A 72,089-nucleotide genomic window follows, 5' to 3' on the forward strand; every position below is an offset into this window, starting at 1 on the left:
CAAAAATAAAATAAAATAAAATGAAAAACCAACGAAAATCGAAAATTTAGCTAAGCTATGAGCTACCTAATTAGAAGTCTTAGAAATTTGTACAAAAGTTACTTGATCTACTTATGCAGATATATTTCAAATATCTTTACGNAGTACCGTATTTATTCGGACCTAATGAAAACACCGAAATCATTTCTGATGGACTCGTTGAGAATGATTCTAAAAGTGGTTTTAGGATTGTCATTTGGAGCATTTCTCTGAACAATTTTGGGCATGCTGTGGTGATATGGGCTTTTTTGGCCCAATTCTCAACCTATCAAGCCATTAGCCCATCATTTCTGCTCAAAGCCCATTAAGCCACTATTTATTCTTATGTATATCTTCTCTTGAACTTGTTGAGTTATTGTGTTCCCAAGTTCGATAACAACAACAACATACTCAGCGAAATATCATAGGTGGGATATGGAGAGGATAGAATGTATACATATCATACCCTTACCTCGTAGAGGTAGAGAGATTGTTTTCAAAAGATCCTCAGTGATTCATTTTTGTCCATAGATATACAAAACAGATAAATGGACCATTTTTGTTGGCCCAAAAGTTTGGCCTGTTCTAGGTGCTGGGAAAAACTTGGGCTCTTAACTACAAGACTGACCCTTTGGGCCAATTTTGTTTATGGACTTGAATGTAATTGGATTCATTTTCCAAAAAAATAAATAAATGAAAAACCAACGAAAATCGAAAATTTAGCTAAGCTATGAGCTACCTAATTAGAAGTCTTAGAAATTTGTACAAAAGTTACTTGATCTACTTATGCAGATATATTTCAAATATCTTTACGAGCTACATGAATATACCAAGTAATCTTCATATTTTTATATAACTTGTCTACAATATATTCTATCATAGAAAATATCAATTAAGATTTTTTTAAAAATATCTTACCCTTATTTATGTCTTAAAATGTAATATCTTTTTATTAAATATCTGTTCAGTATGGATGAAGTTGGATACCTGATCTTCTTGGACAGAACTTATATTTACTCTATTTACGTGTCATCACCCCATAATTAATTTGTGTGTAGTCTTCAAATACAATTACTATGAACATTAAAAAAATAAAATTATCTTGAGCTTGTAAAATGACAAACATTTTGAGACAACTATTTTTAGAAATCACAACATATAGTTCGAGACAAAGGAAATAATAGATATAGGAAACTTCCTATCTTAACCCTTTTTTTTCTTTCAAGATTAACACAAATTATTGGAAGGAGGAACCTTCATGTGAAACTTTAAGACACTTTCCATTAAGTTTCATATTCTATATAATTATATTTCCCATCACTAATTCCCACTTATAGTCCATAATCTTAGTTTCTAAGTTGTCAAAATGCAACTAAGTTCCAGTGAGATATTTTGCCTTGTATTATTTGATTGACAACTTTTTCCACTTCATGCAGTCAACCCTAATTTAATTTAAATTTTAGTGATAATTTCAAGTAATTAATTATGTAAAAAATAATAGCAGTTTCGTACAGTAAACACACTGTCATTAACTCATAATCCGAAAACTTAGCATACTAACACAAGCTAATTAATTAGTTTACTTCTTAAGTAAAGTTCCATCGATTTGATGCCACTTGGTACATAACATTTGTATAATTATACTCTCTTCGTCTCAAATTATCTGTTGTGATTTTTAAAAATAATTGTCTTAAATTATCAGTCATTTATTATTATTTGCCCGTTTTACCCTTAATAGTAATTACTCTTGACGACTACAAACACTTCAATTATGAGGTGATGACACGTAAATAAGGCAAATATTTAATAATGATAGATTATAATAGTTAAAATCTCTTATTTAATGTTTTCATAAAGAGTGTGTAAAAGAGAAACACGATATATAATTTTAGACCGAGGTAGTAAAACTTATGATTTAAAAATTCATAAAATACACTTATTTTAATAATTTGAAAAAAGAGAATAATTAATGAAGGAGTTAATTAAGCAAACATGAGGTTTGAAAATGATGACTACATTACATACCATGTGTAGAAGTAGCATGGTCATGGACTAATTAAATAAAATTAGTTTTTTTAATTAATTAATCTATGCATATATTAATACTTTTATTAAAAAGAATTAGTTTTAAAAATAATTAAAGTATGAAAGGAGAATAAAATATGAATATGATTATGATGTCGAGAATGGGAAGAGCAACCAGCCGTATCAACCACGAGACCTTCACGTGTGGCCACATCTTCTTGTTCACTACCAACCCCCCCCCCCCCCCTGCAATATGGTGACGTTAATGAAGTCAGTGAAAATTACAAACGTCAATGAATTGAATGAAAATTACAAACGTTAAAGAAGTGAGTGAAAACTACGATTTGTAAATGCAATTTTTGGGAAAAGGGGATTCGATCAATTGAGTCAATGAAAAAGCTGAAATTGCTAGAATTCATCGATCATCAATATGATCATGAATATTCATTTTTGAACTTTGTACACACTACGTACGTTATGAGAGTTGATTATTATGTCCGAAGTCGTTATATCTTAACCGCTTAAAAAAGATGATGTCGAAGATAGCTAGTGACTAAAGTGAAACGTAATAACTAAATTGAGATTGTACTTAATAGAATTAAATCAACACTATCCTTCCCTTCCCCTCTACCCCCACCCCACCCTCTTTCCAACCAATCTTCCCCCATGTTTTCTCAAAAATAAAATTTAAAAATCATCAAGTAATAATTTATAAATGAAAAGAATTAGAAGAATATAGTTCCACAAGCATGGGGTGTCCAATATTTAAAATATTGAAATTACATTATATATGCATGTCACTTCCATGCATGTATTTGTACAGACGTATATACTCAAATGACAAGAATTCCGTTTGTAACGATGATGATAATAATAATAATAATAATAATAATAATAAATAATAACAACAAAAACAATTAATTAGTCTCAATTGAAAATACAGACTTTGATGTTATACAATTATTAAGGTAAATGCATGTAATTAAAAAAATACAGGTATATTTTAAATGGCTAATTTATCTAAACAATAATTATTGAGAATATGTGTGAGAGGTTTTCCAAAATTTGAACAGAAAGTATCTAATAAAAACATTTATCATATATTCAGATGCTTAATTCAAACAAATCGTAGTTCGAATAACTAAATTATATTTAGTAATAGATTTAAAGAATTATCAATGTATTAAAAATTGTAAATTTTTATAAAGGGAATCCAAAGTTGTCATATGGTTTTTCACCTAGTATCTGCTACTCGCATTAGAACTCAATTAGTCTGACTCATTTTTAAAAGCGATACTTCCAACAAGATTTCTCTTATTCTCAAAATCCAAACCTGAAACCTTTAATAAAATTAAAGGGGTCCAAACCGTCCCACCACGGCTCATATCGGTATCGTTGTCCTTCATTCCCTTAACAAAAGGAAAGAGTTGTAAGAAACAATTTTTTTTTAACCTTATGCACAAAAATCGAAATCAACAGCTTCTGATAGTGTCGAAAAGACAGTGAAATTTAAATAACGTTAATTTTTAATTAATTAATATAATCCCTTGGTAATTGAAAGATACTGTATTCATATAGTATTAATTAAGTGAAATTGGGTGGAACACTAGATAAAGAATACTGGGTTATAATTTTTATAATTACTGATTAATCATAATTTAATCTATCACTTAATTGGGTTTTGAGCTTTTACCCCATTATAATTTTTCTTCTTTTTTGTCTGGAATCTATTTAACACAAAACTCTGTCAATTTGAAAAGGAGTTATAATTTCTTGGAATTTTAAACATTAGGTTATAATATTTATTAAATTAATTGGAAATATTGAATTCACGTGTGATAAGTTTGACTAATATTATTTTTTGATCCATTTATTTCGGTAAGTTGCGTAAAATTCTTGCAACAACAAAAAGCCAATAATATCAAAGAGGAATTTCTACACAAAAAAATGTGTAAAAAATGAGCACGTCTCCCAATATATAAAATGATTCCGTTATGGAAATTCTCATCGATATTTTCTAACGAGTTTAACTTTTTTATATACTGTATTTGATGGTGTACGTAATATTGTACATAACTTTCATAAAATGTGAGATTTATAAATTTAAAAGCAAGATAATAAATATGCTATAACATGTAAAGACAACTTAATAGTATAAAAATAATAATTATATTGATAGAGATTTTTTATTTCAAAGTGATGTATTCTAGAATGAATTTAGTTTAATTGAATTTCAAAATGGATATCAAATATGAGGTAAAATGAAAAAATATCTCCTTAAATGTCCTCTTTATCATATATTAATAATGTGATTTAATTATTTTTTGTCGGCGTATATAGTTATGTGTTTTTTCTTTGTCTAATATTTCATTCCACATCATATGTTAAAAATTATTGAAAATGCTTTGAGGACTGCTTTATAATTTAATTAACCATCAAAGATTATGATGAAGTAGTAAGTAATATTCTTTTATTTTTAATTAAAGATCACAAATTTTAATTCTGAATATGAAGTTGCATTTGATAAATATTGTTTCTCCTCCAAATTAAGTAAGACTTTTTAACGGAAATCTAAAGTAATCGAATTTCGAAATGGATATCCAACCCCAACCTCATAGAAAAACAAAAAAAGCATCATAAAATTGACCTTCTTAAAAAAAGTTGTAGTTATGACTAGAGTCTGCCTCAGCATCTTTAATTTTATCCAATTCTCTTTTTAACAAGATAACAATTCTTTTCTTGAATAAGCTCATCATCTTTGAAATTCTTTTGTCCTTTTTATACTTTAATTTTATAATGTCCCTTTTAATAGAAATTTTATATACACACGAGGAAAAGATCTTTTTTTTTTTCTTCTTTTTTTTTTTTCAATCAACAAGAGGGAAAAAAAATAAGTGGAATAAAATCACTAAAAAAAAAGAGGAATATATCTTCCTCCTTCAAAGGAAGAAGATTTTCGAATTAATTGTCCACTAATTAAATTATTCTTCAAATTCTCTTTTGGTTGAATAATTCTCTTATCTTTGAAATTCGTATGTTGTCTTGTTTTTATATTTAGTTTCCCTTTAATAGAATTCTACACATGTTCAAAAAGAATTATTATTATTTTCATTTGAACTTTTTATCTTAATATATATAAGAAAAATTGATCTAAATTTTTTTTGAACTATGAAAAATAGAATAATTATGCCCTTTATTTGCTTTTAGCAACAAAAAGCTTTTGCGATTACTCGTTAATGAAGTGAATCAGATTTATCCCGAACTATTGAAAATAGTATAATTATGCCTTCTTCTTTTTTAGCATAAAAATATTCTTATATAAATCCTCTCCATTAACCGACTTCACATCAAATATAAATCAACATAAAATAAATGGTGAAAATATTTCACTTAACTAATAATAAATATATTTTTAATGTCAAAAAGCAAACTAAGAATATAGTTATTCTATATTCACAATTTAAAGATATTTTGACCACTTTCAACACCACATAACAAAAATTGGGGAAAGAAAAAAAAAAGACCAAAATCACTGAAAAAAAGAGGAAAATATCATCCTTAAGAAGCTTTTCAAGTATATACATATATATTTAATAATTAATTATCCACTAATAAAATTATTAATTCTTGATAATTTTTTTAATTCATTAACATCATCTAAACCATACTCCATTACTATTTAATTTCTCTTTATTGTAATCCACATCATTATGCAAATTAAATAAAGTACGTGTTAGTGTTCATATTAAGTCAAAAATAAGGATAAGATTACACTAATTAAAAGGTCATTAAACGTTAAGAAGGTGGTTAAGATGTGCATATTTTAGTAGGATCCAACTGAATTATATATACCTTAGGTGGAACCAACTAAAAATTTATTTATTTATTTATTTTCAATTATTTTTTCTTTGGACAAAAATATTAATTACACATAAGCATGAAAACGACCTTATGATAAAAAATAAATTATGAATGAACCAACACATAAATACATGTTGAAATGGCCGACCCGTTATGTTTGTAAATTGTAGGTATTGCCTACACTATTTGTTTATAGACTATGACATTTTGTATACCAATTATAACCAATGTTTTGACTTAAATTATGCCAAAAAAAAAAGAGGGGGGAGGGGGGGGGGGGGGGTGTGTGTGGAGGGTTCAAACTGTGTGGTGGATTTAAAATTCTTCTTAAATTGATTATATGAAATACTGAAGGAGTCATTTGGTTTATAGGATAAAAGGTTTTAATTTAGAAATTAACTTATTTCATGATTCAAATCAATATAGTATTCGAAATATATATACTGATCAAATTAATTCAAATTCATCTAATAGACTCACTAAGAGGAATAAATCACTCTAGTCCTCAAATTGATTCTTTAATGATTCAAAATAAAATGCTTTGATATAAGAGCAAAGAAAATTTTCAACTATTAATTCGTCAAGATTGTGGTAATATTTTCTTTACTATTATAGTGTTTAAGTAGTTTACGTGCATTTCGACTAATTTAACATATGTTATTTTCTACTACTCACCTACTCTTCCAGTTTTATTTTATTTAATCCTTATGATCTGAAATACTTATTAAGAACATGTTCAAATGTTCAAATTATACTTTGCAAATCTAAATTTGACTATTATTACAAAAGTAATATTGAAAGAAAATAAAAAATCTATTTTTTTTTAAATATAAAGGTCAAATAAAATGAAATAGAGAGAGTAATATTGTTTTTGGCCTCCATTTAAATTTTTGATAACATTAGGGAGGTGGATTATACATGGTACATACTTTATAGTTTATACTATGTAGTTGTATATTATATTATGGTTGTATAATGCTACTTTATTTTACTTGGTTGTGGTATGGGGGTGGGTGGGGTGGGGGTGAGGGGTACCAAGTGGAAAGTAGGACCCACATAAGAGGCATTGCACATCCTTTGATGGCCCCCATAGTGTCCTCTTTACTAGACCAATACAATTTTGGACCACTCTCCAAACTCACCTATAAGAACCCCCTCTTACTACTCAAACTTCAACACATTCAATTCAATCTCTCAACGCATCATCAAGAACTCAAAGCTCTAAATCAAGAAAATCAAAGATTCCATTTTTCTTCCTTCATTTTCTTGATTTTGTAACCACACACAACAATTTGAATCAACTATGAAGATGGGAAGCTCAAATATGGGAAGTTCAAAGAGGAGAATTTCAAGTAGAGGAGTTGGAGGAGTTCTTAGAGAACAAAGAGCCAAACTTTACATTATTAGAAGATGTGTAGTCATGCTTCTTTGTTGGCATGATTGAAAAAATTTAGGGTTTTTTGTTTTATATTCTTTTCTATTGTTCTTTTCCCTCATATTGGGAGTGTACATATAGCAATGGAGGAAATTAAATTAGTTAAAACGGGGGTTAATTAACAAATTTTGTACTAGTTTTAGATTATTATTATTAAGGCTAGTTCTTCTTGTATACATATCGGATAGTTTCAATCAAAGAAGAAGATTTTGATTCAATTTGTGTCTAATTTCTATTTCTTTCCCTATTTACATGGATTTGAGGTTATTCCAATATAAAATTTGGGGTTAACTTTATTTCGTATTTGGTTGTTGGTGTTATCTATCCATGGGTGTGTTCTTAATTATAATTTCAAGATTATAATTATGGGATAACTTTATTTTGACGAGCTTTTTGGGATTCAAATGGCTAGTCAAATACTTTGGTCCAAGATTATAATTTTGGGATAATTTTATTTTTATGAGCTTTTTCATTTATATCAAGTTTTTCGAATTCAATTCCTCTTAATGTTTTCTACAATATGGAAATTGAAGTGCAATTTAGATGTTGGTCAAATACTTTGGTCATGGAGATTTAATTAATTTGTTTGAAATTAGTTGATCCAAAATTAGATTATTAAGTGCATCTAAATTAGATTAATGTTACTTCATGATTTCAACTTCAATAATTTGAATTAAAGTTCTACCATATATTTGAATGTTTATGAATCTATAAGTTCTTTTGTACATGACTTTCCCTCTTAATTTTTTTTTTTGCTTTATTATTATTTTATGTTTTGGTGAGGGGGGGATGAAGTACCTTAGTGCTTCTTAATTAAAGTTCATATCATTAATTATGATTAATTTTTTAAAGCATGATCTAAAGTGCAAAACTTTTCATGATTACAACTTACAAGGTTAAATTTAGCACCTAATGCTAGGATTATAAAATTGGCACATAAATTAATCATTTGGTGAAGCAATAGACGGTTAGGATCAAATGTACATAAAGTTAGTCAAACTAATTTATCCCAAACTTTTTGGTACTATTGGAAAAGCACGCTTAATAAGCGTTTAAAGCATAAAAATTATATTATAATAACATTTTTGTCACTTCCTTTATTCTCCGCATCAATTTATGTGATTGAACTTTAAGATTTAAATGCCTAAATATTCATCTTATGATCAAGATATATGCATTATCTTTTTAAACTTTTGAAATTACGGGTATATTCACTATCAACCATCTATACCTTTCAGAATTATTAAGTGACTCTTCCTATTCTGGAAGGAGCTTAACATTCGGATCCATAAGAGTGTCAATGGGTGTATATATCCCATGTTCCGCTTCGTTTTTGGAGCGATGCAGTCCTTGTGTCTTGTTATTTAATTAATAGAATATTTTTCTCATCTTCTAATCAAAATCAGGTTTCACAATTCATACGATTTTCTCAGTCACATCTCCACTCTATGTCTCTCGTGTCTTTGAGAGCACATTAATCAATCTAGGCCCAACTATCTAGATGTTATTTGCTTTCGCCGAGTTATTGACACCTTTCACTTTTATTCCCTTAAGTTTTAACGTTTTAATAACAAAGAATCTTCAATAGTTAAAGTCGTACGTCTCAACCTCTAACTTCTCTTTTATTTTAATATATAAAATTTGTCTAAATAAATTTCACAATATATTTATTTTAACTCGTTCAAATTCTCTCTATTCATTGTCAACGGTCGATGAAAAATAACTTATATTATTAAAAAAAAACAGTGCATGTATAGTAAAAAGATCTTCTAAAGTACATATGTTATCTTTTTAATTATTTTTTCCTTATTTTTACTCTTTTTTTCCCTAGCACTTTTACAGTTGTCTTGTTATTATGATAATCTAAATTAATATAAACATTACTTTAACATAAAACTAGATGATAATGCGTAAGTAAATCTTGACTGATTTTGTTGTCGAGAATCAAACAAACATCAATTATAGAAAATATTGACGGCTTTAACAAATTAGTAAAGATTTTTTTGTTAAAAAAAATCGAATTTCTAAGCATGATTAATTGAATTATGAGCATAGTCCCAAAAGCCAAAGGGCAAGATATTATTCTTAAAATTTGCTCCCTCCGTCTCATATTAGTTATTTAAATTACTATTTATCAATTAATAAAATTAAAATAAACTTAATTAAAAAAATTATTTTACTTTGATAATTATTTTTTTCTCCTGAAAATGTAATAAGTTTATAAAGTTCTAAAAAAATAATTTAAAGGTAAATTAGTAAAATTGTTCTTTTATTTAAATTTCTTAAAAAAATGGACGATTAATATCGGATAGAGGGAGTAACAATTTACTCTCACCCTCCATTCACTTTTACTTTTCGAGAGTTAAATTGTATGAAACCTTGATGAATATTTTATGATGTATATTTTTCCATCATATTTACTTTGAACATTAAATTTAAAATTTAAACTAATCTAATTCAATTTAACTCTGAAATTTAGTCAAAAACAAAATATCACCCATAAAAATGAACGGAGAGAAAAATTAATATATTATAAAATGTACCAAAAAAGCAATTCTTTATTTTGTTTTCTTGCATGTCGTTTTCTTTTTGGTGATCAAGACTACAATAAGTTCACTAGATACATGAAACTAGTCTCAATTAGTCCAATTATTTGTTCACTTTTTGCTACTATTGGAAAAAGCACATTAAAAAAGTGTCTTACACTTGTCATTTGGTCAATAAACACACTTGCTTAAATTAATCATAACATATTTATGGGGTTACTACCACGATTTGCAACACAAAATTAGACGGTTATAATGACATGATATAATATTTATTTTTTATTTTTAGGGTGATTAATAGAAATTTTCATTAAATTACAACAAGATCAAGCATCAATGATTTGTACCCGATCAAAATAAGAAAACAATTTGATATTATTTCATAAGTAAGGTTCGGGGAGGAGATGTATGCAAATGTTACCTCTACTTTTGTAGAATAGAAAAATAGTTTTTGATTTAAGAAAAAATATTTTATAGAACAATTTTAATAAAATGTTAGAGTAGAAAGGTATATGAGATGAAAATAACAAAGAAAGAAAAGTACTCATCATAAGTATAGTACAATAACCAAAATAAAGAAACAAGAGTGATAATAAAATTGAACTAATTCATCGACTATACTCTAACAAACAAAGGTTTTTGGTGATTTATAATTTAAGCTTTTTCCACAATTAATAGTGGTTGTTAAAAAACAGTAAACTTCTTTTAACTTACAATTAGATGATAATGATTTGATATAATATTTGTTTGGATATTCTTGTTCACACACCAAACATGGAAGGGTTTTCATTCCTTTAAATTATTGGAGTTGGGTAGTTGTCTTCCAATTATCAAAATAAATAAATAAATAAATTCATTTTTCACCCAAAATCCACAATTATATTCTCTTCACTTGTAATTTTACTGAATGTGTTATTATATTTATGATGGAGCTTGACTAAATTGAAATATATATAGAAAAATCTCATTTTTGGAGTAAAACGGTCTCTAGTAATGATAGTTTTGCATCAAAAACTTGGATATGAAATCTCTGATTAAAAATGACGGAATTAAAAAATGTGTGTTTTTAAAGTGGTATAGGCTTATCATGTTATCTAATGGTCTTGTTAGGTTTGATGGTCAAAACTAGTTTTGTGGGCCAATTGGGTTTTGGAGTCCAGCCCATATCCACGTGTGAGACGTTTACTGTTAGAAAATGACTTCCAAGTTAATTCCACCTAACAATATTACTACTCATTTATTAACATTCATAAAAAAAAATAATAAAATTTTGTGACAGGACCACTTATTTTTTCTTTGCTTTCCAACTTGGTATTCAATATCCACATTAAAATATGATTATATTTAATCTCGTAAGTAGGAGAAGGCGAGCAAGATTTGTTGATATATTCCAAATATATGGGAATCACACCAGTTACATGTATCTGGAAGTGTATGCGTGTGAGATATGAGAGTTGCAAACAAGATTTATCTATGTATTCCAGATACATGCAGATCCGTTTGAATATAATATATAGATCAAATTACATCAAATTTTAACTCATATATCTCGAGATCCATATATCTGAATGCACTAAAATCCGTAATATTATAAACTGACGTATATTTAAGTAAAATAGATAAGGAATCCTTTTTCATATAAAATATTTCCAAGCACCACATTCCATTGAATCTTGTCATAATTAATTTTACCACAAGGGAAGAAAATACCAAAAAAAAAATGACAAAATCAAAGTTTTATACTTCTATTACATTTCAGGATGGATGTACAATCCAATTTTATTATGTTTGCATACTTTTCTTATGAATAGAGCCAAATTCACAATTCAAAGTGCAGACTTTAAGAAAAAAAACCCATACATGTACATCGATTACAAAATAAATAAATTAAGTTGAACTCTCTATCCAATAAAAACAGAAATAAAGTTTGTATACATTTTAGCCCATTATTTCACTTCTAAAATATCACTAGATATATTATTGTTGATTAAAAAAAAACAAAATACTTCCTATTTTTCGTACATGCTACATATATACCCATAATATTTTTTCCGTACTAAAAATTAAAATTGAGACTGCTAATTAAAGAAGAAACCGTCTCATTAACTGCACGGTATCTTTATAGCACCTCATCTTTATGGTAAAATTGTAAATATATACACTTATTTTTTTTATTTTCCCATATTTAATTTGTAATTGATATTAGAGCTAGACTAAATCTGAATTTCGTATCGAAATGGAGGTAAAATGAACCCTATCAAAAGTGAAAAGTCGAACTCGAGACGTCTGATTAAGAATGAAGAAGTATTCACTAGTCCACCACGTCTATACTTGAAAACTCAAACTCGAGACGTCTAATCAAGAATGAAGAAGTACTTACTAGTCCATCACGACTCGATAGAGAGGGAAGTGTCCAAAAAAAGTGGGCCAAATAGTGTCAAGCAGTACAGGAGCTGGATCAGGTAATCTCATATTCTGTTGTCGGCCATATAATCCAATGTGACACCTCAGCCCAAAGACTTTGGCCCGACATTATGTGATCAGTCAAAACGGCAGCCTTATCCATCCCCACGTGCATCCTTTCTATCTTATTCAAAACCCCTATGTCTTCATGGTCCCCATATCCCCCCCCCCCCCCCCCCCCCCCACCCCCCACCCCCCCGCCTCTCCTTCTCCCCCCCCCACCCCCCCCCCCATACCCCCCCCCCCCCCCCCCCCCCCCCCCCCCATTGGGATTCTTTTTCTAATCATCAAATGGTCCCCTAACCCACCCCCACCCACCCCCACACACATCATATATACGTATATATCATTGGTGTATATGATGTTATATATGTATAGTAGCTAGATAGATAAGCGTGGCAGAAGGAGGTTCATCTGAATCTAATTTCTTATTGGTTGAAAAACGATATTATATATATAAGATTAATATTTGTCTTTTGTCATTGTATGAAAGTATACATTTTTATATATGATTGTCATAATTACGACTTTTCTCATAGAAAAAACAATTTTCATATTGAAAATGATTTAAATTTCTCCTTCCTTTTAGAGAATCCTAATTGCTACAAATCTTTATGAGATGATATCTCTTTCATTGTTCATATGATCAAGGGTGAGTTATCGAGTGAAAAAAAACTATAAGTTCATTAATTCGAACCTAATAGTCTTGGCCGTTTAAAAATCTTGTAATATATGTTAAATGTTTTCATTAAATAAGTGTAAATAACATATTACGAACCAAGTAAATCAGACAGAATGTGATGGAATTTCAAATCCAAATTCATATAGTTCAAAATCTAGATCCGTCTCTGCTTACAAATCGATGTATCTACACATTGTATTTATACGTATAAACAACCCTTCCCTCATACAACACCCCCCTCCCCCCTAAAGTTTTTGTATGGTATTTTGTCCAAATTTATGCAGTCCATATGTAGGAATAGGACCACAAAAGGGACAGAAGCACAAGTTGAAGGGTTCATACTGCACATTGTAAAGGAAATGTACTTTGGCCAAGTTTCAAAACTTTATGACTCTTGCATTCTTTGTGGGCTTAATTATATCACTCTTTTTTTTCTTCTTTTTTTTCTATAGATAGATTCAAAGTACTTAGTTCAATAGATAATAATTGGTGGGTCAAAATGAACATATAAATAAATAGGGCTAGCTAGTATTGTTTGTGACCTATCAATACAATATGATATAACTCTACTATTTTTCACATGTTGTTGCACCTATATTGTCTCTTTCATAAATACAATATCGATCACATTCCTATTTCAATTAAAGGTTACATGAATAGTACAATATATATAGTCATTGAGTTATACTATATTCAGTGTGATTTTACACTTAATAGACCTACTCCTGGAGTAGAAGGGTTACCTGCCTTCCATAACTTTCGAAAAAATATGTGTATATATGTATATCGTAAATATGAGTAATCGAAAAATTCATCAAAATTTAGCTCATCAATGAATTCGTCAAAACTTCCTATTTTTCTTTCAATATACACTTCTTTGGTTGTATATTCAGACTATTCAATTATTTTAATCAAATTTTATCTCTAATTTACTTTCAAATTATTATTATTCCATTGTTTTGTGTATCGTCGATGGTATCAATATTATTAACCAAGAAAACATAGACACATGACATTGTCAATATCTAAAGCATACTTATATATTGTCAATGTTTGTTTTAATTAACATAAACAAATTTTAAATTTTTTATATATATAGACGATACACAAAATCTTTTATACTCCAATCACTTATAATTGACAATTTAAAGATAATGTCGTAAAATATTCAAATTCTAAGTTGTCTCATTGTTTTCTTATTTTATTTTATCCATTAAAAAAAAAAAGAACAGCAAATATTGTAGATCCTTGGCGGTGATTAGTAGTTAAGGTTAGGTATGAATTATAAAAGACAGTTACTATCATATATTATATGGTTCATAAAATATATATTATTTAATGTATTAAGATTTTGGTGCTTTAATTAAATCAGATTTGAATGAGACAACAATATCTAGTTTGTTGGTTCTTGCCTGCCTATGAAAAAATATGAAGTAAAAGAATATTTTTTTTTATCTTATTTTAGAATCTCTCCAGAGTAATTGAATCAGTAAAATAGTTTTTAATTACTCAATTGCATGTTACTGAAAATGGGTAGTTGGGGATTTTTTTTTATTTTTGAAAAATAAAATTTATTTTCCATGTTGTGATCAGGGTTTGAGTATTGAAATTTGTTGTTGATGTTTGCGTCATGGTATGCTCCCTATTGTACATCTCTTTTCTGGATTCTGAGTGAATGTAGAATATTTCGTGCATCAACTTTCCTTTACAGAGTTTTAATAAAGAAAAAGTAATAAATATTATTTTTGATTTCCCGTGTATAACAACCTTTGCTATTTTATTAAAAAATGGGAGTGTTGAAGTAACGATAAATTATCTCTGTATAATTTATAAATCACATATTTAAGTTATAAAATCAACTACTGATATTTGTATCATGATATACTCTCTATAGTATATATACGTTAGGATCTAAAGAGTATGGTCCTTCTCCAAACCTACGTGAATGTTGAATGTGTTGGTTGTTGGTATTCATGTATAAAAGTGTTTGCTATTTTATAAAAGAATAGGAGTGTTGAAGCAGTAGTGAAACCATTTTTGTATAATTTATAAATCACGCATTTAAGCTGGGAAATCAACTATTGATATTTGTATCATGATATACTTCCTATAGTATACGCTCTTAGAATGTAAAGAGTATGGTCCTTCTCCAAATCCGCGTGAATGTTGAATGTGCTGTTTTTGGTATTCCATGTATAAAAGTGTTTGCTATTTTATGAAAAAAACGAGTGTTGAAGCGATAGTGAAACTGCCTTGTATAATTTATAAATCATAGTTAAACTGTGAAATCAACTACTGATATTTTTGTATCATAATTTATTTCAATATACGCGTGAATGTGAAATTTGTTGTTTCTAGTGTTCCACGTAACAAAAGTGTTTGCAACATATTATAGTATATTTTAAAGCTTAGTGTCGAATTTTTTTGGCATTTGTGTTATGACTCCAAAAAATAAAATTCAAAGTGTCAGAGAGCCCTTTGTGTCTGATTCTTGAAATACATTATGGCATATGGTAAGAGGGCACTAGCTAGATTTATAGGATGAAACAATTTAAAGCAAATAATGGCCCCATTTTCCATATCATATACAAATAAAGACATTGGAATTCATATAGCTAACTGTTTTTTTTTATTATTTTTTTATTATTTTTTTTATTTTTTATAATAGAGGTAGGATATTATTACCTTATCTCTATACAAGGATGAAGGTGTAAAAAGACTATTATAAGGACAAAAATAATATATTCAGCATAATTTCATAAGTATGTTGTATGTCTAAAAAAAAAATAGAATATACGTAAAATTTAATTTTATCTAGAAATATTGTTTCGATAGATCATCGTTCAAAGACGGTGAAATCAAAGTAGAATAAAAAAAATAACAACAGCAAAATAGCGAAATAAACAAAACAAAAGAAACAACAAAAAAACTATTAAAACCCCTATAGATAATTCGTTCGTGAACTATGTGATTAATAATCTGAAAAATAAAAAAAGTTATTTGCTACAATATTCAATAACGAAATTAGGAAATTATGTAAGGGATCCAATATATGGTATTGCTTGAATTCTTTAAAAATATCATTCGGTGCGTGTTAAATTTTTTAAATATTTTTAAAGAATTCGATACGAATGTCACAATATTTTTGAAAAGCTCGAGTAACATAGAAAGAAAGTATTAAAATGCCATAGTTGAATAAAATCATACCCAAAATCTTCGTCTTTTTTTCTCTAACATGTTGACAGGCTATTAGACATAGGTGGCTACTGATATGAAGTATTCAAATTTCAATCATGCCTACAATAAAATTAAATGAACAACTAAAATGGCCCCTCTTATTATTTAAAGCTGATATATAGTTTCAAAATAATTATTACTAGCTTTTAAGATGCATGCATATTAAAAAATCATCCTACCTGTATTTATCTCCTAGTTTCCAACAGAACATGTTCATAGGATCAACCTATATTAATCCCAACTAATTCTACTAGCAAATTATAAATCTGTTCAAGGAATATAATCTCCATGTACCAACGAAGATTGTTGTGGAGCGATAAGTACTCCTTCATTTTTAACCAGAAGTCTCAGATTTGAGTTCCCTGGGTATAGAGTTGCCTTTGTTAGAAAGTGTTTTACCCCCAATGTGGGACTATCTGGCATGAATTTGAATTTAATCGAGCTTCAATGTGGATAGCGAACAGTCAGACACTAGATGGAAAACCAAAATTAAAAATAAAATAAAATCTTCATGTAGTAAAAAATAAAATAAAATCAACTATGAATATTGATGTGTTAAGTGATCTTCTAACAATATCAGAAACAGATACTATGGTCAAATATTACTCTATAGTATTTAAGTACATGTGCTTAAAATTCTATGGAGCACATGCAATTCCAAGAGTATATTTAATTTTCCTCAGTAATACATATATTTATTTTTTATTTGATATAAAATATTGAGATCAATGAGATAGATGGACTGTTAAAAGAGATGCGGATGCTAAGATAGATGTATGGTTATATTAAATTAGAAATAATCACATTCACCAGAAGGTACAAATATCAGGATAAAATACGAGAAAATCACTTGATATGATTTGGACAAATTCTACATCGACCTACAGATGTGTCGCTTTGTAGGTGTGAGACTTCGATAAACGAAGTTATTACAAAGGGACGAAGTAGACTTAAAATCACATGGAAGGAAATTCTCTCAAAAAACGTACAAATACCTTGTATCAATGAAGACTTGGCTAAAAATAGGACAGAATGAAAGAAAAAGATCCAAATAAGCGATAACTACTAGTTGAAGATACGTTCTAAACTCGTTAGAACAAGCAATATCCCAATAGGTTTCATATCAAATCGAGCAATACAAAGAATATATACGAATGGATGTATGGTTATACAAGATTGGACAAGATTAGAAATATCACATCGTAACGAAAACACAAATTAATCGAGTTCATATACTAGATGAAGAAGCACAAAGTAGAAAAGATGAGTTCTAACATGCACAAACCAAGTAAGCAGGCAAAAAGTTGTGAACTTTCATAGGAAATAGTAGTAATAATGAAACCTTATGTACAAGGTTAACCAAGCAAGAAATCCAGATCGTTCAACGAACGTTCTAGCACAAAAAGACTTAACGCCTTTTGAGGCATTACCGCGCATTGGTAACAAAACAGGAAGTTGCATCAAGTAATAGTTTCTGTTAACTTGCAGTAGACATAGTTTTACCACAAGCTTGACAAAATTTGATACCTAAGGATTAGCAATCTTGACAGCATTCGATGAGCTATGATCTCAACCATTTTGCTCCGCAGAATCAAAACCATACTTGTTTCCACCCCATGCAATGTAACTGTCCTGTGATCCAAACTCCTACACGGAAATTTGACGTTGAATCACAATTATGCAGAGTATAAGAACAATGACATTAACAAAGAAGAGATAAACCTTATACAAATTTAGCACTCCCTCTGTTTCAATTTGTTTGACATTAACAAAAATGCTTCTTTCCTTTTTGACAACTCTTTTCATTCTAACTTTTCACATGATATGTTTAAGACCATAAGATTAAAGGGCATTTTGGTACATCGTACTTACTTTCTTAAACTCCGTGTCAAGTCAAAATCAGACAACTAAATTGAAACAGAGGGAGTATGTAAATGTTATGGAAGTTACAAGATTTAACTTACAAGTTGACTAAGCCGGAAATCAGGGGGAGTGCCAATCTCTATGTTGGCTGGATCAGCAACAAATTGTTGGCACTCCTCCAAATCCTTCTTCAGATCCTCGGGTCCTAAACGTGCATAATCAGCAAGACTAGGTTTACATCTCTGCACTTGGTCATTTTCATTTCCATCCCTATTTGGAGACTGGCTCGCAAGAAGATCATCACATAAGGATAGCCCTTCTACAAGTTGTTGAGAATCCAGCAAATATTGTGACTCGCTGTCCCACCATTTCGGGTCATCACCAGTCTCAGTCTCAACTTTTGTCCCAGTTTCATCGATTTGATTCTCAATGTTTTGGTCTTGATTCTCAGGCTGCTCAGGAAGAGCTCCCATGTCATCTTCTACATAATCCTCCACCTCATGATACTGATACAAAGCAAGAAGAGACGTAGTAACTAGTAAGAAAGCCAGGACTGTATAAATACTTTTTATCGTTGATAAGCATAATACTAGGTGCAACAAACTTGAATATCTCGTTCTCTTGTTTGCTTAAGTAATGTCCCATACCGACAAGGCAACAAGAAGAAGAAGTCAACAACAACATATCAAGTAAAGAGAGGGTGTTTCCGATAGTAATGTCTTGTACCGACCAAAAGCAAAAGATGTTTCACAATAATGAACTAAAGCACTACTACATATCATACATAGAGAAACTTACAAAATTGGTCTATTCTTGTGTAAAATTAACATTGATCAGCAACAACGGTATTTGTAATACCTGGTTAATGGGACTAGAAGCAACAATTTGCTCTCTTGCATCCATACTTGAAGATAGTCTCTCACCACGAGGGGGTTCAGGAGTCACAGACTTTGGGGTATGTGGATCTACTTTAGCAACCATACATTCGAAGTCCTCGGGGAATTCTTGTTCAATTTTTTCACCCTGCTTGACTTGTTGTTGCTGATAAAATACTTTAGACACAACATATTCCCCTTCCCTTTCATCTTCACCAGTTCCCAGGTGATACTGGTGCATCACCCAATTTGTCTTCTCAGCTTTCCCACCCTTAGATGGGCTTATATAAAGAACCATAATCTTCTTACACCCTCTTTGGATTCCATCTAAGATAACAGGTTTTGTGCGACCAGTCTTGTGCCAGCGGACATCGCCAGAATTATCACCATGTATTTTCCTACGCTTACGCGTTCCTGTATTATAAGCCTTGATTGCTCGGTGAAAGAAGTGTGAGACACTTCCATCCTGCTTAACACCTACAAAACTTATAATCAGCAAAGACGAAAATCCATAACAAATCAAAAACAGAAAGTGCAAGAACAGAACGGGAATAGGATCATCTTTTTTATACCTGGTAAATTTTGAGGATGTGTATAGCAGATTCCATCATCCTCATCAACAGTTGGAATGAACTCATCAATAAAAGGATGGGAATTCCGATCACCACCTTCGACTTTTCCAAGTAAGTGCCAAATAATCTCTTGATCAGTTGGATCAAATTTTACACCTCTTGGCAATCCTGGCCAGTCATGGCTGACCTGGAAAGAGCAACTTAAATGTTTCAGTTGAAGGTATCATAGCTACCGATTCCCTTTGTTCATTTCCCTTCATTCGAATTATTTTACCGTTTTCCTTTACATAGAGGGGAAAGGGGTTCTTGAAAACTTTTCAAGGCAGCTAATTACAATCAATCACAGATTATAATAGCTATCAGTGCCAAACTCCTTATCTGATTGAAGGGGGGAAAAAGACCAGCACTAGGAAACCAATTCAGTTCTTGCAAATTTTCATTGTCTCATTTTTACACGTCTATTAGGAAAACATACTTTTAATTTGTCAAGAAAATAATCTCCAATATACTATATATACGAGAAGAATGATACAATTTGCAAATGATAAGCACTATCATTAACAGTCCATAGAAAGACATTCAACAGAATGATTAACAGGGAGAAGTGAAGTTCATGTGACAAGACTCTTACGTCATTATTGTCAATGATAAACTGGCAATTAGGGCAAGCTTTTGTAGGGTTGCTCTTCCAATTCACTGTTGCAGGATCACCTGATGCACTCTTAATTTTTGTTGCAATCCTCCTACTGTCAACTAACCATGATGGCCTGCAAGGTATAACCAGGATCACCTTTTGTCCTTGTTTTCTCAACAACAACATACCCAGTATAGTCACACAAAGTGGGGTCTAGGGAAGGTAAAGTGTACGCAGACCCTACCCCTACATCAGAGGTAGAGTGGTTGTTTGTGATTGACCCTCAGCTTAAGAAAAAACAGTCCAAAGCAATCCCAAAAAAGAGGTAACGGAAGTACAAAAAACAATGGATAGAAAAAAAAACAGCAGATAGTAACAGAATGAAAACTACAATAGAACAATTCAATAATCACGGTACAAGAAATAACAAATAGTAACAGAAATCAAAGGACAAGAAACTATAGGAGCAATACTACGACTACTAATATAACAGACAACAAATTTAGACCTCGTTTTCTCATCCCATTAAGAAAGTCAACAAGGTAAGGTGTGTGGGATGTGTCATCCATCATGTGAATTTTCTCATCTTTAAGTCATACAAGGAGGCTTCTGTCTTCGTAGCTACCAAATGAAGATTAACGTGTCTTAGATTTATACGTATGCTTTTCTTTTAACTGTAATTCCCTATATGTAAACATTGAACTAGAAATCTAAAGCTGTGATAGATTATTAACTTATTCTGATACGCAGAGATATATCATTTTTTCGAACAATCTAATGGTGATCAGAAGTATATAGCTTCAATTGTGTTAAATCATCATTGTATGCAACAAGCTATTCAAAATCCATTAGTGATTTCAGAACACCTGCAACACTTCTCTGCAAAGAGGTGAATATAATTGCAAAAGGGAAAAGGAGCAACAGTACAATTTGCACATAAAATACATGCAAAAGGGAGAAGGAGCAACTAATTGAGGTTAAGGTTTAAACATGTTGAGTCTTCTAGTATGTTAAGAGATAGTTATGTTAGTACAAGATGTAGAGAATCACTAGTGTTCGAAAACCCCAAACTACTGAATATTGAAATGACCAGGACTAAGTGCCGCGAAATGGAGAACATTTGTATAAGTGCAATCCCTATGGCTTGGGATTGAGCCCTTGAAGCAAGCTGTTGTTTTAGTATTTGATTAACCTAGTTAAGGTGAATTAATGTTCCTGATTTAGCATGCATTAAACTAGAAAGTTCATCTTGTTTGACACAATAAGCATAAGACAAGGTCATTTGTTTTGTTTCTCTTGCTTTGAGCATATTAAATATCCTTATTATTGTGGGCCTTCCGTGCTTGGCCCTCTTTGGGTATTCCACTAAGAACCGATACCACAGCATAAAGATCCCAACCTCATTCAACCAAGAAAACCCCTTCAAACTGATCACGAGCCATTAGAACCTCTACCGCTCTTAGAGCATCACTAATTGGTCGGTTTTGAATTTTTAAGCAAAAAATTCCAAGCCATAGCATCTGCTCAGCATAAGTCAATACACAAATACAACTTTTTCCATTCATCAAATTCACAACTTTAAGTCATTCCTTGTTTAAAGAAAAACAAGCAACAACCCATATCTGACTTGATCAAGTAAACCACTTTAAACCCATTCACCGAAAGGAAACATCAAAACCTACTACCACTCTAAGAGCATCAGTCATTGGCCGATTTCAAGTTTTTGAGCAATCAGAACTCCAAAACCTATCATTGAATCAAGCAGAAACATCTGCTCACAGAAACTCAACAGACAAATACAACTTCAGATGTTCATCAAAATCACCACTTCAAGTCATCCTTTGACTTCAAAAACCCAATAATAAAGTAAACAGCCATACCTCACTCTACCAAAGAAACCCCTTCAATCCCATTCACACAGGAAAAAAGAAGAAACCTTTCAACCTACTAGAAAGAATCAAAGATAGGTGGATTTTGACCAAAAGTAACTCTAACCCACCATTGTATTAAACCTAGCATAGCAGCAACAACAACATACACCCAGTGTGATCTCACAAGTGGAAGTGGGGTCTGGGTTACCCCTACCCTGTGAAGGAACCGAGGCTAAACCTAGCATAGAAAACCCAGAAAAACACAATACACATATTCCAACTTTCACAACTTGAGTCATCCCTTGACTTCAAAATTTAACATACATTAGTAAAAATCCAATCTTGTTCATATCAATTTACTGATTATCAGATTAAGTAAATAAAAATTGAACCTTTAGCAGATATAAGTTGCATCACTCATTGATCAATTTCGAGCTTTTCAGCAAAAAGAACTCCAAAACAATCACTGAATCAAGCCAAAACATCTGCTCACAGAAACTCAACAGACAAAAACAACTTCACCTAACACACCAACAACAACAACATACCCAGTGTAATCCCACAAGTGGAGTTCGGAGAGGATGGTGTGTACACAGTCTTACCCCTACCTTAAACCTAGCATATCACCCCCAAAAAAACCCAACACACAAATTCCCAACTTCAACCCACAACCCAAAATCACAACTTGAGTCATCCCCTGACTTCAAGATTCAACATACATTAGTAAAAATCCAATCTTGGTTCATATCAATTAACTGATTATCAGATTAAGTAAATAAAAATTGAAACTTTAGCAGACATCAATCCAAGATAAACACAAAAAGATACAAAAAAGGTAGTCAAAAGTGAAAGAAAGAATCTGCATACCTAGCCATTGAAGAATGATGTGATCAAAACCCTTTGCTAATTTTATTTTTTTCCTTTTGGGGTATCATAGAATGTCCCAAAAAGTACAGTCCTAGTGGTTTCTTTGTAGTTTCCCACTTTTTTATTCATTTATTTTTCAGAATATTTTTCAATTTAAAAATGTGCTTTTCATTTGAATACTGACGACTAAACACTGACAATAAAAGACCGCAAGAGCCAAGTCCACTTCTCTGTGCCATCCTAGTTAGTTCGGAGATGAATTATGTAAATATTAAATTTCATATAAGAAATTCGTATAATTAGAATATATAAAAGATATAAAGACTCATGTATTATATTTATGTACAATATAATATATAAAATAATTTTGTTTAGATAAAAGATTTAAGGAAAAAAATACACAATGAATGGTTTGAAATTTTAGAGGCACAACTTTCTTTTATTTAGTAATTTACGACATTATATTTGTTTTTTTTTTCTTATAACCATTTTAACCTATTATTGATTACATATTTTTCTTTGACTAGTATCCACTTTTAAATTTATTTTATAAATATTTCTTATTAAATTTTTTAAAAGTACTACAATCCATGTGCCTCGTAGTAAAGCAAAGTGAAACTTATTAAGGTACAATTATTCATTTTTAAAATAAAACTCTTGCTTATAGGTCACTTTAATCAAATTATTTTTATCGATGATTAACTTATTTATTTGAAGTAAAGTTGAATTTAAGATATTGAGTGTGATTTTTTGATTCAAAACGTATTTTTTAACTTTTGATTGATTTTCAATCTGAAGTCGGTAGTGCTTGTTCATTGTTTTTTTTGTGTTGAAATTGCTACCTATTGAGTAATTAATAGAATAACCTAATGTTTGATCATAAATTTATTTTTGAAGAATAAAAAGTGTGCTAACTTCAATTAATTAAAATAAAATATACGTATTTAATAGGTGAAAGAAAATACCTTTTCTACCCCTCTCTCCTCTCCTAATTACACATTTCATCTTTTTGTTCTTCTTTCATTCCACGTTCTTCGCTCCACCGTGAAAAACCCGTCTCCGGCGCCAAATCATGTCCGGCAAATCCCGCAACTTTCGCCGTCGTGGAGGCGACGACGGCGACGATGATGAAACCTCCGCCAAGACCACCAACGGCACCGCCGTTAAACCTACAATCACCGCTTCCGCTTCCGCCACCAAACCCAAAAAGAAAAGTCTACTTAGTTTCGCCGACGACGAAGATTCCGACGATACTCCCTTCGTTCGGCCGTCCTCCAAACCCTCATCCGCTTCTTCACGAATCACGAAACCCTCTTCGTCATCTTCTGCGCACAAGCTTACTTCTGGAAAAGACCGAATTACCCCTAAACCTCCTTCATTCACCTCCAATGTACAACCTCAAGCTGGTACTTACACCAAGGAAGCACTCCTTGAGCTCCAGAAGAACACCAGAACCTTAGTTGGTTCTCGCTCTGCCCAACCCAAACCAGAGCCCGGGCCCCGGCCCGTTGAACCAGTTATAGTCTTGAAAGGGCTTGTGAAACCACCATTTAGTGTGAGTGCTCAAACTCAGCAAAATGGGCAAGAGAGTGAAGATGACGAAATGGATGTTGATCAATTTGGTGGTACTGTTAATAGGTTGGGTTCAATGGCATTGGAAAAGGATTCGAGGAAGAAGGATGATGTTGGGTCAGTAATACCTGATAAGATGACTATTGATGCAATAAGGGCTAAGAGGGAGAGGCTACGTCAAGCTCGGCCTGCGGCTCAGGACTTTATAGCATTGGATGAAGGGGGTAATCATGGTGAAGCTGAGGGGTTGAGTGATGAGGAGCCGGAGTTTCAGCAGAGAATTGGGTTCTATGGGGAGAAGATTGGTAGTGGGAGAAGGGGTGTGTTTGAGGATTTTGAGGATAAGGCACTGCAGAAAGATGGTGGATTTCGTAGCGATGATGATGAGGAAGATGAGGAGGACAAAATGTGGGAGGAAGAGCAGGTTAGAAAGGGGTTAGGAAAAAGGTTGGATGATGGGTCTAATAGAGGGGTGATGAGTAGTGTTGTAAGCAGTGCAGCTGCAGTTCAGAATGTTCAGAAGGCGAATTTCGGAAGTTCAGCTGTAGGAGCTAGTATATATTCCTCAGTACAAAGTGTTGATGTTTCTGATGGTCCTACTATTGGAGGAGGAGTGGTTGGAGGCTTGCCCAGTTTGGATGCATTATCAATTTCTAAGAAGGCCGAGGTTGCTAAGAAAGCCTTGTATGAGAGTATGGGAAGACTCAAAGTAAGTGTTAGCTCTAGTCTAAATGCATTTTATAGGCACTTTTATTTTCACTGATCAACATATCCAGCCTGCTAGCAATTTTTTTTTATCTGAATAATCACTAAGCCAATCAATTGACTACGCCTCGATCTCAGACTAATTGGAGTTGGCTGCTTACTAGTCCTTTTAAAAAAAAATGTTCTTTTTTCAATATTCAGAGGATTTATCATAGTTGAGTATTTTATGCTGCCTGCAACCATTTTCCTTTATCCTAGCTTGGAATTGACTATGCTTGAGAAGTTCATTAGTGAAGAATAAACTACAAGCTCTTATGTGTTTTTATGAATTCCAATTCTGATGTTTAACAATGGTTCAAGACATTTGATAAAATGGAATTGAGGATCTTTTATGTCATGATCTCTTGAGGGCAGAAAGAAGGTTTCTGCAAAAACATTTTTCTTTTTCCTAACATTCTGTTGGCTAAACATGAAAGCATTGGTCATAGTTAATACAATGCTAGATTGGTACTCTCCTGAGGCTAGCTTTAGTTGTGTGATGTTGTTCATATCCTGTGCGGTCATTTGTCGTCTTTCCTCTGTCCTGGCTAAATAGAGTCTGTTTTGGATCATGAGCCATTCAGTTTCCATTTATTTCAGTTGGTTTTTCATGATTGTAAGACTTTGAAACAGTTTATGGTAATTGTACAGAAAACCATTGATAGTCTGGATTATGTTCACGGAGATATGGTGCCCTGTAATTAGCGCACTGGCTTTAGGAATGTAAACTGGAAGTGATGGATGTAGTTTTGAAAAGGAGGGATGCACATATGGGCAATTTTTTGTCATGTTGGAAATTGCATTTATGATATCTTCTTTACCCTATTTTTAAAATCTATGGTGCATTATTTGACCATCTTTTAGTGTTTTCATGAGAACTTTAAAACTTTTAATATTGCTCACAGAAATACAGTGTAAACTGTGCACTTAAGCATGTGTATGTGCACAGTTCCTCCATATATTTTGTAGTAACTAACTCTCTTGAGCCGTGGTTCTTTCAGAAACAGCCTCTCTATCTCCACGAGGTAGTGATAAGGTTTGTGCCCACTATACCTTCCCCAGACCCCACTTAGTGGGATTTCACTGGGTTGTAGTTGTTGTTGTTGTTGTTTAATAGCATGTGTTGCATTCTAAAGTTATTATAATGGATGCATAGACTAACAGTATTATTTTTTTATTTTCTTTGTCAGGAATCTCATGGCCGAACTGTGACATCATTGCATAAGACTGAAGAAAATTTATCTGCCTCATTGTCGAAAGTCACTACGCTGGAAAATTCTTTGTCTGCTGCTGGTGAGAAGTACATGTTTATGCAAAAGCTTCGCGACTTTGTTTCTGTTATATGTGCGCTTTTGCAGGTATGATTTTCTGATTTATGAGCGGCATATTATGTATTTCCATATATATTCTGGCGCTGCTGTTGCAGTACTTGTGATACGAGTTTAACGGTCATTCATTATCTTAGTTTTAGGAGGAATTAAATTGAGAAAAGATGACCTAGAAGGGTGACAAGCACAGTTGCACTTGTAGTTGTGAAATAATTTCAGTTACTGGGTAGGGTGACAAGCACAGTTGCTCTTCTAGAAATCGGTCTATTAGGTGGATCCTGCAAAGTCTGATCCATTTTTAGGATCCATTTAGTTATTTAGTGTTAAGACATAGCTTGACACATGCTTAAGCCCTTAAACTAGGTGTAGTGCAGTTTGGGTGCTTTGGCTTACTTAAGCAACTCTTCTATGAAGTGTGCCAAGGCATAAAGCACGTGTCTTGGGTCAATGTTGTCATGACCCGTTTTCTAAACAAGCCATGACTGGCACCCGATGCCTTGTACAATAGGAAACGAGTCATAATTTATCGTAAGTATTGTACAATAGTGAAACAGAAGAACATTCACCGAAACTCATAGCTTAGTTCATTAGTACTTCCTTTTCACTTTCGTTTAGGTTGTTCCAGTCGACTGAACTTTCTTATGCCAGCTGTGGCGATTAGTAACTTGCTGATTACTGTTTCTCTCTTTAGTGGCCACTAATACAGTATTGTACCAAGTTTAGGTGAAAAGTAGTGGACTTTTGAACTGTCTGAAGTTAGACTTTTTGGTAGGATTATAGGGTCAAAGAACCTAGGGGAACCGTTAGACATTTTGAAATAAAAAAAACTAGGGTCTGTTTGTTTGACATTTTGAAAATCTGAGTTTGTAAAGCTCTAATTTTTAAGTTTTTGCAGAAAGTTTTTGTTTGAGTTGTCCAGGAGAACTTGATCCTGTGTGCTAACTATTATGGGTATTTAAATCCTTACAGGATAAAGGTCCTTACATTGAGGAACTTGAAGACCAGATGCAGAAACTTCATGAAGAACGAGCAGCCGCTATCTTAGAGAGGAGAGCTGCTGATAATGATGATGAAATGAAGGAACTTGAAGCTGCTGTAAGTGCTGCAAGACAAGTTCTAAGTAGAGGTGGGAGCAATGCAGCAACAATAGAAGCTGCCACAGCTGCTGCTCAGACTTCAACAGCAGCAATGAGGAAAGGAGGAGACTTACCTGTAGAGCTAGATGAATTTGGTAGAGATAAGAATCTGCAAAAACGGATGGATACAACAAGAAGGGCAGAGGCTCGGAAACGAAGAAGAGTGAAAAATGATGTTAAAAGAATGTCAGCTATAAAATGTGATAGCTCTTATCAGAAAATAGAAGGAGAATCTAGCACCGACGAAAGTGACTCTGAGAGTACAGCATATCAATCAAACCGTGATCAATTGCTTCAGGTTTCCGAGCAGATTTTTGGTGATGCACACGAGGAATACTCTCAACTGTCTGTGGTTGTTGAAAAGTTTGACAGATGGAAGAAAGATTATGCCTCAAGCTATCGTGATGCGTATATGTCACTTAGTATACCTGTTATTTTTTCACCCTATGTGAGACTAGAGCTTCTGAAGTGGGATCCACTGCATGAAAACACAGATTTTATGGATATGAACTGGTATGTGCACACAACTAGTTCTAATCAATTTTTTTCAAGTATTACCTCAACCCCTTCCTTTCCAAGATTGGTCCTTCCTTTTGAGGATAGGAGCTTTGTGGCTTTATACTGTAGTCACTTAGGGCCAAGAAATGTGTACTTGCCAATACTGATAATAGAATTCTTGATGATTTTTGCAATATAAATTTGTTTGAATTGACAAAGTATTTGCCAGGAATGTTTACCTGGCCAACCAATCATACAGGAAACTAGACATAAATGCTCCGTTTAATCTTCCATGTGTTCATATTACTTATTCCTTGTGATTCAATTCTCTTGCCAACTAAATTTTGTGTTATTCCAGGCACAATTCTCTATTCAGTTATGGAATTCCCCCAGAAGGTGAAACTGAAATAAGTGCTGATGATACTGATGTCAATCTTATTCCTCAGTTGGTAGAGAAGCTTGCAATACCCATTCTTCAGAACCAGTTAGCTAATTGCTGGGATATGCTTAGCACCAGTGAAACAGTGTGTGCTGTCTCTGCCATGCGATTGGTGTTGAGATATGGCCCTTTTTCTGGCTCAGCCCTCAGCAATCTGATTGCTGTGCTTCGTGATCGTCTAGCTGATGCTGTGGCTAATTTGAAGGTGTGTTCTTATCTCTGGAGACCCAAATTATGTGCATAATTTTTAAGACAGAATGTGATGTTATTTTTAAGTTTAGGTTTCTAATCATCCAAGTGAAACAGCTACTGGGAATAAGTTTTCCTAGCAAAGTGTGAAGAGATTAGAAATAGTGAAGTGGGGAGAAATGGAGTAGGATTGGAGCTTCATCTTTATTTCGTTGGTAGTGAAGTCAGGCTTATGATCTGAAAAAGGATAAGAGGCTCCAATGAATTCAATACTTCTTTAATGTCCTTTTAGTTAGTACTATATGTAAATGCTCCTACCCGTCTTTGTATGCTTGTTTAGTTTAAACTGGATTGCTCATTTTTATCTTCTGAACTGCTTTTGCAGGTCCCAACTTGGGACACCCTTGTTATGAGGGCTGTACCTGATGCAGCACGAGTTGCTGCTTATAGGTTTGGCATGTCTATTCGTTTGATCAGGAACATATGCTTGTTCCATGAGATTTTTGCCATGCCCGTCCTGGAAGAGCTGGTTCTTGATCAACTCTTAAGTGGAAAGATTCTTCCTCATCTTCGAAGCATTCAGTCAAACATTCATGATGCTGTAACAAGAACTGAAAGAGTTGTCACTTCACTACACGGTGTCTGGGCTGGCCCCAAAGCCACAGGAGATTGCAGGTACAGTTAATTTGAGTACGATATTTTAGTTGGCATTCCATGTTCTCTCTAGTTACTTTGAGAAAATTCCATCTTTAGATCCCTACTTGCCTTCATATTTTTGGCTTCATCTTAACTTGCTAACTTGTCATATATTTGTTGGAGCGGTGGGATATGAGTAGTAGAAAGGTTTAAAGGAAATAGAAAAAATTGTGATACCTTTTACCTTGTCCCTCCCCACAAGGAAACAGCAAATAGAGTTAAGTACTCTAGCTTTCTTGGTTTGGAAGTTCACATTTTTACCGATAGATAAGTAGGGTTTTTGGAATCCGACTTTTGGAAGTTCATATTCCTTGAAGCAAACTTGTTGCACCACCATCAGATAAAACTTATATACTTGTTGCACCACCATCACGATCAGCTTGCTTTATAAATATCTGATTTACGTGGTTCCTTTTTCATGGAGAAAATGTTTAGGCCCTTATAAAATATTCATTCTATTTCATCCCGTTTTCCCTTTCTCATCAAAGTTTTCAATTCTGCTTGCTAATGATGTGTTCTTTAACCTGTGTAGTCCAAAGCTACGACCATTGGTGGATTACTTGCTCTCACTTGCCAGGGTGCTCGAAAAGAAGCACTCATCAAGCAGTGGAGAGATAGATACATCTAAATTTGCTCGTCGATTGAAGAAGATGCTTGTAGAACTGAATCAATATGACTATGCCAGGGATATATCAAGAACCTTCAACATCAAGGAGGCCTTGTGATCTTCTTTCGATTTTCTTGGTCCAGCAGTCTTCTACATTTTTTAGTTTCATGTCAGTAGTTTTTCTTTTAGTGTAGTTACAAATTTAACAAATTTTGATGATACAAATGAAGCTTAAACGAAGAACCAGAGGATTTCATATAGTCGACCCCAATTTGTTTGGGCACGAAGTGTAGTTGTTTGTTGTATTGTAGTCACAAATTACCTTACATCTACACAAGGAATTGTGCTTTCTTTTTTCTAGAGCTTTCGGGTTTGAGTCATTTGATGGAGTGGAGTGGTAAGTGATCCTTCATTTTACCTGAGGTCTCGGTTCGAGCCCGGAGTCGCTTTTTGAGGGAACTCTTTACCCTCATCAAAAGTGGGACTACTTCAAATAATACACACAAAATTCCACAGCTAATGTGACACAAGTCACATGAATATCCTAGTACTTGACTATAACTCTAAAGATAATGACATATACTGTATAATAGAGTTCAAAAAATATGCATCTTTCTTTATTAAGGTAAAATAGTTGACTTATTGCTTCCACTTTCTCTTTTATTATTCTTATTTGTGGGGGTCTTTTTACTTTGACCTATCAGTCAATCAATTTTTTTCTTGATATAAATTATATGGAAAAAGCTCAAATATGTCATTAAATTTGAGAAAAAATTTATTTGTCATTCGTTAAAAGTTTGGCTTATCTATGCCAATTTTGTTTGAGAAAAGGCTCATCTGTTCCATTGTTTGTTAACTGGAATGACATAGATGAGTCAAACTTTTAACAGATAACATAGATAAGTCTTTTCCCCAAATTTGATGACATTTTTGAGGTTTTTTCCCTAAGTTATAAAAATCTACCTACATGTCAACATTGTATTAAAAATAAATAACCCCAAAATAAAATAAAATTAGAAGGGTAGTTGAGAAAACAAAATTAGACCATTTTTTTCACATGTTATTAGTACATAGTACTTATATAATAATACCATAACCATTACATCCAAACCAATTGAAAAACCTTTAAAAGCTCTTTCTTTTTCTCTAGCTTCTTACAATAATATATATCTTTTGAGAAAATTAAGAAAAAATGTCTTCACCATTATTAGTTTCTAATGGATCTGCCGGAAAAGGTGGCCGGATTCTGATCGTCGGAGCGACGGGATTCATCGGACAATTTATAACACAAGCAAGTCTTGATGCTAATAGAAGAACATATATTCTTATTAGATCATTTTCAGATAATTTTCATCCTAAGATCAAAATTATCAAAGAATTCGAAGATAAAGGGGCCATAATATTGCACGTAAATATGTTACACTCATATTCTTTGTTATTTAATTTTCACTTTTTTGAGTGGATCGAAAAATAGGATCAATAAGAAAATGCAGACTTGACTTCGAGAGTCATGATGATATTATCACAATGTCCTTATCAGAATATTTTTGTTTTTCACTTCGATCAATTAGCAATAATTTTTCTATAACTCACTCGAAAATCTTATTTTATAATGTTTTTTTAATAGGGTGTTATAAATGACCAAAAATTCATGGAGCACATGCTAAGAAAGCATGAGATTGATATTGTAATATCAGTTGTTGGTGGTGAAGGTATACTTGATCAACTTGTCCTTGTTCAAGCCATGAAAGCTGTTGGAACTATTAAGGTAATTTTTTTCCTAGTAAAATTAGGCAGGTTCGGGATCTAGAGTCAACAAATTTAGAATGACTTATGATCTTATATAATGACTTATGATGTTATATAGGTATATGCATATATTCATTTTTTTGTTACATACTATACTTCGAGTCGAAAGTGGTGGATTCAACTGAACCAGCAGAACCAACCTTAATTCATCTATGTGCAAAGGCGACATATACACTGATAGTGTAAAAGAATCGGAGAAGAAAGATGAGAACGTTTCGTAGATTTTATAAATGTAAATGTCAAGCTCATAAATCAGTTGTTTAAAAAAAGATAAATGCAAGACCAAAGGCGGATTCAAGTACAAGCTCATAAATCAGTTGTTTAAAAAAAGATAAATGCAAGACCAAAGGCGGATTCAAGTACTAGGGTTTTGTNACCAACCTTAATTCATCTATGTGCAAAGACGACATATACACTGATAGTGTAAAAGAATTGGAGAAGAAAGATGAGAACATTTCGTAGATTTTATAAATGTAAATGTCAACCTCATAAATCAGTTGTTTAAAAAAAGATAAATGCAAGACCAAAGGCGGATTCAAGTACTAGGGTTTTGTGACTAAGAGTTATCAAAAGTGAGACTGTTGACATGATGAGTAACAAAAAATCACGTGAAAGTCTATCGGTGAATGATTTCTCCATTCAGCCAATCTATGCAGAGTAATCGGTCCCTAAGGAACTTCTAAAAGAGTTACCATCCAATGAATACACAAAAGTGACGAAATTACTTTGACTACAGAACCTTGTCGGTAGTTATGATCTTATTAAAGTAACAATGACAATGACATATATATATATGTATCGATGATATTTTTTTTTATTATCAGTAAATTTTAATATGTTATAACAGATAACATCGTGTTAATATTTTTTTTTAAGAGATTTTTGCCATCAGAGTTTGGACATGAAGTGGACAGGTCAAATCCAGTGGAGCCAGGGCTAAATATGTATAAACAAAAGAGAAAAGTTAGAAGATTTATAGAGGAAATGAAAATACCTTATACTTATATTTGTTGCAATTCAATTGCTTCTTGGCCATATTATGACAATAAACATCCTTCTGATGTTCTTCCTCCTCTTGATCATTTCCAAATTTATGGTGATGGCAATGTCAAAGGTAAACACATTTTTCGATAATTCGTCGTTAAATAGTATTAGTGATAGATTTTGTTGTTTAGCGATAGAAAATGTCTGCAATAACTCATGTTTCTTTTTTGAAAAATGTTTGTATGTTGATAGAGGTGTGTGTTTATCAGTGACAGAGCCAGAAATTTAATGAAGGAAATTCAAAAATAAAAAAGTAAAACACACGAAGAAGTTAAATGGATTTAATATGTAACTACAGAAAATGGTCAAATGTCATTATAGTATGTGAAATTGAACAAAAGTATCGCAAAATTAATAAGTTGGTAAAAATCTATCCATTTCTTAATAAACATAATGTCTCATTTCTTTTTAAACACTTTCTTTTTCTGATAAAAATATTATTTAAAAAAAAACTCTTTTTCTTGTTTCTTTTCTTTTAAAATTCTTTTATAACTAATAGATTAGCGACAATTTTTTGTTGTTTACCGATAGAAATTATCCGTAGGTTATTCATATTTCTTTTGTAGTATTTCTGTGTTGATATATGTTTTTATTAGTGACGAAGCTAATATATAAAAAAGTAAAACACACGAAGAAAAATTCAATATATAATGCATACACATAAAGAAAAAGAATTAACCTGCAATGTTATTTTTCGACAAAGGTGTATTAATTGACTTTCTTTGGACAAGTATAGTTTCTATTGTTTTATATTCACTAATTTCTATCTTTCAGAATTTCATTATTATTTTTAAATATAAATGCAGCTTATTTTGTGGCTGGTGCTGATATTGGAAAATTCACTATAAAAGCAGCAGAAGATAATAGGACATTTAATAAATGTGTACATTTTCGACCAAAATGTAATTTCCTTAATATGAAGGAAATTGCTACTCTTTGGGAAAATAAAATTGGGAAAATATTACCAAGAGTTACAATCACTGAGGATGTCCTATTAGCTATTGCTGCAGGTATAAATATATTATTTCCGTTTCATTTTATATGACAATATTATCACTACATAGTCATCATCGTTAACGTGCACATGATCTTACCATTTAATTCTTGGTACTTTGTTTTAAATATGAAAAGTGATTCAATTTCATTGGATTCATGTAGAAAATAAAGGGCCAATGATTGAACCGTAAATTTTACAAATATTCATTTTTTTTACTTGTAATTGAAAAATAGCCACTTTTTTTTGGCTATTTTTCCACAAAAAAGTGTACAGCGTATACCTCTTCGTATAGGTCACTACTTATGCGACTTGGAGAATGATATGATTCATTTTACGAAAATCAAAAATATTTTTTAACTATATGAAGAGAAAAAAAATAGAGTGGAAAGAATATTTGCAAATTGCATCACAATTAGTGTATTTTTTTAAATCACAATTTTCAATAGATTATATTAATTTTTAATGTGTTGTCTTTAATTTGCAGAGAAAATAATCCCTAGAAGTGTAGTTGCATCTTTGACACATGAAATTTTCATAAAGGGCTGTCAAATTGGATTTTCAATTGATGGCAAAAAAGATCTTGAAGTTTGTGATTTATACCCAAATGAGTCCTTTTGCACTATGGATGAGTGTTTCAATGATTTCCTTTTAAAGATGGATGAAATGCTATTTCAATTCAACTATCGGCTAATCGAGAAAACCTCATAAAATTCGTCTTTATTGTATTGCTAAGTCGTGAAATTTCGTCCTTTCTAAATTGAAGGACAACTTTTTTTTTTCCTTCCTCTATTTTTCATGAGTGAACTTTTATATGCATTTTCCCTAATTTTTAATGGAATATTTGTCATTTTCCTTTGTATTGATGCAAAAAAAAAAACCAATAATAATAAAGCTCGATATCTACTGATTTTGTCACTCCTATGATTCAAAGGACTCACCGGCTATAGGACAAGAAGCATAGACATCAAGTAAGAGCGTGTAGGCCACTCATGCCAGATGAACATAACTTCAATGGGAATATAAAAGATCTCTATGAATTCAAAAGAATTGAACGAGGAGTTGTATGAGATAACGATACTATAAAATGGTATGAAGGAAAACATTTTCCTTCATACCAAATATTCTGTGCATATTTTCCAACTTCAGATTACAATTGCTAAAAATGTCAAATGCCATAACACATTTGATAGATCAGAGAATATATAGACAGAACTGATATAACAATTGCTTTAATCTATTGCCAGAATTACAATAATCTTGTGGATAATATAGACAGTTCACAAGACAGACACAACTCGATTCAGACGAATACACATGAAATCAGATAAAACAATGTACTTGTGGTGACATGACTCAATAAAACCTCATTCACCATCTAACATGTTCGTCTGATCAAAGAAAAAGCTCGGGGGAAACTAAGCTTCTTTGTCGATAGTAACTACACATCATTTACAAGTAAACGTTCTTCTATAAACATACGGCAGATGGGACACCTCTTGCACTTGTCACAACAGGTACTGAAAACGAATGATCAGTTGCAATAATCAGATTAGATATGCAAGAAAGGAAATGAAACGTTTTTTTCTTCCGAATCTAGCATGCAAGGAAAGACATGCCTTCAAAATATGGAAACTGTTTTAAACAGCATATTTATCGGATATTGTAAATCATAGAAAGAATGTAAATACGACTGCAGAAAACGAGTGGCATGAAGTCTAGATTATACCTGCAGAGGATGTGATGCCTACAAGGAAGGAGGAGAATATTTATATGTTCCTCGAAGCAAATTCTACATAGAATTTTTTCCTGACAAAAGAATCCACATGTAAGTGGCTCAGTAGAGTTAGCAAGGACGAGAAACAATATTTACAAATACTAAGGTAACACAGGTTTATTCCTTGTTTCAAACACATCACGTATTTGTTAAACGCGCGCTAGATTTCTTATGAAGTATTTCATGATGATAAAAGATATATTTAGACAATATTCTCGTGATAATATAATGCATCAATTAGATATTAACAGTATTTTGATGTAATCTTACATTTTGAAGTCTTTCGAACTTTTCCTGTTTTGATTGTGTGATATCTGATTGCTCACAAAGTGCTGCTTGTAGTCTCCATATCTGAGATAGTAACAGTCAAGCTAACCATCCCAGTGAGAGCACTAAAGGAAACGAAGAAAGAGGCAATAAGAAAAAAGACACGACCTCTTCAGCAAGCTTCGCTCTAGGCATTTGCTTTACGGTATCAGGTGAGAAAGTATTGTACCTAAAATAACAATCAGAGGATGCCGTGAAGATAAATCAGTGGAAGTTTAAGTAAACACTGCATGTACAACTTCGAGTAAACAAAAGTCGTATAAGCAATAAGTAATTTGTAGAATCTTTCTATTGACTAATAGTCCTGCACTCCTGCTTTTACAGTATTTATACTTACCCATGAACTTCAATCCATTTTCCATAGAAATATCTAATTGCTTTTGAAAGGTTAAGATTATTTTTTGTTCATCAGTAATTTTCATTCATCAAGCTCTTGTTTGATATGCGACTGTTTAGCCAAGATAAACATTCCTTGTTCCAAGAATCTGGGTTAGGAGGGTGTAGAGGTCGAGGATTCGGGTAGAAGGCCAGTAGTAAATAGTTTTGTGTCTGGTCTCTCCAGCTAGTAGTATTGGTATTATACTATTTCTGTATTTCTCCCTCTTAGTTCTCTACTACTACTTGTTCTCTCATATGCTTCTAGTTTCTTATTATCCTGCTATTGTTACTGCTTATGTCTTCATAAATGTTGTGTTTTTGCTTTCTTTGAGCCGAGGGTCTATTGGAAACAGCCACTCTACCTGACAAGGTAGGGGTGAGGTTTGCTTACACGCTACCCTCCCCAACTATGTTGTGTACGTTGTTGTAGCAGCAGTAAATTTGCACTAAAGCTTCTACAAAGACGCCNNNCCCCCCCCCCCCCCCAAACAAACACACACAACCCACACACAAAAAAAGGCCATCTAAAACACGTGAACCAGATGACCCTCAAGGTACTGGACAGAAATGCAAAAACTGCAAGTATTGACAGACACTGACCCAGATGTCCCTGGATAATATAGACGAGCTTGTTCCTCTCGGCTTTCTTCATCAATTGACCACCAACCTAACAACCTGTATCAATAAGATCAACACAAAGAGACAAGCACGTGGAATGAGTAAAAACATAAACAATGCTGGGAAGGATCAGAAATCGTACAGTTTCACCTTGCTATCATTACCTTGACCCGTGATGCATGCAACTGAAAGAATCACGAATAACAGAAGACATCCTAAAATAGCTTCTAACACCACCTTCACCATCAACCAGAAGAATAATTGTCTCCACAAGTCTATAAACAGAGAATAAAAGACCAGCTCCTTGAAGTAGGAAAAGAGGAATAAACAGAACAGGAATTGGGATAAATCTAGCACTTGGTGGGGTCCCCTGTAATCAAAATGTGTTAGTTGCACACCTAATTAACTAATTGGAAAATTGAAAGAAAAACTTCTTAGTTCTTAGAGTGTCGTACCGCTAAGCGCATAAAAAGCAATATCTGGAAACAAACAAGAGGAATTTTCATCACATGACCACCAATATCCTGCAAACTGCATATTCCACTATGCTGATCATCTTCATCCACAGATGCAAGAAATCCACTGTTCCAGTTAAGAGATCGCATGCTTGTTATAGAAGAGCTGGGCGTACGTAGACTTGACTGTCTGTGGATTGCAGGGTTGTACCATTTCGTGCAGATAAGAAAGGCAAAGCATTCTGCGACACTGAATGCCAAGTATCATACAGGTTTAGCAAGCAATTAAGCACAATCGCCAATCATGCAGGATAAATGGGAACTTTTTTGTACCCGTAGTTAATGAATAAATCCCACCACCCAAGAGCAGCAACATCTCCTGCAATTCACAGCAAACGAACATGAAACCATAATTTGATGAATGAATGATAAGGTAGAAAAACCAATAAGGCAAGGTTAATGTATGGATCACTATGTTTCTAACAGTGTTACCACAAAGAAAATATTTGTAAATTTTTGTTCTTTAAATAAAGCAAAAATAGGGAAATAATGATTTAACTCCTACACTGCAAGAAGCCACTGTCAAAATGCTATAGCTAAATTATGATACAGCTGTAGAATTTCCATGTTATGGCCACCTTTCGAGCAATTAAAAACAACGGTAAACAGCTAGGATTTATTTCTCAATAGAGAAACACCTATAGATACAAACAGGGAAAAAAGTACCCTCGTACTGGTTACTTGATGGATGACTTGAGGCTTTAATAAACTAACAGGTCTGCAACTCTAGAAGAATAAACATTGACATAATTTGCACCAGTAGACCAAACTCTTGATCTCTTAGTAAAAGCATAATCTTTCTTTTGCTTGCCATTTCCAAAAATGTTTATTATTTTGAAGTTGCTACAGATATAAACTGATAAGAACGTACAGATATAAAATAAAATGAGAAGAAGCAAATGGAGCATTTAGCCACACGAATTCAATGACCAGTACAGAAAGAGAGTCAAATAATTACCACAAATCTTCAAAAGAGTAAATGTTGTAGCTGCTATGAAGAAGACCATAGCGATTGCAACCCAGAAGTGCTGAGACATAATGACAAGATGACTTTTAGAAACTACCAATGTGCACATATTAGCGCAAACTGCATGTACCAATCAATCACGGTTTCAAATAGCTTTCACATCAATAGGGTACAACAGAAAGCATATGAATTTAAGGCACATAACACCAGACTGCATATAGCTGAAAAAAGTATCTAAAAGCTGGTTAAAAGATGCAATCGAACTGTTTATTCTTGATATGTAACTCCTCAACATAAACTATTTTTGAACCTTATTTTCACTGGTGAGGAGAGAGCAGTCAACCTCACAAAAGTTCCAGAATTTAAGAGTGCACTTCCTTTGAAACCCCGTAAAATAATATCTACGCTCTTTTGTTTACAGATTTATGCAAGTGAAGAAATAAGGTTCCTAAGTTCGTCAATCTAAAAGGTATAATAGGCTATTAATATTAGATTCTTCCTAGTAGATGAGCAACAGGAATGACATGATTGCTAACTGTGGTTTCTTAAAATGAATGGGAGATCTTTACTTACAGGAAGGGTCTCCCATATAGCCTCATCACTCATGCTTTCTTCATCTCCAGGCATCAGCGCCCTGCACATTCTGAGCATGGGGAGAAGTTTAACAGGAATTAGATAAACATCCAAAACCAAGACCAATAATTTGCATGCTTTGAAGTACTGCAAAAAATATATGTTTGGACATCTTATCTCATATCTCTTTATTCCAAAAAGGCATAATACATAAACACAGACACTCAAACTTGGCCTCAAATGGCAAATAAAGACTCCAACTTTCAGTATGCACATCTAGAAACCTCAACTCTTCTCCACTATATCAGTTGCACATTCCAACTTAAAGAATGGTCATCTAGACACCTCCAAAGTTGATGTGCCACATCAGCGTCTGGTGTCTATGAGACACACTGGGGACAAGTCGGAGTGTTTTGTTGCCAGTGAGACCAAGTTGAGGTGTCTAGATGTGCACTCCTCAAAGTTGGAGAACTTACTTGTCAACTGAGGCCAAGTTTGAGTGTGTGTTTATGTATTATGCCTCCCCAAAAATATTTCAACTGCCACCAGATGGCTTAAAAGTTCAGCATTTCTTGGCAGGAAAAGTATCTTACCTAACATTATCAACCAAGATAGCAATTTCAAGTGCAAGCAGGGGAAAGAACACAATCTTCAAACTTACAGCTGCATTATCCACAGTTCACAAATAAGTGGCTTTGCTTATATGAACTAATATTGCATGTCAAATTTAAAGAGAGAAAGAAATGATACAAGATTTAAACAGATGAAATTAAGATTTTGCACAATCAAGGCACTGAAAGGTAAGCAATAGCTTAAAGGTCATAACACAAAAGGTTAAGGTAGAGTTGCAAGTCTAGTGAAACTGCCTCTAGTAACTAGACGAGTGAACAACATTACGAATCAGCAAGAAGGCAGTAAGCAGTTGGTTATAAATGCATCAGATAATGTTCTAAGGAAATTTTCTTGTTTACCATAGGTGCTGTCGAGATGAATACAAAGAAGTAGTTCAAAAGCAACAAGCAGCGGTGTCGCCATGACAGCATGAAATGGTGCCCACTGTTCATGAAGGAATATGTGCTTATGTCACTATATAGCTTTTTGAAAATATACAAACAGCAATGACTGGTACATGAAACATTGAATCTAAAATCAGAAATGTTAATGTGTCATACATGTCGATCATGAGGCATTGATGGAGCAGGTAATGAGAATCTACCCCTTGCTACAACCACATGAAACAACCAAAGTGGAACGAAAACAACCCTGCAAAATGAACCAATTGTGAAAACCAACTGCAATCACAAATCATACTGTTTAAGAGACTAGGGGTTTCAATGTTCTCAATTATCTTGTAAAATAAAAGGAGAAAAGAAATATATGGCAATACTTAGAAACTCAAGTCCCTGTATACTGCAAATGGTATAATTATAATGCAGAAAACATGAGTACAAAAGCTTTAGTATCCAGTGCTTATATTTCTTGGATACCTCTTTCTTTCTCTCAATACACACACATTTGCATGCTCTGGCATATTTCACTTCCAACAATTAGAATACTTATACCAGAAGGGGCAAGATACAAAATTGGAAGACAGACAACCTTACTTTCACCACCAACATACCCAGTGTAATAACACAAATGGATTCTGGGGAGGGTAGGATGTACGCAAACCTTTACCCTACCTTTGTGACGTAGAAAGGTTGTTTTTGATAGACCCTTGGCTCAAAAGAAAGGTATCCGACACAGGACTGTAAGAAAATAACCAGCAAAATAGCAAGATACAAAACAAATGCAGAAACATATAGTAATACACACCAAAGAAAAGACACCCTGCAGTGGAATACTCCTCCATTTCAGCCATCCTGTTTTAATTTTATGTTCTGCATCTTCATTTATCATTCCATTCTATTCTCCTGGAAGATTGAGCTTAGTATCTGAATTATACTTGTACCCACTACAATCCTGTCTAATCTCCTTACCTTTATTCTTTTTGTGAAGACTAAAGCTGCCATGCATATATTCTATCTTATTTATACTTATTCTAAAACTTATGCACAATTTCAATTTTTGGTTGACTTTGTCGATCAATAAAATCTATCATCTGGTAAATGCATAAATCAAAGAACCTTCTATCTATATACTATTGGTTAACTCATCTATAACTAGAGTAAACAAGTGGAATTCAAGGCATATACCCAGTGTATGCGAGAAACTCATCTTTCCTTTATTTCACACTTGCAAAAGTTTCATTTGTACACATCATGTATGAAACTTATATAATTCATACGAATTCCTTTCTTCTCAAGTACCCACCAATAAAATTCTCGTGAAACTTACATATTATTTTCCGAGTCAATGAATATCATGTGAATCCTTCTTTTTGTCCCTAAAGTTTTTCAATAATTTTCTTAGCAAAGATATTCTTCTGTGTTAAATCTACCTTCACAAATTCAAACAGGCTCTACATATAGTAAAGAATGAACTCCAACGAGCAAGGAGCCAATTTTTCAGTAAGACTTAAACCAATCTTCCTCTTACTCATGCTGTTTTCACATAGTCTAACAAAACATTCGGAATTCCCCGAAAACCGAAACAATTTTCAGAAATGTCTAGGTGGTAATACACCTCTTCATACATGAATGACTAACAGTTTTAGGGTAAGCACATTACCCAAAATCCTAAAGTTTCCACCTTTTTCAAGCTCAACAACAATCCAATTAACTATTTTAAGGTACACACATCATCAAAAATCATAAAGTTTCCACCTTTTTCAAGCTCAACAACAATCCTATTAACAATATTAGGGTAATCACATCATCCAAAATCCTAAAGTTTCCACCTTTTTCAAGCTCAACAACAACCCTATTAACAATTCTATGGTAACCACATCATCCAAAATCCTAAAGTTTCAAACCTTTTTCAAGCTCAACAACAATCCTATTAACAATTTAAGGGTAACCACATCATCCAAAATCTTAAAGTTTCCACCTTTTTCAAGCTCAACAATGACCAAAAAGGCAGCATTCCAGTTTTAATTTCCAATCATGCTTCCAAGTTACAAACTAGAACATCATAGGTACAAAGTACTAACTAAGAAGACTAATCTCAACAAAGATGTCATTTTGAGAAATTCAAACAGAAAAGACCTTCGCTTTATCCACATATTGTTACCATCTATGCTCATTAACTGTTAAAAACTTCCTCAATCAGATACAAAAAAAAACCCAAAAAATCACAAATTCTGGAAAAAAAAATCCCAAAATGAAAGTAAAGAAACACAAACCACCAAGAATAATGAAGGGCTCGATCAAGCTTGAGAACAAGAAGCAGAGTGAAACAAAACAGCAATCCATGAGCTACCACTGCTTGTAAAGACTTCAAAATTTTCCTTCCACCCATCACTTCACCCAAAAAAAGCACCCAAGTTCCAATCTTTTTCACCAATCAAGAAAACCCCACATCGAAATTGACAAAAATAAGATGTGGGTGTCAAAGATAAAGCAGAATTTCAAGGAAAAAAATGGTGGGTGTTGAAGAAAAAGCAAAAAAGGTGGAGTCTTTGGAAGTTTTAACAAGAAAAGAAACACAGAAAAGCAACGTTAATTGCAAGAACGTATGACAGAATTGGATTTTAAGGCAAAACGCCAGTCTTGTTGTCTTTATTATTGTCACACCGAACCGATTTGTAACAAATTCATAGAGTGCAAATGATGTTCTTTGAGATATGGTCTATTGGTGGAATAATTGGGACATAATTTTAACAATTAAAATTAAATATTGTAAATTGTTGAGGAAAAAAAAAAATTGTATTTGGCACTAAAGAATATACTTTTGTTAGTTGTGGATAGCGGAACATGACTGTTTCTTTCTTAATTAGATGTTTTCTTAATCAAAAGTTCAGATCCATAAGAATAGATGTTCATTATTTGATTAGTTACGTGAATTACTTTTTATTAAAAAAGAAAAATATATACTTGATGATTGGTAATGTATGTAAATTTAAGAGTATTTTCTCGAAGGATGTCGTCAAACTCTCACTTCTGATTTACGTAAGTGATTTTGTAAGTCATCACATAGATATTTTGTGTAAATATCTTTTGGATGTATAAAAGAGGACCTTTCTAATAGGTGATAAGTTATGCTTGTTTCATTCGGTTATTTTTGGCTCGACTCGATGACTTTTCTAATCGGTGAAAAGTTATGCTTGTTTCATTCGATTATTTTTTGCTCAACTCGATTTTTCATAACACTTATTGTGCTTAATACGGCTTGTTTGATAACGATTATTATGGGCTCGACTCAACTTGTTTAATAACGATTATTTTTTTGGCTCGATTTAGCTTATTTCGTAACGGTTATATTTTGCTCGACTCGATTTGTTTAATAACGATTATTTTTTGCTTCATTCATCTTGTTTCATATTTGATTACTTCTGGCTTGATTCGATTTATTTTGTAACAATTGTTTTTGCTTAATTCAACATTTTTAAATAACATATATTGTAGGCTCGACTCAACTTGCTTAATAACTATTATTTTTGCCGCGAAACGACTTGTCAACAACTATTACTTTTTGCTTGATTCACCTTGTTTAACAACAATTATTTTTTATTCGACTCGACTTGTTTAATAACGATTAATTTTTACTCGATTCAACTTATTTCATAACAATTATTTTTTGCACGACTCGACATGATTTAATAACAATTATTTTTGGCTCAACTCAATTTGTTTAATAACGATGATTCCTCACTTGATACAACTTGTTTAATAATGATTATATATTTTTGGCTCGACTCAACTTGTTTAATAACAATTATTTTTTGCTCGAAACATTTTGTTTAATAACACGATTATTTTTCGCTCGATTCAACTTGTTTAATAATGATTATTTTTTACTCGACTCGACTTATTTAATAACGATTATTTTTAGCTCGATTCAACTTGTTTAATAACAATTATTTTTTACTCAACTCAACCTATTTAATAACGATTACTTTTGCCTCGACTCAAATGACACAATTTCGAAAACCATTACAAATATTCTTTTTGTTATATAACTCAAATGTGGTGGGTGCGTATCTCACAACATTGTCATTTGACTTTTTAAGGAAAATGATGTTTGCCTATATAGTCGAGGGATTTAAGGTGGGGATACATAGGTTAATTTTGGTCCCAATTATTAAAAGTTAAGTTATAAATATCCTTTAAATCTTGGGTGTCCCACACACTATTATTAATTTGATGATACATAAATTAGCTTTCGTTAAAAAATATAATAGAGTGGTAAGTATTTTTCTATAATCTAGAGTCTAAATTCTTGATATAAAAGCATTTTAATGAAAAATGATTTATATTTCAAAACAATTTTTTTTTTCTATTCGAATAAAAATTAATCAAACTTAAGTGAAAACTAAATAACGGTTAGAGAAAAAGAAAAAAAGACATACACGCAACTTTCTTATGATAAATGCAAAGGAATTAATGCTTGTTATAATGACCCCGCCATTTAATATCTTAGATATTTATATTGAATAATAATAAATTTGGATATATATTATTGACTTGATGATATTTTGGTCTTATGAGTACATTATTTATTTCTCCCAAGATCTTGTGTCTTATCTTGACGTTATAATTTTAAAATTGCGTGATATTTTTTAATATATTCATTCTGTTTTAAAATAAGTGTTTTTATCTTTGAGAGACAATTTTAATTTAACTATTAAAAGATAATTAATAAAATTATAAGTTGCAACTCTTTTAATGGTAATATAGTAAAATATATTTTAAAATATTAATCAAAAGGCTGAGGAAATTCTTGAATATTTTAAAAAAAAACAAATCATTATATTTTTTATTTTTTTGTTTTAATTTGTTTGTTTGATTTTATCTTGACGCGAAGCTTCAAAATTAAAGAAGACTTTTAAATCTTGTAATTTTAAATTAAAATATGAATATATCAAAATATCTTTTAATATTATGATCTTAAACATGTCACGTAGAAAAATAGAATTTATCAAAAAAGTATTTTTCTTTTAAAAATGATGTGATAAAAAGAAAATAGGAAAAATAAATAAAATGAAGGGGTATATATTTTTTATTATTATATATTTTTAATATTATCACATCATAGGTCCCACGATGTTGCTTGATATCCTTATCCTTAGCCCATATCGACAAGAGAGAAAAGATAAAGAGAATATATATTAAAGAGAAAAAAAACAATTTTCTTTATGATAATTGGTTTTATAAGACATGAAAATAAACTTATTCGTAATGCCACTCTTTTTCATAGTAATAAATATACAATGCCACTCTCTTTCTTAACATTTCCATATATATAAAAATATTGGTGTGATTTGGACCCTTCATTATTATTCTTTTCCTATCAATATCATACTCCCTCCGTTTACTTTTAATTGTCATTATTTTCTTTTTTAGAGTTAAACTATAAGAGCTTTGACTAATATTTTACGATATTTTTTTCATCATATTGATATGCTAAAAATTACAATTTATAATACTTTTTATATAGTTTTTGAATATCTAAAGTTTTTGTTTAAAATATCGAATTAATCTAATCCAATTTAACATTAAAAATTAGTCAAATTGACTTTCAAAAAACGCAACATGACAAATAAAAATGGACGAATTGAATATTTTTTTTCATGTAGGACCCTTCATTTATTCTCTTGTCCAAACAATATTCTAAACAAAGCCTAGTAAACAACGAAAATACATATTTATATGATAACATGGACATTTAACAATAAATGGCCCATTAGCTCAGTTGGTTAGAGCGTCGTGCTAATAACGCGAAGGTCGCAGGTTCGAGACCTGCATGGGCCACAAAAAATATTTTTTTTCTCAGTTATATTAAAAATATATTTCACGAAGATTAAATATAATGAGAATTGTCTTTTTTTTTTCTTTTCATTTTCTCCCATCGTGTACGTATTTGATAGTGTCAATCTACGATGATGTGTTGTGTAACGTTCATCGCAGATTAATTAAATTCTCATACTATACTTATCGAATTTTCGCTAAAAGACATTTTTGTAGTGTTATATAAGTCCAGCACAATATCTCTACTCTGGAATACACAATTGGTCTTGTCTTTTAAGCCCACGGGCCTGAAAATGAAGACAAGAAAAAGGCCTAATTGATCTTATCTTCCAAGCCCATGGGCCTGAAAATGAAGACAAGAAAAAGGCCTAATTGATCTTGTCTTTCAAGCCCATAAGCCTGAAAATGAAAACAACAAAAGGCCTGCAATGTAGGGAATTTGTAAATTGGCACCATTGTAATTTTGAAGAAACTTAAAGAGTTGCTAGAAAGTTAACAAAATCCTATGTAGCTTGTGATTAATGGTGTCAAATGATCGAGTTGGATGAAATTTGGACGGGTTAAAGCTAAACGGACTCTCGATTGATGGATTAGGTATTTTCCTAGAAACTATAAGATTTTTCTTACTTATTTTCTGTATTTGTGATGAGTAAACACAAAATATTAATCCAAGAATATTTATATATACTTTAGATAAACACAACGAAGATAGAGTTGAGATGAGTGGGGGTAATGAGGTGGGATTGGGAAAGGTGAGGAGGTGCGAGGGGGTGGGAGTGGGAGTAGGGGTGTTATTGTGGCGGTAATAGGGGAAGATAATCGACATTATCTGTCATTTATGTAATTTATTTTTCTGATTACCTCCATAAGGGAAGTCATGCTCGTTATTTTGATTTTTATTAAAGAAAATATTTTAAATAACTTCTCCAACACACCATTTTTTAATAGACGAGGAGTCTAATATTGGATGCATGCACCAATTAATTAACATATCAAACTTCAACTAGAAGTTTCATAAACTTCTAATTAAATCTTGAATTATTTTTCTTTCAAGTTTTTCGTTCAGTGTTTGATGTTTATATTAAATCGTTCATACTTTAATTAAATTTAGATTCGCACGTTACAATGCCCATATTTAGAGGATTTCTTTTTTTATTCCTCGGGGCTCGAACCTTAGACTTCTGAGTAAGAATAAAAGAATCTCAATCATCCCACCACAACACATACTGATTCAATCATAAATTCTAATATTAAAGGGAAAACAAAAATGCAACGCATGCAAATACTTAAAAGAATTCTTGCCTTATACGCAAGAGATCTTTGCAAGTGGTAATAATAACTATAAAATAAACACATAAAATAATTAATATTATATTTTAGCAAGTACTTGATCAATAATAATCATGATAACTGCAGGTGGAACCATATGATGAACCAAAAATAGAAACAAAGAACAATTTTATTTTATTTTTAAAATAATATCATGACCAAATTATAGAGTCGACAAACCCTATGGCTAAGCTTAAACATAGAAAAAAAATGTCATAGACCTAAGTTTTAATGTGTTTTATTTTATTGCAAATAAAGCCACTTTAATTCATTGAAATTTAATAAAAGTGTACATTTTAATTTTTCCATAGGGTGTTGAGGTATATGATTAACCAAGACTCCACTTTCGGCTACACTATGCAATGGACAATTTGAAAGCATGTTTTGAAAATGACTTGACAAAAAAGTATATTGGGTTCTTTTTCACAAATCTCCTTTTACACTGTCAGAGTTATGGTAGGATGAATATAATCTTTACGTTTAACTAGAAGTTTCATATTTGATTTCTAGGTATGAAAAATCATGATAGAAAATATTTTTTTTTAACGAACTTTACGTAGTGTGAATTCAGATTAATTAGGTCTTCAATATAGATATTGTACATTGAGTGTTGGAAGAAAAGAAGAAACAAACCTCAATTTCCTTGTAACTCTTATCATATTTGACTCAAATAAGGATGAGTTGAATGTGCTACCTTTGACTACGGATTCAAGATTTAAATTTTATGGATATAATTTTTTAAAAATTTCAATATTAAATCTATTATGTTTATAATACTATGAGTTCAAATTTACTATTTATTACAATTTAAAGATATTTTTATACATAGATTTATCTTATGCATCAAAAGTATTGCTGGATTTTGGTAAATCCACGACTATATAGCCATAACTTTATATCTTAGATTCACCTCTAGTTTCATAATAGTTGTTTTCCTATTACAATTATGTTTTTCTTATTAGAGCTTGAAATCGATAATATAAACGAACTCACATTGACATAATTATGGAGGAAATCATGCTTTGATTTTTAAGCCTTGGATTATGACAATCCTAGCGCTAAATCTTATTATATTGCTTAAGTCAAACTTTGGCGCAGACTGATTTTTTGTAGGAAAAAAGTTAGTGTTTAATCAAATTTATAATTCTAATGGGAAGTCCTTTAAATCAAATGATTAACTCTAATTCTAGGAAGATAATTATATATATGTTGATTATCATATACTATACAATTTAGACAACTTCCTATCATTTGCCTATATTTTTCTCCTATTTTCTTCTTGAATTTGAGTTAGTCTTTTTTATTTATGTTACTTCACTTATTATGTATATACTTTTAAAAAAATTTAAGGTACTTAAATGTAATCATCCTTCTGCTCGTGATGTGGACAAAACTAACACCACCACTATGTGGTCCATTAATTTATATTATTAAAATGTATCATCAACCTAAAAAAATCAATTTTATAAAGAAATCGATCCAAATATATCGAAATCGGTATGTAAGATTCGTTTCTTGTAATTACTAGATTAATTCCACGTACATCTATAAAATACATAAAATATGTTAGTTATATATATATATAAAAGAAGAAGTAATAGTTAGATGAGTGACGTATTTTATAATTGTGTTAGTTTACACCCAAAATAAATAATATTACTAGCGAATTAAATTGTCACATAATAAGTATAGCAACATGTACGTAATGCATGCCTCTATATTAACACATGTACGTAGTTTTTTTTTTTAAGATCAAACTAATCTTGGACAAGATTAAACAATATTATATATATATTGATTTGTGTCTTTGATTCGTGTCTTTTAATTCATGTCAATTCAATTGAACCTGTCTATTTATCGCCCTCGTATACATTCCAATAAATGATTTGTCCTAATATGTATATGTACTCCTGGTGCTCTCTAAAGGACTATATTTTATGTCATACCACATATGATTAGAGTTCTTATAATTTATCCTTAACCATAATTGGACCTAATTAATTAAGTGGCATTACAAAATTTTACTTTATTAGTTAGGTTTAGTGGCAAATCTTGAGTTAACAAGCTTCTCTATTGGAGTACTTCCCCATTATTTATAGATTTGGATTCTTCCTTTGGTTGATTTGGGATTTGTATTTTTTCATAAAAAGCCATTGAAAATATAATAAAATAAGTAAATAAAATATAATAAAAATATTTTTGACACGACTGATTAAGCATAACTTTTCACATTTAATGGTTATTTAAGTTGAAACTGAAAGTGCCTTTTAGAAAATTTGTTACGTAGCAAATTACTTTTCATTAAAATAATAGTGGGGGACAATAAGTAAGTTCATAATGCTAAAAAGAATAATTAATTATTTAATTATTTATTTTGCTTTATGATCTGTCTTATTAGTTATGTTTAATGTTTTAATAATATAGATCTTCATGCTCAGTGGGGGACCTTGGAAACTAATTTTATAGCCCTCTAATTAAATTAATGCTAATTTATATTTTTAAATATATATATACATCTTGCAAGATCTAATCAATCTCTTAATAGGAATATTTTAAAAGAGAAACACAAGTAGTAAAATTAATAATATGGATTAAAATTTGTCTCTTAAACTTCATGTTATAGGGCTTCTATTACCTATCGACTAGCCTTGTATATATTTTACGAAAATCTTGATATTAATTCCTTTCTTATTTTAATATATGAGATTCGTTTAGAATATCACGTAGATCTCTTCTCTAAAATTTTATTAGTCTCTTAATCTTTATTTGTGATCTATCTTCATTGGTCCGCCCTCCAATCACAACTCATAAGGGTCACAATTAAGTTCTCTCATCATAAAAGGAATATTTAATTGACTATTTTTCTTTCCTCATGAAGAAGATTTTAGACTTTTTCACATGGAAAGTACTTTAATTTGTTTGAATATATATGAAAATACATCTTGCTAAAAAAAATAGTATAAGTAAATAAATTAACAAACAAAAATAAACTTTAGTGTAATTAATCTCAGCATGTGCAAACCACCTGAAATTTGAAAAAACAATAATGTATGTAATGTGAAATAAGCATGCGGCTAATTTTATTTTAATTTTTTAATTTTTCCTTTTGGCAAATACAATGTCATAGGGGCAATAAATTCTTTTTGAAAAAAATTAATTAGTTGATAAAGTTCTTGTAGTATTTGAATCGTAAAGCTTACAAGATTTACATTTTTCTTTTTGCAAAACCAAATCTACAGCATTATGACTCATGCATGTAATAAGTCATCAAAAATCCTCACGAAACAGATTAACTCCTTTTATTCACGATAAAAAAATCTATTTATTTTATGCAAAAAATTAACCATAACCCTAGTTGTACCTAAGTTTTTAATACGTGTTTTCCAACATTTATATAAAGTATATATATATATTTATAAACATGTTAGAATTAAGAGTTAGACTAATTAAAGCCAAAAGTTATTTTTTTTTCCAACTTACTTTAATACAAATATAAAATGATTTTAATTTTTGGCTTTGTTCAAACTCTACATAAAGTTTTTTTTCTTTTTTTTAAAAAAACATTGTAATTAGCCAAACTGTGAAAAGGTGATCAAACAGCACTACTAATAATTAGTATAATTAACCAAAACATGTGGAGTTGGTTTCTCAATACTACATAATTAGTATTAATTAAGCACTTGCTGTTTAAGAGGAATTAAACGTCATGACAGCATGAGACTGATGTCATAATTATTAATCCCCACAAACAAAGCAATATAATTTATTTTATTTTTTTCTAAATTTTATTGTTTGCTAGTGCTACTAGCTATCATCAAATCTTTGAATTAGGAAATACGTAAATTAAAAATAAAATAAAATAAAAGTACAAGAAAAAAAGGTACCTAAGCTAAAAAGGTTAAAACAATGGGGACCAAAGTAGCCATGCGTGTGACCACCATGTATATGGTTCCTAAAAATTCTCATCCCATCACATTACTAAAGAAAAGACTCAATTTTACACCATCGTCAGAAAATTATACTATATATAAATATGACTGTCGATAAAACAAGCTAGTATCATATTTGAAAATTAGTTAACGTAAAGTAATAGCTTTTGTACCATATCAAAAAAGGATTCTTTTGTATTTGCTAATAGACAATATTTAGATTAATTCAAGGATCAAGAAATATTGAACAAATATTTATTTACATGCAAGAACTTGATTCAACTCCCTCAACTTCCCTCACAAAACAAAAAGTCAATCAAGGTATGTTTGGTATGAAAGAAAATATTTTTTATTTTAATTTCCTTTTATATTTAGTGTCTCTTTGAGAACCTCCTATATGCCACCAGGGGTGGAGCTATTCTTGTTTAAAGGGCGTCAACTGACCTTGTGTCTTTTCGTAAAAAAAAATACATTGTATAGATCGATTTAAAAAATTCAACATATATACACTATATTATCAATTCTTTGGACTTCTTAACATGTTTACTTCATTATGTTTTGAATGCTTTTAATTAGTGAAAATCCTAACCTTGCGACTACATGCCATCCTCCCACCCCAATCCCCACTCACGACAGTTATTTGTCACGTTAAACTTTTTGAATATTATTTTCTATTTATTTATCAAACATCAAAAATACGAAAGCAAGAAAGATTACTTCTTCAGGCTAAATACAACAACAAACTCAATGTAATTCAACATGTAAAATCTAAAAAAGTCAGAGCACTACGCAAATCTTATTCCTACCTCGTATTCCAGATAAACCCTAAAGCATATATACGAGGGCAGTGACAAATCTGTGCATAGAGTGACCTGACAATGGTGTAAAGAAGAATAAGATCAATTAATATCCGTACTAAAAATAGACTAGGAAAGAGCACTAACAAGAGACATTGGAAATCAACATGTTTTTTTTTTTTACTTCTTCTTCATGTGCATAGTGTTTTTATTCCTACTCTAAATGTTTGTTCATAGGGTCTTATTCCTACATAAAGTGTTTGTTCAAATTTGTCACACATAGCATTTAACCTAAGTACCTAACTAACCTTTATTTTTATGGAAAATTTAGTAACCCATGGACAATATATATATAGGAGATTCTCTCAATTACTCAATTTGATTATGGAAAAAAAGTTACATATCCATATCCATGTATTATTTAAAATGACGCTATGTTGTGTCTGCACTGACGTGACCTGCAAATAACATCAACATAATAGGCGCAACTCTTATGGACAAGATTATGTTCAATTACTAGATATTCATGTTGCGTCTTCATTGATGTGGCCTGTAAATAACGTTAACGTTGTATAACTATATAGGCAACGCATGGGTTCACCTTGATCGCTTCAGAGTCTTATGCACAACTCTTCTAGAGAAGATTATATATGTTCAACTTTTTTATTTTCTAAAATTATGAATAAAGCTCTAATTTTATTATTCCAAGATATTATAGGGGTTGATGATATTTGTATTAACTTTACTCAGCCAAAATTTCTTATGGACTGTGTAATTAGTCAGATCATGTTGGTCAAGACATATCAGGAGGAGTTAAAAGCAGTTTTTTTTCTCCTCATTTTACTCTTAGTCAGTCATTTTCTTTTTGTATAGTAGTATTATAATCATTTCTGAAAAACAGCTTTGGAGCTTTATGCATATTTGACTAAACTAAAGAGACTTTTAGGAACAAAAAAAGAAGAAAAACAACAATATCAATCGGTGTAATTCTATAAGTGGGGTCTGAGAAGAGTGATGTGTATGCAGATCTTGTCTTTACCTCAAATAAGTAGAAATATTGTTTTCGAAAGACCCTCGATTTTAACAAACTAGAAAGCCATGATCTATTGATCACTAGGTATATATTATGTCACATTGTCACATTTGAAAACATCAATCATTTTCAGCAATATTTTGGTCTTTTGGGGAACTAATTAAGTAAAACATAAGCATGAAGTTTTTATTTCTTTCTTTCTAGCATTAGCTAATAATTGCTCTTCACATAATGTTGTTTTAGTTTCGTCAATGACTTTATTCATGTTGGAGTTCTTATTAATCTAAATTCATATCATATAAGATGGGAAAGCGAGGAGGTCATAAGCGTCTACGCAATACAAATTTAAATTAATCAATGCCTCAATATGAATTCTAGAAAAAACTGTTCGCACCTGCGAACATATTATTTTCTCCCAATTTTACTTATCAGATTACACTTTATGTTGTTGTTATTGTATTCAATCCATCTAAAGTGTTGATCTTCCCATTTATCAAGAAAACACAAAAAGAAAATTTTGCTTAATTAATACCCTAGGAAAAACTGTTGGTGGAATTAGATGATATAAATAATTGAGGATTAAGTTAATTAATTAATCTTTTGAATATTAGAAACCCAAGCATAATGCAACATGATGTCAGTGTAGAATCACACCAAACCTCACAAAGTTAATAGAGACAACATTTTAGAACTTACAACTTATGTCAGCAACAACTTGACAATTTAAATATTTCATAATTAAATTATAAATAATTAAGTTTGTGGTAGCCTAATATAGTACTATTGCTTTAACTATAGTGGAAAATCTGTTGCTAATTCCCAACCAATAGATTAGAGAGAAAAAAAAGTATCCATGAGTTAATTTAGAAGTTTGGTAATTATTAAAAGTGCTTATAAATAAAATTAATTAAAAATAATAAATTAATCACTTTTAACTTATGATGTTATAATTTATAATTATTCATATTTAGTGGGAGGTGAACCAATATACAAATTTCTTGGCAAATGAAGGACATAAATACGAGGAAGAAAGATCGAAAATATCAAGATATATTATCTTTTGCTTCGACATTAATCTAGTAAGTATAACTCAAAGAAATTAAGTTCTTTCTCCTCTTTGATAATTTTAAGTAATTTATTTCGTTTTTTTTTCACTAGACAAAAGAAAAAAAGATAAAAATATTTATCAACACCTTTTCATAATCAATTTTAACACTCTATCGAACCATTCCTTCTATTTCAATTTATACATCAGAGTTGAAATTTTGAGATTTAAATTAATTTTTAATAGTGAACTCAGACCTAAAACTTCAAACTTTTTGAAATAAATTTATATATATCTGAAAATTACGTTAAAAATATTATAAGTCACAATACTTAACTAAAAAACATATAAAAAAGTTTCAATTCAAGAAAACTTGACTGACTCTCGAAATTTCAACCGTACCACATAAATCAAAATGGAAAAAGTTAATCAATTGTGAAAAGACTAATCACTCCCCCACCCCCCCCNATGTAGTTTGCAAAAATGACCAATTATATTACACTACCCCTACCTACCCACCCACCCACTATGAGGGGTGGGGGGTGGAGTGTGTTCCAAGACACAATGATTACAAGGGTCTTGGGGAAGCAGAAAGGTTTGGCGTGGAAAATAGCTACTCTATAGTATGTATGAGAGAATAATACTCTTCAATCTTGACCTAACTAACCCTAAAAATACCCTAACTTTTAATATGTCTCTCTCATCATCCATTACACACTAACTTAGAACCAAAAAGTAAATACATACCTGGTTAGCGTTTGAACATAGATTTTTAATCAGAATTTAGATTGTGAAAATTCAATTTATAGATCAATTTTTGAAATTTTGAACTTCTTTAATTACATAACTTAAAATTTTAAATTTTGAATTCACATGTGATTGTAATATAGTTTATGTATAACAAGATCAGTACGAAATCAACTCCTAAAATGTGACGGACGATATATATATTGTGTCATGTTGATCCATAATTACTAACGATTTCGATTTCATATTTCCGAGTTGCATTGTATCGATATAATAATTTGAAAAAAGAGGATAGTATAACATATTAATTAAAAATTAAATTTATGATATAGTAGTAATTTACTTTTGTGATGAATAAGCTAAACTTCTAATTATTACTAAAATTGTGTTTGGTCGGTCGACAATCCGTGTGTTTTGCCTTCACTGTGTTTCTTTTTGTTGCAAGTAACATACAATGTAATAATTATATTACTTTGAACCATGTAGTAAATAATACTTATATTTTCATGTGTTTTCTATAGGGAAAATAAAAGAATAATTTTAATTTAAAATATATTATACTAATAATGAATATAACTTGAACGATTCTCACCTTTTGAACTAGCTTTTAAAGCTAAGTTAAACTCAAAATTCATTTCTTATCATGATATTAGAGTAGAGCCTATACAAATTCTCATTTTCGATGTTGAGTCCTCATGTTAAATTGTCCATACATTAAATGCCCAGCTCTGGACGTGAGGGTGTGTGTGTTAAGATTCTCATTTCTCACATCGATCCTTCAAAAGGATGGGTGGTTTGAATACGATCTGGACGTACAATACTCACTTCTTGATCTCACACAACATTATCTAACTTTTTATGATTTAATGATTATTAATATTATATATCCAATTAAATACGATCACATAAATTGAAACGAACAGAGTTATACATAATAATTGTTGATGTGTTTATATAGGGAAAATAAATAAAACAAAAATCCAAAGTGAACAAACATGAGTGAGAGAATTAACTAGTTAGTGTGTGATAGGTATATAAATAGATAATATATAGTTGAAAGAGAAAAAAAGAATGCCGTAAAGAGAAAGGAAACAACACTACCAGTACTTTTGCATACCCCTTCTCTATATATAAAAAAATAAAAAAATTTGTCAGAAGTGGACATTAAAATATAAAAAATAAATAAAAAGTTGGGTCCATTTTTTTTATTTTTTTTAAAAAATAAATAATAAAAACAAAAAGATACCAACAAAGCCACAAAAGAGATTTGAAAAAAGCTAGTTGATGCTAAGGATAAAAAGGGTCACTTCCATTGCCATTCAATACAAGTTGAAATTTCACAAAAAAAAAAAAACTCTCTCTCTCAAAACAACAAACAAAAAATAAAAAAATAAAAAAATCTTAGTTCATCACCATTCTACATCAAAGCAAAGCAAAGGTCTGTCTTTTACTTACTTATTATCCCCCTTTTGTGTTTTATTCCTTGTGAAAAAATTCCTTTTGTCACACAAATTCCAACTTTGTAATATATATATAATCCTATATATTTTCATTCAACATATATACTTATACATATGATGATTATCAAACATACATACTATTGTTTTACTCTTACAAACATATGATCTATGTATATAATTGACCGGAAAAAGTAAACAGTAAATCTGACAAACTATTTGTATATAAACAAGCCTAAACTTCTTCAAACATACTTACTATTGTTTCACTCTTATAATCATATGCATATCGATTAGAAAAAGTAAACAGTAGTATAATGATCCTTATATAAACAAGCCTAAACTTGTTCAAAATCAAACTTATTATTATTATATACACATATATTATATGTCTAATTATTATCAAGATGAAGAAAATAGTTCTGAATTTAGTATACATAATGTTGAACAGTGTATTGAAGAACAAGTAGTAGTCCATCAAGTACAACAAACAATGCATCCACAAAGTTTCATGAACCCGGTTCACTTCCAAAGTAACTCTGAAATGTTACCATGGTCAATTCCACCGGTTCAACCTTTTTTGAACCCGGTTCACCACCATGATCAGTCATTTCTCCTCCCTCCTTCACCATCGGCTTACGGTTTATTCAATCGTAACACTACAATGGACCAACAACACCTCCGGTTCATCTCAGATAGTTTAGTAGGTCAAGTGGTTCATCATCATAATCAACCCGGTTCAATAGCACCATTTGGTTTACAAGCTGAGTTACAAAAAATGAGTGCTCAAGAAATAATGGATGCCAAGGCATTGGCTGCATCTAAAAGTCATAGTGAAGCTGAAAGAAGACGTAGAGAAAGAATCAATAATCATCTTGCTAAATTGAGGAGCCTTCTTCCTAATACTACTAAAGTAAGTCAACTTATATTATATTATATGCTTGATTATATATAAGAGTTTATGTTATGTGCGCTGACAATGATAAAACATTATATTGATCGATCACCTATTATATGACGATAGAATTATACTGGATATGTTGGTATTGTTGTTGTTGATGATTATCTATAATAAGATTCTATATACCTTTAATTTATAGACATGACTGATGAAATTGTACCGAATATGATGTTACCGATATGATAATCTGAATATGTTTGTGTATATAACGTAAACTCTTAATGTGATGTGTTGCTTTGTTTTATTTTTTGTGTATTTAGGTATTTTTGGTATGAGCATAAGGAATTTTTCATAATATTAAGTTATTTAAAATGATATTTATCGTTAAGTTTTTTTGAAACAAAATAATTTTTTATAATTTTAAAATTAAGAGAAGTTATTTGTTAGTGATATAAAATCTCCTTACATAAACGATTTATATAACTTGAAACACTTTTGGTTTTAGGCCTTTGAAGACTATGAAATCAAAATAAAAGATTGATTTATAGGTTATAATAAAGAAAGATAAATTAGCGATGATGTATATAACTTATACTCTTTGGTTTTAGATCTTCAAAAGATTTTATTTTGGATTCTTTCATCACTAGAAAGTAAAAAGTATACGTAGATAATACAAAACCTAGCAACACCAAATGAGTATAAAGTGTGTTAGTACTTAGGTAGGAGTACAAAAAAAAGTGAATACCCTTTTCTATTTTTCTTCTATTAATTAAAATTCGTTCCGTTTTAAGTTGTGTGTCCTATACATATTTTTAGTCTGTTTAAAAAAATGTGATTTTTTACTATTTTTTCACATGACATGTTAAAAAATTATAAGATTAAATAATATTTTGATATATTTTATGTATTTTTTCTTTATTTTTTAAAATTTTGTGTCAAATTAAAACCAGACAAACAGATTAAAATCGAGGGATATTAGTGCTAGTTCCAAGGAAAGTTTGAACAAAGCGTTAATGTCGCAAATTTGACATGAAAAAGAGAAACCACCAAGCAGTTCAAAAGCTTCCATAGAAAATTCTTGCCGGTTATTTAATTTACGTTACCCAAAAAAATAAAGTAGTTGTAAAAGTTTTTTTAAAAAAAATCAACAAGGAAAGAAAATATAGTTTTTTAAAAGATTTAATTTAAAAGAGACAAACACGCATTTTTGTCAGTCATGTATATCCTTTTTTTAAAAAAAACAACTACTCTATGTACTTCATGCCTAGCCCTCAAAAAACCCCACCCTAAAAATCCTCAATTTAATGATCAATCATATCAAGTTTACAAACCCCAAAAAATATTAATATTAATATATTTAATATAATTTTATTGATGGAGTTTTAGGAGAGTGACATAAAAATAAAGAGATTCTTTCTGAATGATTCTCGACTTAAATAAGAGTATCAATAGTTCAATATATAAAATAAATGTAGTAGCAAAGAAATTATATTGAAAACAATTAAAAAAAGAATAAGTAGCAACAAAAATAATGCGATAACTTAAAGCAAAGAAAATGAGTTTACAAACCCCATTTTCTTATTTTTCAACTTATACATTCGTGTGTGGTAATTTTCTGAACATTTACGTGTAGTTACCGCTTAGGTGATCTGATAGTTTTTTTTTTTTTTTTTTGTACATTATACATTGAGACTTATATATCAATTATATGTTCGTTTGTGATAATTCTTCATATCCTTGATCTCAACTTTAATATTTTATGAACAAACAATTATCTGTAGTTATCATTTAGATGACGATCATAGCTAGCATTTTATTGTATAATTCTTCATATCATTGATATTCTTAACTTAGATATTTTATGAACGAATGATTATCTCTAGTTATCATTCAGATGACCTGATAGCTAGTGTTATATATGAACAAAGTTATCATTTAGATGACCTGATAGCTAACGTTACGTTTTTTTTTTTTGTTTTGTTATGTTAATAGACAGACAAAGCTTCATTGCTAGCAGAAGTGATACAACATGTGAAAGAGTTAAAAAGACAAACATCCTTAATATCAGAAACAAGTCTTGTCCCAACTGAAATTGATGAATTAACAGTTGACAATGCAACATCTGATGAAGATGGTAAGTTTTTAATAAAGGCCTCTTTGTGTTGTGAAGACAGATCTGACCTTTTACCTGATTTAATCAAGACATTGAAAGCACTAAGGTTAAAAACATTAAAAGCTGAAATTACAACACTTGGTGGACGTGTTAGAAATGTGTTGTTTATAACCGGAGACGATTATTATTGTGATGATAGCAATAATAATCGAGATCATATAGATCCGTGTACAAGTGGAGACGATGAAGATACTCAGATGATGCAACAACAACCACAGTATTGTATAAGTTCAATACAAGAAGCACTTAAAGCTGTGATGGAGAAATCAAGTGGTGATGATTCTGCTTCAACAAGTGTTAAGAGACAAAGAACTAACAATATCAACATCCTTTCTTAAATTACTTCTTTTCCTTTTATGTGTGTGTGTCTTTTTGTTTTTGTTTTTTTGGGGTGTGTGGTTTTTGTTTTTTGTCCATCTTATTAGGACAATATAATGTAGAGAGTTGGTGGTGTCTAGCTAGGGTTTTGGGTTAATGGTAAAAGTGTAACTTGTCATGATGTGTGAGTTGCATATTGGAAAACCCTACCATAGACAAAAACTCAGAAGCCAGGTATTTAAGTGGAGAAGTACTATAGAGGGTCAAATTTAGTATCGGTGGATTTTGATACCGTGTGCTATTTGACTCTTGGAGGTTTAATTTCTCGATTATTACAAAAAAATATATATGTTTAGGGTTGGTGCATAGTGGTTTAATTTTTTTTTGTGTATGTGTCCAAAAGTGTCTGTTTTTCTTGTGTCATGTTCATCAAAAGTCTGATATTTAAATGGAAAAATGTCAAGGGTGAATTCTGTCTGTCATGAACTTTTAGATTATAAAAAAAAAATGTAGAGGATTGTTTGGTTTTTTGGTGGTGGTGGTGGTGGAGGCTGGGTGGGTGGGTGGGGGGTCCAAAAGTGTCTCAATCAATTGGCTCATGTCTATGTCATGTCCATCCAGAGTTGATCAACTTAAGCAAGAAAACCCTTGAGAAAGAAAAATTGAAGAGAAGGATCTTTTTAGTGAAGAGAGAAACATTATAAGAATAGAAATATGGTGAAGTATTTTGATTACATGCTCTTTGTCTCTCTTTTGTTTTTTAGTGTGAAGTTTCCTTGTCAACTTCTCTTTCTTTGTCACAATTTATGCATGCTGACAATATGCTTATTTTATCATTTTATGGAAAATAAATAAATTATGGGGTGTTTCTTTTTTCTTTTTTCTTGTGGGAATGGGGAAAATTATTGTAAATATATTTATTTACTAGTGTTTGTTGTGGCTCATATCTGTATTTGCCTTGTACTTTTCTTCTCAAGGCATAATACTATTTATCACTTTGCTCTTTTTTTTTTAAGTCTAAGTATGTTGTGGGTGATGGTATTTTTTTTTCTTTTCATTTTGGGGTGTTTATTTCAATATTCTATGTAACAAGGGGATGGCAAGATTATCAATGAAATTATTATATATATCTATATACATGTCTGAGTTAAAACAACATTATGATCTTAAATATGTCATTTAACAATTGCACACACGACTATAAAACTTTTTGAAATTTATTGCAATGTTAAACATAGTATAATCTTTATGTTGCTATAAGATATTCTCATAAGTGAATAGACAAGTGTATTAAAGGAATACCAAGGAATTAGTCTAAACAAAGTGATATCAATAATATTTTTAGTTATTGTATCAAGTTCAAGTTATTATATGAAAACATATTACTCTTACTATATATTAATTTTACTTGATAGTGTAAAAAAATCTACATGTGCAAAAGCCAATTTTTTTTTTTAAAATGTTGCATAATGAGAAACAAATTTTCATTATAATATTGGGAATAACTATTGAGCAGTTTTCTTTTTACTGATTCAATCAAAATATTTACGAGAATCGTCAGTCCACATTTTTCAGTGGACAAATAGTGTTCTTTTAAGGAGTCCGGAGCTAAAAGGGCAAAAAAAAATGCCAAAAATTTCAAAAGGGCACATCAATTTTTTTTTAAATCACAAGGACAAAATTGCTTCCAACGAAGCGATTTTCCTTTGTCACAATTTTAACACTGTTAGTCCGTTAAAAATAAAAATCGCTGTCAGGGCAGCGATTTTGTCCAAAACTTTTTTTTCCATTAAAATCGCTGCTAAGTCCAATTTTTTTCCCCAACTAAAATCGTTGATGTGGCAGCATTTTAATTAAAAACAAAAAAAGTTTCTTGAAAAATGGCAGCGATTTTACTATAAAAAAAAAAATTGTGAAAATCCCTGCCTTGGCAGCGTTTTCATTCCCCTCCAATTTTTTATTTTTTTTTAATTGTAACTCAATTTGTTTTTATATGAAATGTGAATATTGAGTTACAATTAAAAATAAATAAAAATTTGGAGGGGAATGAAAACGTTGTCAAGGCAGCGATTTTAGTTGGAAAAAAAATACTAACAGAAAAACAGCGTCAAAATTGTGTCAAAGGAAAATCGCTTCGTCAGGAGCGATTTTACCCTTTTGATTTTTAAAAAAATTGATATGTCCTTTTGAAATTTTTGACAATTTTTTTTGCCCTTTTAGCTCTGGACTCTTCTGTTAAGTTGGTAGTACCAACAATTTGTCAATATTTTTGTTATCCTAAGTCATAGTCAAGTGACAGAACTAAAACACATGGAAGACAACCGAGATTTCATAAGATATTCCAATGTTTTATGTCCTATGGGCCACCCAATATATGATTATGAAATTTTGCATATAGACACATGTAACATATAAAGATGTTGGTCAGGGTTCGACTCAATATTCTTGTGTGTATTTTTAATTTGTTCACTAATCTTTTAGCCTTTAACGTAATCCTTCAACTGCTCCATCAGTTTTTTGTTGACTTTATAAACACACTTATTGCAACAAAGCGCTACAAGAGAGTGCATAGAAGATATGGGGGAGATTTGATCGATTCAGAAATCTTTTAAGTTTTATATATATAATACCTAAAAATAATGAATTTTTTCGACAAAGTTTCTCAAACGTAAGGTATTTGGAGTAACCACGTATCGAGTTGTCTGTATCATTTCTAAATATACCTTATCGTCTTTCTTTTAGAGTGATATTATTGTAAGCACTATCGACGTTAAGCTTGATAATATATAGATCAATTTCCATTGAAACTTTCAAGTGGGCCTAATAGATCAAGGCCCAGGTAAATGGGCCATTTCTATCTTATCCAAATTAATTTTCTCACTGGGCCGCACTTGTAGCAGTCAACTAAAAATTTGCAGGTCCAGTATAATAACTATTAAAGCCCATCACACAAAATCTTGGACAAATTACTTAACTACACTCCTTTACTTACCTTAATATCCATTTATCCCTACTTATTTCAAAAATTCCTTATTTACCTATGTATCCCGCATGTATCCCGTGCACAACGCTATGTATCCCGCTATGTGGAATGTATCAAACGCTATGTATCCCATGCACAACGCTATGTATCCCGCTATGTGGAATGTATCAAACCTAATGTATCCCGTGCACAAAGCTATGTATCTCACTATGTGGAATGTATCAAACCTAATGTATCCCGTGCACAATGCTATGTATCCCGCAAACATCATTTTTAAGGGATTTTTGGTAAATAGAAAAATAGAAGGGATATGATGTTATTTAGTACTTATAATATGTGGTTCCTATAATTTATTCTTCATGTTTTAATGCTTACCTAACTTGCATCGGAAAAATTCACAAATAACCATTTTTCGGCCTTTGTAATTGAAAAATAAATATGTGTTGTGAAATTTCTAATTTTACGGGTGAGGCTCCATAAGATTGTCCTGGAATTCTGCCCCTAATATTCGAAACTTCATGATAATAACTATTTTTCAAAGACATGATCGAAAAGTGACCAGTAAACGCTATTTTGTCGATTATAGCTTCCTTGGAATCCCCATCCCTTCCTTAAGAATAACCTATTTACTTTGTTAAATGGAAGGAAAAGAGATTAGGATAAGCTATTTCCTTCACACCTCTTGAAGGCCGGCCCTTCTCCGAACTCTACTAATATGGTATGATTTATGCATCAGACCCTCCTAAATTTAGGGTACTACTATATAGGATTAAAAATTTGTATAAAAAATAGGAATTAACTATAAAAGATTTGTCACTAAATAATATGTAATTAACAAGAAATTTTAATAATCCATTGCTACATTAGAATTATTGACAAATTATTACTATTAAATATATAAATGATTTCTAAATTTTCCAACCATGACCACCCTAGCTAGGTAGCCTCATGACCTCTCAGTTTGGATAGTACTTTTTTTTAATCCTCTCTCTGTATGCATTGAATTATACACAAGATGCAAATGTGACAGTTTACACACAACAAACACGTTGGCCTTAAAAGAGTTTTTCATTTTTTGGGTTTTCGATCGATGTCTGATATTTGTATTCAGGTCTGATCTAATTCAGATTCATGCATTACAATGTTTATTTATAAGGGCGACGCTAACCTAAACAATAATGATCAATTTCTATCGCTAAACAATAAAGGCATTCACTAACTTAATTATTTAACGATGTATTAGCGAAGGATTATCATATAATCATATTAGTGCATTGATCTATTTAGCGAGAAAATTCATAGTTAATTCTTTTTCCCAGTATTTCTTTTCTCATTCCCTCTCCAGCCTTGATTCGATTTTTATCTATACGTAGATCATTTTTCGCAAAAAGAAATATGATAATGCACTAATGAAGTTATATATTTTTGTTTCTCATTCCATATTTGTCTTAGGATCTAACTAATCTGGATTCATGCAGAGAAATGTCCCATATTGGAGGTAAACGCTCCTAATCAAAAGCGTGACTTACATATTAGAGTCAAATTCAAAATTTCTAATTAAGAACGAAAGAGTACTTATCATTCCGTCAAATTGAATATAAATGAGGAATATATGTCACTTCACGAGTCATAAATTTGTGCACGTTGGGTAGTAGAAAGACCCCCAACTTCCATCTACACAAGGATGAAAATGTAAATGGCACTATTTGTTGTAAAGTGTAAATAAGGGTTGGCTCATTAAATATTGAGATGTCCATAAAAAGACAAAAAATAAATTGGAAATGAATAAAAAAGAAAAAATTAAAAGAAAATTTTACAAATCATGTGGGAAGAATAAATTTCCCTATCACACAGTTAATAATAAATAGAATTCTAAGGAGAATAATTGTACTTGTTATCAGTGTATACTCAGTATATAATAAAAATATATAATGTATATACACTTACTACACTATGATTATATACTGGCTAAAATTTGTAAAAATAAAATAAAAGTGATTAGGATTATTTTTATTGTTAGTTTTGTTGGAGTGTTGTGCTGTGCAATTTTTATTTTTATTTTCGATATAACCCTTCAATATAAAAAGGTTCTAGTCTGATTAATCTAAAATCGCATTATATATGTCTAGTAAGGGAGGGTAAATTACTTATTATAAGTAGAGGAATTTGAACCATCTCCATACACCCTTTTAATTCGAGTTTCAGGTATTCCGACTCCAAAGAGAGAACGTGTTAAAGCCTGATGAATAGACACATGATGAACAATTTTTGTAGTCGTATCATCAAGAAGAAAATTAAGTAAATCTCTACTATCACGCTTCGAACTTTATGGTAAAAAAATACCTTGTTTATCTCAAAAAGATTGTTTTGATTCGAAATATGAAGGTCAAATTAATTAATGTTCGATTTAAAATAAATTTGAGGTCCTTTATTGTTGCAAGTGTACACCATTCCTACTGCAATAACTCACAATTCTGACAGAAACCCACTAAAAGAAAGCAAATTGGTTGTTCAAACTTATAATGGCAATAGCAAAGAGTACACCAAACAATCATTCACTCTTGTGGACCTTTTATTGACCAAACCAACATTTTAACATTTTAATTTTTGTTCATCATCATTAGATTCTCTTCTTTTATGTGAAAAAAAAATCCAACATTAAGCTTGTGTTTGGATACACAATATGAAGTCATATTTTTCAAATTATGATTTTAAATTGATGTTTTAATATGTAATTTGAGATAATGATTTTAAAATATGAAATTTGTCTTATAAGTTTCTATTTTGTAAAAAAATAAAGATTCATGCTCGACGTGAATAGAATACTTGTATCATGTAAAAGGATTATATTAAAGAATAATTAGTTCTACTATTGTTAACTAGTGGATTATACGAATCACAAGGTAATTATATGTTTGCATGAAGACTTTACTAGAAAAAACTCGAGAAAATCAAGAAATTCAAAAAAATTGAGACTGAAACACCCAACTTTATAAACTTAATTTGATTTATAGATTTAAAAAAACTCGACAAAATTAATTTAACTTAATATTTGGGAAAATCGAACAAATTGGTTTCATGCACTCTCTTAGAGGCATCTACGGAGGGTAATTAAAATAAATTTCTTTTACATCAAATATAATTTTAATAAGATTTCAAAAATTAAGATTCAATTAAAGTCTAGATTTTATGCATTTGTCAATCAATTCAAAATATCAGTCAGACATTATTCCAATAAAACAACTAAAAAATCAGACAATTATTTGAATTGGACTTTGTTGCATTAAATGAGAAAATAGCTATTAAAAAGACAGTTCGTGGCACAAATCATCTGATATTATCAGGCTTCCAAAAGAGCCGCATCATAAAAGATGTAATATAGATAATTTGTCTTAATGTGAAAATATTAATAATTACTTTCACCACTCGAATTATAATCTATAGATCAGACGGAGACAATTTTATTAAATTCCATATCTCCAAAGGAGTATTACGATTGACAATTTGACATAAATATTAAATAATGTCATTTTCAACGTATATATACACACACTTATTATGTCTTAATTATTGCTAAAGAAAGTTGGTGATCACGATTCTTCTAAAATCTTCAATTAAATAATCAATTTTCTATTAAAAATAAGATTATTTTTTTACAAAAAACTAAATATGCACCATGTGACTTTTTTATTATTTTCAAATGGGTTTTGTCGATACATAGAGAATTAATATTGTTGAAAAAGCTAATGTCCTTTACGATCTTCTATTATATTTTTAATACAGTACATCATTTGGAACGACTCACTTTTTTCTTTTTCCTTTTTAATCTCTTTTTTTATTGCATATAGTCCAATTATTAAGCTGTTAAACTTTACTTTTTCTTGAAAGTTCATAGAAGAAACTTTTTGGAGGAATATCTTGCATAAACTAGGTCATGATTCGAGTAGTTAAATTAATCATAAATATTTATGTTAAAATAAATCGTTTAAGTTATAGTACATTAATATATGGTCTTTCTTGAATACAAAATATTTCGTATATCGAGCTATTGAGAATTGTTTGGAATGAAATTGTTTTCTATAATGTGATTTTGTTCTTTTCATTGACCTAAATACACTAATGATTGCTTAAAAGAATTTTAGCATTTAAAGTAGTGCTTGAATGGTATATTAGCACAAAAAATGGACACAACTCATGACTCGAATACTATGTTAAGATATTAAAAGAGATCTTAAGACTGACTTAACTCTGAAAATTGATTCGTGGTGTGAGATTATTCAAGATCATATAAGTATACGTACACAAATCATATTAATATGTTTTTATATAAAATTAATTACAATTATAAAAGCAAAAGTTTTTATTATTTAGATATGCCATTAATTACAATGCTTGATCCAATTATTTCTTGAATTAGAATTATGTGACTATATCAAATTGTTTACGCTGCACAAATTTTTACTAACTTGACCAACTCCATCATCTACAAGGGAAACAAATTAACACTCCCGTCATTTCAATTTATTTGTCTTACTTTTCTTTTTAATTAGTTTTGAAAGATAATTACTTTTTTTTTACAATTCTTTAATTTTAATTCTTCACATGACATGCTTAAGACCAGACATTTTGATAGTATATCTTTAGTTTAACATTATAAAATTTAAAATCTTCCATCAAATTAAAACAAACAGAGTGGTAGACAATAAATCATTTACCAACAACGATTGTAGCGAAGTGAAAAATACTCATTCATTCTTAACCAAAAGTCTCGAGTTTGAGTCTCTTTAGGTACGAAGTCGCCTTTATTAGGGAGCACTTTATCCTCAATGTAAAATTTTCTAATGCGAATCTAGATTTAGTCGATTTCTAATATGAATATCGAATACTGAACGGAGAAAATAATAAATTCATTTTCTAAAAATGAATCCAATGTCCCAAAAGATAAGTTATGCATGGACCTAGTCTATAAGGCTGTAATATAATGGGGACGAATAGAAAGTAAAGTCCCTTTTGTAGTACAAAGCAAGCTCCTCTTTTGGGGTCCAATAAAAATGTAAGTTAGGATTAATATTAGGGATATGTGACTTATAGAGCTGGCAAATATTTTTAAAAAATGTTTTTCTTTTATATGACAATAAGACAAGAAATTGACAGGAATATCCTTCAATTTTTCCACCACAAACATAACAACCTTACAATGACAATTAGGACCTAGGGAAACCACGGGAGGTTGTGATGGAACGAATATGATCCCTTCATTCTTTATTAGAGGTTTTCTTGATAAATCGTAAGTAAAATTGGAGCCAAAATTTAATGTTTGTGGGTTTTAAAGTAGCGAATAGAAAGAAGGCCTTTGCTGGGCTGACAAAGATCACTAAGCCATCTACCTTTATATTTGATATTTTAGTATGAATATAGAGTCTATGCAAAAGCTATTGGATTCGTCGGAATCCCCGTGTAATATAGTAGCTCTGCCCCTAGTGGTAAGTATGAAAAAAAAATCCTGACAGAAAGGGATTCTCTCTCTGATTGATCTTATGTGATGTGAATTTCGAAAGAAGCTCATCTATTCTTAATGATATTTGCGCTTTTACCCAACAAAATTTTTCATATTTGATCGATCAGTGAAAGGATAGCCGAACTCGATTTAGCTACTTTCTTTTTAGTTGTATATCTTTATTTTGAAGAAAGATGGATCTATAGGGATCAGACAAATTTTGTTAAAGTCTCGTCCCCATATTGATCAAGCAAGGTCGTACTGAGACGAAAAACATCAACTAAATACTTTCTTACTCCCACAGATTAGCTAGTGTGCAATAACAAACACCTATAATATTTTCTTTTGACGGGGATTTTTTAGGATCGGAGCTCCAAAACAAATACCAAAACAGATAGTATAAGAGGAGAAACAATGGAAAGGTTATTTACCCTTTTGTTTTGAAATAGTTGTTACTTATTAGGGATATTTATTAAAACCAACTTCTGTCATGGGTGATAGAGAATTTATTACAATATTACTTTATAGGGTTAATTACTACACCGAATTATTGAATTAAATGACAATTAGTACAACCTACTCTTCATGATGAAAATTACACTTACTTAAAACTTCTTTTCTATTACTTTTTTTTTTGGTTTTTTTTGTCAAAGTATATTATCACTCTATCTTTCTTCTTCACCTTTGCTCATAGCTGTCCATTCAATACCTTTTTTTTGTTTCCCATTCGGTGTCCGGAGCCAATATTGAAACTCCGACTGAATTCGGATCGCGCTTTGCAGGGCCCATTCAGGGGTGGGCGCTCCCAACAGGATTTTCTCCATACCCAGGGCTCGAACCCGAGACTTCTGGTTAAGGGTGAAACACTCCCACCAATACACCACAACCCATGTTAGTGTCCATTCAATACCTTACTTAACATTAGAAATGATAATCCCATGAAAAATATAGAGTCGTAGTAAAATGAATAAGATTAGGTCAACTATAACCAGAAATTTCGATAAAGAGTGTTTCCCTGACTCTTTTACTATATCCTATTTTGACTTAGTCGAAACTTCAAATACAAATATTAGATACCGAGTGATGAAAGTAATCTCAATAGGTAAAGGGTGAACTGATACCACAAATAATAAGATTTGATGTAACTATCGATACTGAGTAATCCAAGATTTGTTTGCCTAATAATTTCCTAAATAATTGATTTAGTTATTTTCAATTTTTCACAAACATTGACATGTTCATATGGGTACAGTCATACAGTTGAATTTATGTTCATCAAATTATATTATATGAAAAATATGATATTATATAACCTCCCCCCCCCCCACCCCAAAGGATTCCATAATTCATTAAGAATTTCACGTGAAAGCATCAAACACAAATCAGACAGACAGCAAGAAAAGCAACAAAAACATATCCCGTATTATTTTTTCCTCTCTCCAACATATTTTTTTGGTTGTTTCCTATAAAAATCATTCAAAACAAAAAACGACAACGATATAATTAATATTTATAACACTAAATTCACAAACAAATCCATTTATATTAATTTCCACAAAAAAAAAAATGTACCCCCAACCCTCCAACAAAAAATGAAAAAAAAGTTCACACTTGGTGAGTCGAGTAGACTCACCACTCGACTCACCAAGTCATTATGGTTTACTACAACCATGCCGGGAGAAACCGATTCTCGATCGATCTCTATCGAATTCAAACATGAACCCTTGTTGCATTAGGTTTCCAATAACCGAAAATCCTGAAGACGCCGTCAACGGTTGCAATGCAAGACATTTAACGTCCTCCGCGGTATCGATAAAATAGTTCCCGGATGGCGGGGAGAGGACCGAGTTTCCACTTAGTTTGAAACTCATTTTCGGGAAACTCGGTCGCGACTCCCCCGACACATTGACGCATAAGTCAAACCCGGCAGTCGGCTCATCGGCTTCCGGTAGCGTAACAAGCCGTTTAAACGCTTGGACTATACGCCGATAAGCCGGCTCGGCGAGAAATGTCAATGTTGTCCCTGAATCCATAACAGTCCCTCCATTTCCTAGCTCATCAATTGCCCAAACGGAAGGGCGTATTGGTAATTTCACATCTTCAATATGAACACTTTCAATCCCAATATAGTAAAACGTTGAAATAAACGGGTTACTTATCATCGGCGTGTAATTCATTTTCTTCGGATCGTTGACCGCCGTTGACCGGCCGATTAATAAATAACTCGTCGGAGTCGGCGATAATGTGTAATCCATTAAACAGTAAGAAAATTTGTTACCGAACCGGCGGCCGAGTTGACTCGATAACGAAATCGAACCGCGGCCTAAACCCATTACTCCCTGAGCTCCGTTGAAACTCGGACCGGCAATGCTTGGACCGGTAGCTTCAAAACTACAACCAAAAGCCAAATTCCTAAACTGCACCGGTCGACCGGAGCTGGCATTAAGCGTCGTCGTTTCAGTAGAGAAAAAACCTTTAGTTTCCGATCCATCGGAGTAAGAGTATTCGTATCTGCAGGGGCTATGGAGGCGCGTGTGGTTACACGCGACGCCTGTAGGGTTAGGAACGAGCCTACATTTCTTATCGTAGCAATGGTAAGGGAAATAAGTTGAAGAATGCCGGGCGAGGAATGCGGAGTTTGGAGGGCGGGATGAGCAATTCCGGCAGGCGGAGCAACTGACCCAGACTAAATCACTACCGGTGTCGGCAACGAGGAGGAGGCGTTGCGGCGGAGTACCCAATCTGAGATCTACGAAGTACTGCCCACTGCCGGTAGTTGCACCGGAAGTTAATGGGAGTTTGGCGGAACGAGTAATGCTGCGGTGGCCGAGGGAGGAGTAAAGGGTGTTTAAACGGCGGATATCGGAAGAGAGTGACTGTGAAGGAGTTGGGGGAAATGTGTCTTTGTGGAGTAATGGGAGTTTCAGGTATTCGAATTTTGTAGGGCGGTTGACGGCGGCGGCGGCGGAGATTAGGAGGAAGAAGAAGATTACTCCGGCGGCCCTTTCTGCCATTGAAGAAGATTAAATTAAGATGTGAGAAAAGAAAGAGAAATATGTAGCTATGGGGTTGGTTACATTTATACGTACGTGTTACTCTCTCTATTGATTAGTATAAGATTCCATCACCAAGAAAACATAACATGCTCGACTTGGTCCTCTCTTAATCAGATGTCTCGAATTCAAGCTTTAGATATGAAAAAATTATTGATAGAGAACGCTCTTCTCTAAATGATATCTACGTCGTGTGAATTTGTAATAGTTGAGCTTCAATACGAAAACCAAATATCGAGTGAAAATTCAAAAAAACAACAACATAACATGCTTATTTTATATAGATATGTGGTCTCAGTTTATTTATCGAATTTTTCCTTCAAATAAAATTTAAGAAAGTAAAAATAATAGAAAATTGAATTATTTGATCATCATATATTTATTNTTTGGTTGGGGGGGTGGGGGGGGGGTTTAGATGTGGTGCGATAAGGCATCATCCTGTTTTGCTAGGAACCAACTTCGGTATGTCAGTTTAGATATCCTCATCAAACCACTAACTTGATGTTTAGTTTCTCAAATGGTCAAATGATTCTTCCAAAGAACTAGAAGTGTAGAATTTACACTGATTTAATTCACTCACAAAATTCAAAAAGAAAAAAATCAAGTAAAATGTATGTTTAAATAGAATTTCAAATTTCAAAAATCACAATGTTAAAAACTCAAATTTTCAACTTTAAAATCTATAACTATGAGACAAACTAAAAATGAATAGGACGGAGAGTATATATATTTTACATTAAATCATATTACTAATTAGTACTTCATATGTAAAATTATTCCAAATTATCATTTTAATATAAATAGTAAATTATGATCGAG

The 72,089-nt window shown here is 31.5% G+C and overlaps 7 protein-coding genes and 1 non-coding gene across 8 annotated transcripts; 5 read left to right on the forward strand and 3 right to left on the reverse strand.

Annotated features, from left to right (window-relative positions):
- Nucleotides 1-7,069: 7,069 nt before the first annotated feature.
- LOC125867621 (small polypeptide DEVIL 4-like) lies at nt 7,070-7,358 on the forward strand. Its single transcript, XM_049548178.1, has one exon. It carries the CDS (start codon nt 7,208-7,210, stop codon nt 7,346-7,348), a length of 141 nt encoding a protein of 46 aa, XP_049404135.1. The 5' UTR covers nt 7,070-7,207; the 3' UTR covers nt 7,349-7,358.
- A 10,202-nt stretch (nt 7,359-17,560) lies between these two features.
- On the reverse strand, nt 17,561-23,100 carry LOC125867615 (SUPPRESSOR OF GAMMA RESPONSE 1). The gene is made up of 6 exons (XM_049548171.1): nt 22,950-23,100; nt 20,209-20,344; nt 19,578-19,764; nt 18,989-19,482; nt 18,232-18,636; nt 17,561-17,914 (listed from the first exon to the last, which is right to left on the reverse strand). The coding sequence occupies exons 1-6, from the start codon at nt 22,955-22,957 to the stop codon at nt 17,837-17,839; spliced, it is 1,308 nt and encodes a 435-aa protein (XP_049404128.1). The 5' UTR covers nt 22,958-23,100; the 3' UTR covers nt 17,561-17,836.
- An 871-nt stretch (nt 23,101-23,971) lies between these two features.
- LOC125867609 (transcriptional repressor ILP1) lies at nt 23,972-30,299 on the forward strand. Its single transcript, XM_049548162.1, has 6 exons — nt 23,972-25,230; nt 26,456-26,623; nt 27,563-28,242; nt 28,586-28,871; nt 29,241-29,530; nt 30,084-30,299. Exons 1-6 carry the CDS (start codon nt 24,022-24,024, stop codon nt 30,274-30,276), a joined length of 2,826 nt encoding a protein of 941 aa, XP_049404119.1. The 5' UTR covers nt 23,972-24,021; the 3' UTR covers nt 30,277-30,299.
- Nucleotides 30,300-31,335: 1,036 nt separating this feature from the next.
- On the forward strand, nt 31,336-34,716 carry LOC125868902 (leucoanthocyanidin reductase-like). Its single transcript, XM_049549467.1, has 5 exons — nt 31,336-31,566; nt 31,786-31,926; nt 32,844-33,081; nt 33,818-34,021; nt 34,493-34,716. Exons 1-5 carry the CDS (start codon nt 31,351-31,353, stop codon nt 34,714-34,716), a joined length of 1,023 nt encoding a protein of 340 aa, XP_049405424.1. The 5' UTR covers nt 31,336-31,350.
- Nucleotides 34,717-35,221: 505 nt separating this feature from the next.
- On the reverse strand, nt 35,222-42,869 carry LOC125867623 (uncharacterized). Its single transcript, XM_049548181.1, has 14 exons — nt 42,444-42,869; nt 40,333-40,423; nt 40,132-40,216; nt 39,754-39,823; nt 39,161-39,230; nt 38,579-38,648; nt 37,894-37,939; nt 37,561-37,810; nt 37,270-37,475; nt 37,088-37,162; nt 36,218-36,278; nt 36,053-36,133; nt 35,735-35,814; nt 35,222-35,525 (listed from the first exon to the last, which is right to left on the reverse strand). The coding sequence occupies exons 1-14, from the start codon at nt 42,557-42,559 to the stop codon at nt 35,447-35,449; spliced, it is 1,380 nt and encodes a 459-aa protein (XP_049404138.1). The 5' UTR covers nt 42,560-42,869; the 3' UTR covers nt 35,222-35,446.
- Nucleotides 42,870-45,937: 3,068 nt separating this feature from the next.
- TRNAI-AAU (transfer RNA isoleucine (anticodon AAU)) lies at nt 45,938-46,011 on the forward strand. The gene has a single exon. It is a non-coding gene; the product is annotated as a tRNA-Ile (tRNA).
- A 10,189-nt stretch (nt 46,012-56,200) lies between these two features.
- On the forward strand, nt 56,201-60,106 carry LOC125867699 (transcription factor bHLH30-like). The gene is made up of 3 exons (XM_049548266.1): nt 56,201-56,326; nt 56,797-57,258; nt 59,239-60,106. Exons 2-3 carry the CDS (start codon nt 56,839-56,841, stop codon nt 59,755-59,757), a joined length of 939 nt encoding a protein of 312 aa, XP_049404223.1. The 5' UTR covers nt 56,201-56,326; nt 56,797-56,838; the 3' UTR covers nt 59,758-60,106.
- Nucleotides 60,107-69,700: 9,594 nt separating this feature from the next.
- On the reverse strand, nt 69,701-71,354 carry LOC125867698 (aspartyl protease family protein 2). The gene has a single exon (XM_049548265.1). It carries the CDS (start codon nt 71,229-71,231, stop codon nt 69,870-69,872), a length of 1,362 nt encoding a protein of 453 aa, XP_049404222.1. The 5' UTR covers nt 71,232-71,354; the 3' UTR covers nt 69,701-69,869.
- Nucleotides 71,355-72,089: the final 735 nt, after the last annotated feature.

The sequence above is a fragment of the Solanum stenotomum genome, chromosome 6 (assembly GCF_019186545.1).
Source record: "Solanum stenotomum isolate F172 chromosome 6, ASM1918654v1, whole genome shotgun sequence".
Taxonomy (NCBI): Eukaryota; Viridiplantae; Streptophyta; class Magnoliopsida; order Solanales; family Solanaceae; genus Solanum; species Solanum stenotomum.

What these genes read in the sequence shown, in the direction of transcription:
- LOC125867615 (XM_049548171.1), bottom strand. An exon ending in TTATCATTGACAATAATGAC is followed by an intron (nt 19,765 to 20,208) that starts GTAAGAGTCTTG and finishes TGCTCTTTCCAG; the next exon opens with GTCAGCCATGACTGGCCAGG. An exon ending in ATTTCCGGCTTAGTCAACTT is followed by an intron (nt 17,915 to 18,231) that starts GTAAGTTAAATC and finishes ATTTCCGTGTAG; the next exon opens with GAGTTTGGATCACAGGACAG.
- LOC125867621 (XM_049548178.1), top strand. Translation starts at nt 7,208, where the DNA reads ATGAAGATGGGAAGCTCAAATATGGGAAGTTCAAAGAGGAGAATTTCA.
- LOC125867698 (XM_049548265.1), bottom strand. Translation starts at nt 71,231, where the DNA reads ATGGCAGAAAGGGCCGCCGGAGTAATCTTCTTCTTCCTCCTAATCTCC.
- LOC125867623 (XM_049548181.1), bottom strand. Translation starts at nt 42,559, where the DNA reads ATGGGTGGAAGGAAAATTTTGAAGTCTTTACAAGCAGTGGTAGCTCAT. An exon ending in GATTTATTCATTAACTACGG is followed by an intron (nt 37,811 to 37,893) that starts GTACAAAAAAGT and finishes CTTGGCATTCAG; the next exon opens with TGTCGCAGAATGCTTTGCCT. An exon ending in TATTATCCAGGGACATCTGG is followed by an intron (nt 36,279 to 37,087) that starts GTCAGTGTCTGT and finishes TTGTTATTTTAG; the next exon opens with GTACAATACTTTCTCACCTG.
- LOC125867609 (XM_049548162.1), top strand. Translation starts at nt 24,022, where the DNA reads ATGTCCGGCAAATCCCGCAACTTTCGCCGTCGTGGAGGCGACGACGGC. An exon ending in GATTTTATGGATATGAACTG is followed by an intron (nt 28,243 to 28,585) that starts GTATGTGCACAC and finishes GTGTTATTCCAG; the next exon opens with GCACAATTCTCTATTCAGTT. An exon ending in ATGCTGTGGCTAATTTGAAG is followed by an intron (nt 28,872 to 29,240) that starts GTGTGTTCTTAT and finishes CTGCTTTTGCAG; the next exon opens with GTCCCAACTTGGGACACCCT.
- LOC125868902 (XM_049549467.1), top strand. Translation starts at nt 31,351, where the DNA reads ATGTCTTCACCATTATTAGTTTCTAATGGATCTGCCGGAAAAGGTGGC. An exon ending in TGGTGATGGCAATGTCAAAG is followed by an intron (nt 33,082 to 33,817) that starts GTAAACACATTT and finishes ATATAAATGCAG; the next exon opens with CTTATTTTGTGGCTGGTGCT. An exon ending in CCTATTAGCTATTGCTGCAG is followed by an intron (nt 34,022 to 34,492) that starts GTATAAATATAT and finishes TTTAATTTGCAG; the next exon opens with AGAAAATAATCCCTAGAAGT.
- LOC125867699 (XM_049548266.1), top strand. Translation starts at nt 56,839, where the DNA reads ATGCATCCACAAAGTTTCATGAACCCGGTTCACTTCCAAAGTAACTCT. An exon ending in TTCTTCCTAATACTACTAAA is followed by an intron (nt 57,259 to 59,238) that starts GTAAGTCAACTT and finishes TTATGTTAATAG; the next exon opens with ACAGACAAAGCTTCATTGCT.